Source organism: Physella acuta, unplaced genomic scaffold (genome assembly GCF_028476545.2).
Source record: "Physella acuta isolate Inbredline_101_S28 unplaced genomic scaffold, ASM2847654v3 ptg000805l, whole genome shotgun sequence".
Classification (NCBI taxonomy): domain Eukaryota; kingdom Metazoa; phylum Mollusca; class Gastropoda; family Physidae; genus Physella; species Physella acuta.
This window is the reverse complement of record NW_026732323.1, coordinates 540,359-612,447: the sequence shown is the minus strand read 5'-3', so window position 1 is coordinate 612,447 and position 72,089 is coordinate 540,359. Positions and strand designations below refer to the sequence as shown.

Genomic DNA, 72,089 nt, shown 5'->3' with positions numbered 1-72,089 from the left:
CTACAAACCTAGATCAAAATTGTCAATTTACGCTACCACTACAAACCTAAGCAAAAATTACCAACTTGGGCCATCATTACAAACCCTGGCCACAATTACCATGTTAGGCCATTATTAAAAACCTAGGCCAGGCCGACATCATCAATTTATGTTATCCAACATTTATAGATTGCGCAACTAGCTACACCATCGTCTGCAAGTGACGTAAGGTCAACCGTTTTGATTGGTTTTGATCAGGCGATCACGGGCCTTTTTTCTCAATCACCAGGCTATTTTCTCGCCAACGCATAACCGGTGCAGTTCTGTTTTTTGGTCAATTTTATTTTTGGTCAGTGTTTCAGGTAACTGAACTACATTATTATATTCTGCCTGTTCAATCTTACCATTGTGTTACATTTAATGGAAATCTCAAGGTCACCACATGTCAGAGGCGTATCCAGGTTTTCGATGTAGGGGGAGTGGAAATAGCAAAAAAGGCGCCGAATTTGTAATATCTTCTATATAAGTATATATATATATATATATATATATATATATATATATATATATATATATATATATATATATATATATATATATATATATATATATATATATATATATATATATATATATATATATATATTAGCTGCATGTGTTTGCTTCGCTATGATGTAAAATAAATCGAAATTAGCACGCTGAAGAAATAAAAAAAAACACACAATGTAGGCCGACAAAAAAAATGGTATTCTCTAAACCAATATATATATTTAAATATATATATATATATATATATATATATATATATATATATATATATATATATATATATATATATATATCTTCTAATATATAAAGCTCAGTTCTGTATGTAATGCATATGTTTGTCGTTGGTCTTGGATGAATTTAAGTGTTAGAAAATTATCGTGCGCATTTGTCTAAATTTATGAGCTAAAAAATTACTATTGAAAGTGTTGGGAAATAATTTTCATTTTTCAAATTATAGTAATAATTGTCGGCATGTTCATTAAACACAAGTTTTAAAAAAATATCATCTTTTACAAAAATTCTAATTATGTCTTTATTTAGTCCTATAGCACTTATTTCCCTTTGATAAATTAGGAAAACAAAATTACTTCCCTTTATAAAACCATTGCATTTTGTGGAAAATAATTTACTTTTTAATTACTTTGTTTTGGTGTTGGGAAAAAAAAAATAATTACATAATTAGCGGGGATTGATCAAGTGCAAATGTTGTAGGTATTTTACGGATAAGCTTGGAGTATTAAAATTGTTCATTAAATTGAAACTGGCGCGTTCGTTTAAGTGAGTGCAAAAGACTATGAATAAGTTGGGGTACTATAGTCGTTCATTAAGCTAAAACAGGTGATTCCGCCCCGGGCATTTATGTTCGCGTTAGTGTTTTCTTTGTGTTTAGGTGGGTTTGCGTTAGTGGTTGCGTTTTGATTTGGTTCGTTTTTGTTCTTTCTTTTTTCGTTTTTGTTTGTGTTTTTTTGTTTGGGTTTGTATTTGTGTTTTTGGTTGGTTTTGCGTTTGGATTTGGTTTGTTTTCGTTTGCTTTTTCGTTGTTTTTTTTTTTTGTTGGTATTGGTGTTTGTGGTTGGGTTTGTTGTTAGGTTTTTGTTTTCGTTTGCTTTTTTGTTTGTTTTTTCTTTGTGTTTGTGTTGGTGTTTGTGGTTGTGGTTGGGTTTGTTGTTAGGTTTTTGTTTTCGTTTGTATTTGTAATTGTGTTAGCGTTATGTTTGCGTTTTTTTGTTTTGGTTGGTTGTGGTTTGGGTAGGCAATGCCGGGTTTATGATGATTACTAAACACACAGGTAATGGTCTTTAACAGAAAGGTTTTTCACAGAAGCCAGAGCAGGGCCTGGCCGGGACGGCTAGTATCTATAATCTATAATATAAGCGGGCTGGTAGTGTGTCAGTCCTTCCTTCCTTCCTTCCTTCCGTCATCGCTATAGATTTTGGAACCATAAAAGTAAACATTCGCACCACGCAGTGCTTTTCAGTGCACCGCAGTGTCTTATTATAAGTATTAGAGTAGGGTTTGTTTATATAGTGGCATAGAGCTATTTTATAATTTCCACTGTTTGTACAATTTTGCATAACGTAAAGAGAATATTAAATACACGCACATTGCTAAAACATATTAAAAGGATCAATGTCAAATATAGTTTTCGTTAATATTCCTAGAAAAAGTGGATACATTTTAATAACATAATAACAGTACGGTAGAAAAATCAAATTAATTTAACTCTTTTTTTCTAATTTTGACAAAGGAGGTAATTTAAAAATACATTTAAACTCACGCTAATAAAAAATGTGAATGCAAATATACGTTCGTCATAGAAGGAATTAGTGTTGCAATAATATAATTAGCAAAATGTGAATGCAAATTATTCGGATGTGTAAGAGGAAATTATTGTTAGAAAATTATAATTAGCATGGATTGATAAAAGGCAATCTTTTATTTATTTTATTCACTGAATGTAGGCCCTACTGTTTATTACTTATAATTTTTAATCAACTATTCAGCACTATTATAGATGCGTCATCACGTTCATTAGGTGCGCAATGGTTTTAGTTATGAAACTCTTTTGTAAATTTTTAAAATTTAAAGTACTGGAAAAAATGCGTGAATGGATAAAGTGAAATAGTGTAGGTAAAACACGGTATTTTAAATACTGCCTATTATTTATACAGTTTTCTAATTATTATTCTATCTTTCGGGTTTTATAGGAGAGGCGTAGCGAGGGGGGGGGGCATATGTCCCCGGGTGCCGACCTTAAGGGGCGCCAAAGTGGGTTGGAAAAAATTTGCGAGGGGGGGGGGGGTGGAAATCGACCGTTTTAGGGCGGGGGGGGGGGGGGGGAAAGGGGTGCAAATCGAAAGTTTGAGGGGGGTGCAAATCACCGGAAAGGGCGCGATTTGGCGCTACGGGCTAGACTATGAGCAATATGTCTTTATGATTGCATTTAAATTGTGTTTAAGTTATGAGTGTTGTGTTTGTTTTTTCGTTTTTTTTTTGTTTTTTTTTTGCGTTCGTTTGTGTTGTGTTTAGTTTTGTTCTGTTGGTACATTTAAAAAAGATTTAGCGTGGCGGAGCACGGGATGCAGCTAGTATATATATATAATCACAATTCCTGGGACATCTATTAAGGCTAGCAGATAGGGGAAATAATTAATATCTTAATATGAATATGTATATGTCTACACATTTTATTATAAATATCAAAATGAATCAGCAATTACTTTAGATTCTAATAAAGTAGCTTAATACTATTCGTTTTTACAAAAATATTTTGTCTACAATCAGAATTAAATATATTGTCATCATAAATGCTAAAGTATTACAGCATATTGAAAGTTTTTAAAATCAGAGTTGGTATAAAAGCCAGCTTTTCAAAGTAGTTGTAATACATTCGGAATAATAGCTTACATATAACTAAAATAACGTCTTACAATTCAGATCATGCACTTTATTTAATTAGCTACTGACTTTTTGTGTTCTTTAAAGATAATTTTTTTAACATAATGAGAAGGTATGGGTTAGATCACTGTATTGCTCACACACCTTTTACTGGTAATTGCAAAAACAATATTCACAGAGATTTACATTTCAAATGTGCGGACCAAAGATCATTTTTTTAACAAATATCAATGTTTAAAACTTTGAGTTTAAAAAGTTTCCAAAAAGGCGCCACTTTGCTAAAATGGCCAGAGGGGGAGCGGCTGCTCCCCCTGCTCCCCCCCCCCCCCCTGCGTACGCTACTGCCACATGTACTATCATTGACTTTGACCAGTTGTGCTTCCGCTATTTTCAAGAACTTTTTAAAAAAATGTTTTAACGCTACAAGGCGTCAAAAAGATTATATTTTTCTTTGTAGGCAAACATATTGTACAAGAAAATACATGGATTTAGTTTAAAGCTATCTTAAAATGTGCTTACAAAAAAATAAAAAAATCGAACAATAATATTTGAATGTATTTGTAATGAAAAGAAAAACAAATTAAAATATTCACAAAAAAAAGATCCAAGTAAAATTTAACTATAATTACAAAATACTTTGGTATGATTGGTTTTTTTGTGTTTTTTGGAACCCCCCCCCCCCCCCCCCCCCCCAAAAAAAAAACCAAAAAAACAAATTAATACAATTAGTAAAACAATGAACTGTCTCAGTTAAACTAAACGTATTGCGAAAAAACTCGACATCTTCGGGATAGGCGAGTTTAAATACTTTTTTTTCAGTATTTAGAAAATGATGTAGCCTAGAGAGCTAGCAGTTTGTTGCACATCATCAATAATAATCAAATTTACACCGGCAGTGTTCAAACGAATTTATCCTCTAATTTTCACTACAAAGTGTTATCAAATATCAATGCATAAAATTTAACTCGGGCGTACTTTTGGTACATCTTCATCTTCTACAAGTTTATTTAAAATAAGACTCATTACAATATTTATAACAAGCATTGGGTCTACTTCTCTAATTTCTATATAGATGATATTTCAATTGCTTAGAACCGTAATCTAAACTCAACATTTTATAATATAAGCGGGCTGGTAGTGTGTCAGTCCTTCCTTCCTTCCTTCCTTCCGTCATCGCTATAGATTTTGGAACCATAAAAGTAAACATTCGCACCACGCAGTGCTTTTCAGTGCACCGCAGTGTCTTATTATAAGTATTAAAGTAGGGTTTGTTTATATAGTGGCATAGAGCTATTTTATAATTTCCACTGTTTGTACAATTTTGCATAACGTAAAGAGAATATTAAATACACGCACATTGCTAAAACATATTAAAAGGATCAATGTCAAATATAGTTTTCGTTAATATTCCTAGAAAAAGTGGATACATTTTAATAACATAATAACAGTACGGTAGAAAAATCAAATTAATTTAACTCTTTTTTTCTAATTTTGACAAAGGAGGTAATTTAAAAATACATTTAAACTCACGCTAATAAAAAATGTGAATGCAAATATACGTTCGTCATAGAAGGAATTAGTGTTGCAATAATATAATTAGCAAAATGTGAATGCAAATTATTCGGATGTGTAAGAGGAAATTATTGTTAGAAAATTATAATTAGCATGGATTGATAAAAGGCAATCTTTTATTTATTTTATTCACTGAATGTAGGCCCTACTGTTTATTACTTATAATTTTTAATCAACTATTCAGCACTATTATAGATGCGTCATCACGTTCATTAGGTGCGCAATGGTTTTAGTTATGAAACTCTTTTGTAAATTTTTAAAATTTAAAGTACTGGAAAAAATGCGTGAATGGATAAAGTGAAATAGTGTAGGTAAAACACGGTATTTTAAATACTGCCTATTATTTATACAGTTTTCTAATTATTATTCTATCTTTCGGGTTTTATAGGAGAGGCGTAGCGAGGGGGGGGGGGCATATGTCCCCGGGGTGCCGACCTTAAGGGGCGCCAAAGTGGGTTGGAAAAAATTTGCGAGGGGGGGGGGGGGGGTGGAAATCGACCGTTTTAGGGCGGGGGGGGGGGGGGGGGAAAGGGGTGCAAAATCGAAAGTTTGAGGGGGGTGCAAATCACCGGGAAAGGGCGCGATTTGGCGCTACGGGCTAGACTATGAGCAATATGTCTTTATGATTGCATTTAAATTGTGTTTAAGTTATGAGTGTTGTGTTTGTTTTTTCGTTTTTTTTTTGTTTTTTTTTTTTGCGTTCGTTTGTGTTGTGTTTAGTTTTGTTCTGTTGGTACATTTAAAAAAAGATTTACCGTGGCGGAGCACGGGATGCAGCTAGTATATATATATAATCACAATTCCTGGGACATCTATTAAGGCTAGCAGATAGGGGAAATAATTAATATCTTAATATGAATATGTATATGTCTACACATTTTATTATAAATATCAAAATGAATCAGCAATTACTTTAGATTCTAATAAAGTAGCTTAATACTATTCGTTTTTACAAAAATATTTTGTCTACAATCAGAATTAAATATATTGTCATCATAAATGCTAAAGTATTACAGCATATTGAAAGTTTTTAAAATCAGAGTTGGTATAAAAGCCAGCTTTTCAAAGTAGTTGTAATACATTCGGAATAATAGCTTACATATAACTAAAATAACGTCTTACAATTCAGATCATGCACTTTATTTAATTAGCTACTGACTTTTTGTGTTCTTTAAAGATAATTTTTTTAACATAATGAGAAGGTATGGGTTAGATCACTGTATTGCTCACACACCTTTTACTGGTAATTGCAAAAACAATATTCACAGAGATTTACATTTCAAATGTGCGGACCAAAGATCATTTTTTTAACAAATATCAATGTTTAAAACTTTGAGTTTAAAAAGTTTCCAAAAAGGCGCCACTTTGCTAAAATGGCCAGAGGGGGGAGCGGCTGCTCCCCCTGCTCCCCCCCCCCCCCCCTGCGTACGCTACTGCCACATGTACTATCATTGACTTTGACCAGTTGTGCTTCCGCTATTTTCAAGAACTTTTTAAAAAAATGTTTTAACGCTACAAGGCGTCAAAAAGATTATATTTTTCTTTGTAGGCAAACATATTGTACAAGAAAATACATGGATTTAGTTTAAAGCTATCTTAAAATGTGCTTACAAAAAAATAAAAAAATCGAACAATAATATTTGAATGTATTTGTAATGAAAAGAAAAACAAATTAAAATATTCACAAAAAAAAAGATCCAAGTAAAATTTAACTATAATTACAAAAATACTTTGGTATGATTGGTTTTTTTGTGTTTTTTGGAACCCCCCCCCCCCCCCCCCCCCCCAAAAAAAAACCAAAAAAACAAATTAATACAATTAGTAAAACAATGAACTGTCTCAGTTAAACTAAACGTATTGCGAAAAAACTCGACATCTTCGGGATAGGCGAGTTTAAATACTTTTTTTTCAGTATTTAGAAAATGATGTAGCCTAGAGAGCTAGCAGTTTGTTGCACATCATCAATAATAATCAAATTTACACCGGCAGTGTTCAAACGAATTTATCCTCTAATTTCACTACAAAGTGTTATTCAAATATCAATGCATAAAATTTAACTCGGGCGTACTTTTGGTACATCTTCATCTTCTACAAGTTTATTTAAAATAAGACTCATTACAATATTTATAACAAGCATTGGGGTCTACTTCTCTAATTTCTATATAGATGATATTTCAATTGCTTAGAACCGTAATCTAAACCTCAACATTTTATAATATAAGCGGGCTGGTAGTGTGTCAGTCCTTCCTTCCTTCCTTCCTTCCGTCATCGCTATAGATTTTGGAACCATAAAAGTAAACATTCGCACCACGCAGTGCTTTTCAGTGCACCGCAGTGTCTTATTATAAGTATTAGAGTAGGGTTTGTTTATATAGTGGCATAGAGCTATATTTATAATTTCCACTGTTTGTACAATTTTGCATAACGTAAAGGAGAATATTAAATACACGCACATTGCTAAAACATATTAAAAGGATCAATGTCAAATATAGTTTTCGTTAATATTCCTAGAAAAAGTGGATACATTTTAATAACATAATAACAGTACGGTAGAAAAATCAAATTTAATTTAACTCTTTTTTTTCTAATTTTGACAAAGGAGGTAATTTAAAAATACATTTAAACTCACGCTAATAAAAAATGTGAATGCAAATATACGTTCGTCATAGAAGGAATTAGTGTTGCAATAATATAATTAGCAAAATGTGAATGCAAATTATTCGGATGTGTAAGAGGAAATTATTGTTAGAAAATTATAATTAGCATGGATTGATAAAAGGCAATCTTTTATTTATTTTATTCACTGAATGTAGGCCCTACTGTTTATTACTTATAATTTTTAATCAACTATTCAGCACTTATATAGATGCGTCATCACGTTCATTAGGTGCGCAATGGTTTTAGTTATGAAAACTCTTTTGTAAATTTTTAAAATTAAAGTACTGGAAAAAATGCGTGAATGGATAAAGTGAAATAGTGTAGGTAAAACACGGTATTTTAAATACTGCCTATTATTTATACAGTTTTCTAATTATTATTCTATCTTTCGGGTTTTATAGGAGAGGCGTAGCGAGGGGGGGGGGGGCATATGTCCCCGGGTGCCGACCTTAAGGGGCGCCAAAGTGGGTTGGAAAAAATTTGCGAGGGGGGGGGGGGTGGAAATCGACCGTTTTAGGGCGGGGGGGGGGGGAAAGGGGTGCAAAATCGAAAGTTTGAGGGGGGGTGCAAATCACCGGAAAGGGCGCGATTTGGCGCTACGGGCTAGACTATGAGCAATATGTCTTTATGATTGCATTTAAATTGTGTTTAAGTTATGAGTGTTGTGTTTGTTTTTTTCGTTTTTTTTTTGTTTTTTTTTTTGCGTTCGTTTGTGTTGTGTTTAGTTTTGTTCTGTTGGTACATTAAAAAAGATTTACCGTGGCGGAGCACGGGATGCAGCTAGTATATATATATAATCACAATTCCTGGGACATCTATTAAGGCTAGCAGATTAGGGGAAATAATTAATATCTTAATATGAATATGTATATGTCTACACATTTTATTATAAATATCAAAATGAATCAGCAATTACTTTAGATTCTAATAAAGTAGCTTAATACTATTCGTTTTTACAAAAATATTTTGTCTACAATCAGAATTAAATATATTGTCATCATAAATGCTAAAGTATTACAGCATATTGAAAGTTTTTAAAATCAGAGTTGGTATAAAGCCAGCTTTTCAAAGTAGTTGTAATACATTCGGAATAATAGCTTACATATAACTAAAATAACGTCTTACCAATTCAGATCATGCACTTTATTTAATTAGCTACTGACTTTTTGTGTTCTTTAAAGATAATTTTTTTAACATAATGAGAAGGTATGGGTTAGATCACTGTATTGCTCACACACCTTTTACTGGTAATTGCAAAAACAATATTCACAGAGATTTACATTTCAAATGTGCGGACCAAAGATCATTTTTTTAACAAATATCAATGTTTAAAAACTTTGAGTTTAAAAAGTTTCCAAAAAGGCGCTACTTTGCTAAAATGGCCAGAGGGGGAGCAGCTGCTCCCCCTGCTCCCCCCCCCCCCCTGCGTACGCTACTGCCACATGTACTATCATTGACTTTGACCAGTTGTGCTTCCGCTATTTTCAAGAACTTTTTAAAAAAATGTTTTAACGCTACAAGGCGTCAAAAAGATTATATTTTTCTTTGTAGGCAAACATATTGTACAAGAAAATACATGGATTTAGTTTAAAGCTATCTTAAAATGTGCTTACAAAAAAATAAAAAAATCGAACAATAATATTTGAATGTATTTGTAATGAAAAGAAAAACAAATTAAAATATTCACAAAAAAAAGATCCAAGTAAAATTTAACTATAATTACAAAATACTTTGGTATGATTGGTTTTTTTGTGTTTTTTGGAACCCCCCCCCCCCCCCCCCCCCCAAAAAAAAAAAAACCAAAAAAACAAATTAATACAATTAGTAAAACAATGAACTGTCTCAGTTAAACTAAACGTATTGCGAAAAAACTCGACATCTTCGGGATAGGCGAGTTTAAATACTTTTTTTTCAGTATTTAGAAAATGATGTAGCCTAGAGAGCTAGCAGTTTGTTGCACATCATCAATAATAATCAAATTTACACCGGCAGTGTTCAAACGAATTTATCCTCTAATTTTCACTACAAAGTGTTATCAAATATCAATGCATAAAATTTAACTCGGGCGTACTTTTGGTACATCTTCATCTTCTACAAGTTTATTTAAAATAAGACTCATTACAATATTTATAACAAGCATTGGGTCTACTTCTCTAATTTCTATATAGATGATATTTCAATTGCTTAGAACCGTAATCTAAACTCAACATTTATACATGTCATAATGCTAAAGAAAATTGTCAGTTATTTCGTAACAGCTCTATTGTCTCTCCCCAAATTGTTCCTCTAACTTTTCTCCCGCATGCCAATCTGCAACTATTAAAGAATCATCAAGGGAGATAACTAATTGCAAGATAGTTGATTCCTTGTCGGCTCATGGGTTTATTTCGCTACAAGGCCGGACCAATGTAACACCTTGAATTACTCATCTGGTGTCGGGGTTTCTGTGGCTGGGTGCTCACGATGACATGTGCTGACAGGCTCAGCTCTGGCATATGACATATTGCTCTTTAACATTGTACAACACCTCATTTTCAGACAACATATTTTAACATTAATTACACAACGCCTAACTATCAGACAAGATATTTTAACATTAATTACACAACATCTAACTATCAGACAAGATATTTTATCATTAATTACACAACATCTAACTATCAGACAAGGTATTTAACGTTAATTATACAACATCTATCAGAAAATGTATTTTGACATTAATTATACAACATTTAACTTTCAGTTTACAAAACAACACCAATTGTTTAGGGTGAAAAAAACACCAGCGCCCCGATAAAGGTAAAAAAAAAATCACCACCACCTCGTTATAGGGTAAACAAACATTTCATAAAAAACGTTTTAATAACAAGCTTTTATGTACTAATGCACCAAAAAGTAGAAACAATTTTATAGACTACTATTTAAATAACTATAAAGAAAAGCGAGGGTCACTTTAATATCTATTGGATACCTTTACTAATGTTTAGGACCCACGCTTCTCCTTCTAGTTATTTAAATAGTAGTCTATAATTTTTTTTCTACTTTTTAGTGCATTAGTACATAAAAGCTTGTTATTAAAACGTTGTTTATGAAATTTTTTAGTACTTTACATGTTTTTACTTACAATAGAGTTTCAAGACTAAAAACCATTGCGCGCCTATTGAACGTGATGACGCGTGTGGTGTGGTTGGATAGAAATGCCTACTAATTTGGTCAACATTTTAATTAATTTATAAAAAAGATTATTAGGCATCCAATTAAGTCAAATTTAATGTCACGATGCATTGTCTTCATGTCTTGCCACTCGTACACATTAAGAACCGTATCTGTCGAGTAGAAGTGCCTGCAACTTCGCTCCGGCGTTTCGATCTAGACTGACGACTGACTACTGACGAGGAAGTGAGTTAAATAAAAGCTTGTAAAAAAACACCATCACCCCGTTATAGGGTAAAAAAAAACACCACCACCCCGTTATAGGGTAAAAAAAACACCACCACCCCGTTATAGGGTAAAAAAAACACCACCACCCCGTTATAGGGTAAAAAAAATACCACCACCCCGTTATAGGGTAAAAAAACACCACCACCCCGTTATAGGGTAAAAAAAAACACCACCACCCCGTTATAGGGTAAAAAAACACCACCACCCCGTTATAGTGTAAAAAAATAACACCTCTCGACATCAGGGAAAAAAAAATCTATCATAAAAGCCGTGTGAATAAAGCCACCACAATGGAAAAAAACCATCCAGCACATCCCCAAACCATCCCTGATTACCAGCCAAGATGAATGGCAGATCGAAGGCCATCGACCTCATCTGATTATTGGTATTCTATTAACTGTAACAAAAGTCTGTGACCTCGCAGATATTCTATTAACTGTAACAAACGTATGTGATCTCGCAGATATTCTGTTAACTGTAACAAAAATATGCGACCTCGCAGATATTCTGTTAACTGTAAAAAACGTATGTGATCTCGCAGATATTCTGTTAACTGTAACAAAAATATGCGACCTAGCAGATATTCTGTTAACTGTAACAAACGTATGTGATATCGCAGATATTCTGTTAACTGTAACAAAAATATGCGACCTAGCAGATATTCTGTTAACTGTAACAAACGTATGTGATATCGCAGATATTCTGTTAACTGTAACAAAAATATGCGACCTAGCAGATATTCTGTTAACTGTAACAAACGTATGTGATCTCGCAGATATTCTGTTAACTGTAACAAAAATATGCGACCTAGCAGATATTCTGTTAACTGTAACAAACGTATGTGATCTCGCAGATATTCTGTTAACTTTAACAAAAATATGCGACCTCGCAGATATTCTGTTAACTGTAACAAAAGTCTGTGACCACGCAGCCATTGTTTCCCCGTCGTTCTAGTTCAAAAACTTAATACAACAAGGGCGTTAATAGGAGGGGAGAAGTGGGGACGCTGTGCCCCGGGTCGAAAAGCATACACATAAATATACGCAGTTTAAATAATATACTTTTAATAACCAGGTCTAGTTCCGTTTTTTCAAAAGACTATTTGACCATTATTCTGAGCACAACTTCCTCCCCCCACCCCCACCCGCCCCCACTCGCCCAGACATATTATTTACCATATCTAGAGCAACCTACGATTTACAAATTGCTTTACAAAAATAAAATTTAAATATTTTCCCTGATTCTCCCCGCGTTTATTTCAATTCAACCGGAAGTTCTTTTTTTTCATTATTGATTTACGTCATCGATAATAGCTAATCGATCAGGGTGTTTAAATGTTATTTCCGATGGGTAACTGGTAACGCTGCGCTACGGCAACTGTACCTAACCAACGCGAAATCATGTATTAAAAAATCGTTAATTGTAAGGAGTGGTAATGATTCCAGTCCCACTCCCACCACACGATAGATTTACCAGTGACCCTAACAAACCTTAGTGCATTATTCCTAACCTTATTGTGCTGCTACTAAATTGATTTCGTTTTTAGGAAAAGCAATAGACCCTTGGCTAAACGTACAGAATCCATACATTGGCTATGATGCGTGGCCAATGATGTGTGACCCATGATGTGTTGGTCGTGATACATTGGTCGTGATACATTGGCCGTAATATATTGGCCATAATGCATGGGCCATGATGCGTGGGCAAGTTGGGTGGCCTATGATGCATGAGCCATGATACATTGGCCATGATGTATTTGGCATGTTACATTGGCCATGATGTATTTGCCATGATACATTGGCCATAATATATTGGCCATGATGCATGGGCCATAATGTATTATTTGATGTATAAATAACTCCTAAGAAACAGAAAACAAATCAATCAAACAAAACGTTTGAATCGTTCAGTTGCTCCACCAAATGATGAATGTACCCGTGTGGTATGAAGCTTTGACTAGCTGGTTGGTCTCAGACAAAGTCTCCCTAAGGGACACTACTAGTCATGAATATTCTCCAGGCCGTCTAAAAGAGAAATGCTATTGGAACCAGGCATTCGTTTGCACATACTGTAAACCATATGTGATTTATAATATAGTGCTTTGGTTAGCTATGATTTAGTTCAGATTTAAGAGTACAGTTGAAATTAATTTATTTTGCAGGTTGTGTCTAAATTACTTTGAAGGTATGAGGTTTAGATGAATGCAATTTTTTGGTAAAGTTGAAATTTCTATAATCTCTACCGTATGAATTATCTCATTGTAAGCTCACGCCACATAATAGGATTATTTTCTTTTACAAAAGCAATGTTCAAAAAGAAGAAGAAAAAACATCAATTTAATCTCAATAATAAATCATGAATTCATTTTGGCTTATCTTTAAAATTGTAATGATTGTTTTTCTGGCCAACGATTTTTGACGCACTAAAACCAAATATAAATAAAAATGAAAGATGTTTAGGCCTAATTGTGCTCGGAACAAATAAAATAAAATCTTAAAAAATTAAATAAAAAAAAAACTAAATGTAAAATTAAAATAAATATTGATTTTTTTTTCATTTATCAAACATTTTACCTTAATGTAACATTCATCAACATCAATAACAATCTCGATTTTAAGTATATTTATATTTTTGTATGTTTAATATACTCTATTCAATGCTGAATGTTTTAATACACATTTGTTCGCATCACCTACCCCAGAAAACAAAATCTGACCCAGATTAAAGACACAGGTTGATAGTATTATATTTTGGAGTATTTTAAGGAGTAACAGGCTTACCTAATTAATAACTTTAATCCGTTGTTTTTAAATATACTAATATTATATTATATTAATTTAATAATATTGCATGATTTAGAATTTGAAATCGAAAATACGAATTGTTAGATTTTTTAAATAAATAAAATAATCTAGGGCTGTGGTTTTTAGTTCAGACATGCTCCAGTTAACTTAAAGCTCTTCATTGATTGGGATCACTTTCAGTTTAAAAAAAAAATAACCAAATCAAACTGCTTAGTTACAATGGATTGGGATCACTTTCAGTTTTAAAAAACAACCCAAATCAAACTGCTTAGTTACATTTGAACAGGCACGTCCATGTTAATGGAAATACTGCATTAAGATTTTTTCTTTTTTGTTTTATTCTCCTCTTCAAGGAACCGTGCCAGTTTTCTTTAGAAGATACATTGAAATTATCATCGCAAATCGACGTTACACCACGAGGCCATTCATGACATCCTATTTGAGATGGGGCGGTCTAGGATCCCAAATAGATGATTTTCGTGGACGTGTGTGGATGATTGGGGGGGGGGGGCGGAGGCGTAGCAAGGGGGGGCGGGGGGCGGGGGGCCCAGACCGCACCGGGTGACGCCATTTATAGTGTTTTAAGAGGTGCAAATTTGAGAGGGGGGGGGGGTGCAAATCTAAAGTTTGAGGGAGGGGGGGGGGGGTGCAAATCGAAAATTGAAAGTTTGACCCCGGGAAGGATCGCGTATAGGGGGTGACACCATTAGGTGCCGCACCGGGTAACATCCGACCTGGCTACGCCAATGATATATATATATATATATATATATATATATATATATATATATATATATATATATATATATAGTTATATATATAAGTTATGTGGTCAAAATAGGGACCAACCGCCTGTACTTTCTTCTAGAAATCAGCTAAGGACTTTATATTATGTTTTTCTACAGTGTGCCACGTCGTCCCATAAGCACCACACTAACCTACAGCCATTTAATCAAATAGTGGTATAACGCGTGTAGACATAACTTCATAACAAGAAGTGCAGAGAAATCAAAGTTTAAAATTCCTCCATTTTATATTTCTATTTGAGATTATTTTTCTGGTTGAAGAACATGTACTACTGTATTATTCACTTTTTTCCCCTCGTAAGTTTACTCCCTTTATTTTTGTAATTTTATTCCATTTTAAACTGAACTAAATTGCATGCTGTAAAGCAGGGGTCTCCAAACTACGGCCCGCGGGCCGGATGCGGCCCGCGAGGTCCTCTCATCCGGCCCGCGGCGATCTTTTTGTCCACGGAAAAAACGTTGGTTGGTGAAGGCTGAGGAACTTTGCCCAGAAAAATCACGACATGCCTGGAAGAAGCTGGCCCCCGAACTGAAATTTGATAGTTAATGCGGCCCTCGGACTGAAAAGTTTGGAGACCCCTGCTGTAAAGTGTGTAAAGCATCCGTACATTTACATTTCGTGCAGGACGAAATCTAAATGAAAAAGTTATCGTTTTTGGTTGGGGTACTTCTTTATTACGAGATACATGACCCGTTAGAGGGAGAAAACAACGGGTGCTAGGTTGATAGTGTTGGCTTTTTCTCTAAGGGGGTCATCCATAAACGACGTCACGCTTATTTTTGCGATTCCCCCCCCCCCTCCCTCCGTCACATGTCGTCAAAAAAAAAAAAACAGCCCCTCACCCTAAAATGACGTCACACATCAGCTTACATCCCCCCTCAAAATTGCTGTTGAGTTTATCTTAAAGCATATTTTTCCAAAACCTGTCAGGCCTTATCAACATAGGGTATTTTGATCAATTCCTATTACAATTTATTAAAACCGTTTTCTAAAACGCAAAATAACGGCTAAAAATCGTTTTCTAACATTTCTTTTCTATAATGTAAAAAAATGACGTCACACCATCTGCAACGCCCCCATTCCCCTCATCACACACCGTCACAAAATTACGGACCCCCCCTCATCCCTTAATGAGTGTGACAACAATTATGTACGACCCCTAAACCGAAATCAAAACTAAAATCACCACCTCAATTTTAAATATAACCGGAAACGAAAAATCAAATTGAAAACTGATTTGTATCCAGAATCGGCATTACAACCCGAATTAACCTCGATTTTCACGTAGCTACTGCACATTGATACTAAGTATAGTCGTAGTCAAAGCCCTACAACTTGCACCTAGCTCAAATATGACAAAAGTCACATTTAGAGTGAGGGAGGGGGGGGGTGCGGGGCGCTCCGCCCTGACCTCCCACCCACCCACACTATCCCCTTCAGAGAAACATAATTTATATAAAAATATACTTTTATTAGTGTCCGCCCCACTCCCAGAAAATTAAGTCCACCCCCACCTCCGAAAATTTCAAGTACTCCCCCTCCAGGGAGGAAAAAGACGGACAGAAACACTGGTCGCATTTGTAGATCATACAGACTAAAGATAGACTCTTTCACATCATTTACCTGCCTTCCTTCTATTGTCATTGGGGCCTTCTGGTTAAAAATAAAGACACTTTCGCTACTTTTGGCCACCTAAACCTTAATCACAGAGATAGTGTTTCTTTCAGAATTTATCTCGGGGAGGGGGGGCACTATACATTTGAGGGGGGGGGATTAATTTTTTCGGGGGGGGGGGAGCTCTGCCTCCCATTCCCAAAGAGATGCATGAAAGAAACTTTGCACGCAACACCCCTCTTAATATTAGAGAAACAAATTAAATGGTAATGTTAGTATCTTTATTATCAAGTATCGAAGACGTCATGATTATCATGTATTTTTTCGGCATTGAATTTTTAATTCTGTTTACTCTAAAATCACCTCTAAGAAGTATTTGATTTGTCTAAAATTAATTTGTACATTACAAATATAGAATTTTATTCTTGATCTACAACATAATTTCATCATTGAAAAATCAATCTTTGAAACTCAAGATTTAAAAATAGTTTCAAACAATGCAATGTACTTTATGGAGGATAGTAAAAGAAAGGCACTAAACACAAAACTGATGTTTTTAACCCACATGACACCTTTAACGACAACCACATTTTACCACATTCCATACGTCACACAACGCAATCCACCGATATAAACGAGACGCACCCCACACAACATGTCCCAAAGCTAATTCCACTTAGCCCTCGATAGCTAGCAGGATGGATGTACAAAAACAAAAAAACAAAATCTGAAGCCTTAAAAATTGCTTTAATTTCTGCTTTAATTTGATTTTTAAATAAAAATGAAGTTAGTTACTTTTTAACATTGTCTTAACGTACTATAACAATAAAAACAGTTTTCCATGATGTATAATCTAGTCTTCAAAGTAACGACAAAGCTTCATTTCATTTCAGTACAAATTCAATGCTCACAATAGCCGTTCCTAGATAAAAAAAACGAAAATACAATAAAGTATATAATCTAAAAAATATATAGCTATATAAATATGTAATATATATATATATATATATATATATATATATATATATATATTATATATATATATATATATATATATATATATATACACGAATCTGTCTATGTTTATGTTTATGTTTATGTCTATGTCTATGTCTATGTCTATGTCTATGTCTATGTCTATGTCTATGTCTATGTCTATGTCTATGTCTATGTCTATGTCTATGTCTATGTCTATGTCTATGTCTATGTCTATGTCTATGTCTATGTCTATGTCTATGTCTATGTCTATGTCTATGTCTATGTCTATGTCTATGTCTATGTCTATGTCTATGTCTATGTCTATGTCTATGTCTATGTCTATGTCTATGTCTATGTCTATGTCTATGTCTATGTCTATGTCTATGTCTATGTCTATGTCTATGTCTATGTCTATGTCTATGTCTATGTCTATGTCTATGTCTATGTCTATGTCTATGTCTATGTCTATGTCTATGTCTATGTCTATGTCTATGTCTATGTCTATGTCTATGTCTATGTCTATGTCTATGTCTATGTCTATGTCTATGTCTATGTCTATGTCTATGTCTATGTCTATGTCTATGTCTATGTCTATGTCTATGTCTATGTCTATGTCTATGTCTATGTCTATGTCTATGTCTATGTCTATGTCTATGTCTATGTCTATGTCTATGTCTATGTCTATGTCTATGTCTATGTCTATGTCTATGTCTATGTCTATGTCTATGTCTATGTCTATGTCTATGTCTATGTCTATGTCTATGTCTATGTCTATGTCTATGTCTATGTCTATGTCTATGTCTATGTCTATGTCTATGTCTATGTCTATGTCTATGTCTATGTCTATGTCTATGTCTATGTCTATGTCTATGTCTATGTCTATGTCTATGTCTATGTCTATGTCTATGTCTATGTCTATGTCTATGTCTATGTCTATGTCTATGTCTATGTCTATGTCTATGTCTATGTCTATGTCTATGTCTATGTCTATGTCTATGTCTATGTCTATGTCTATGTCTATGTCTATGTCTATGTCTATGTCTATGTCTATGTCTATGTCTATGTCTATGTCTATGTCTATGTCTATGTCTATGTCTATGTCTATGTCTATGTCTATGTCTATGTCTATGTCTATGTCTATGTCTATGTCTATGTCTATGTCTATGTCTATGTCTATGTCTATGTCTATGTCTATGTCTATGTCTATGTCTATGTCTATGTCTATGTCTATGTCTATGTCTATGTCTATGTCTATGTCTATGTCTATGTCTATGTCTATGTCTATGTCTATGTCTATGTCTATGTCTATGTCTATGTCTATGTCTATGTCTATGTCTATGTCTATGTCTATGTCTATGTCTATGTCTATGTCTATGTCTATGTCTATGTCTATGTCTATGTCTATGTCTATGTCTATGTCTATGTCTATGTCTATGTCTATGTCTATGTCTATGTCTATGTCTATGTCTATGTCTATGTCTATGTCTATGTCTATGTCTATGTCTATGTCTATGTCTATGTCTATGTCTATGTCTATGTCTATGTCTATGTCTATGTCTATGTCTATGTCTATGTCTATGTCTATGTCTATGTCTATGTCTATGTCTATGTCTATGTCTATGTCTATGTCTATGTCTATGTCTATGTCTATGTCTATGTCTATGTCTATGTCTATGTCTATGTCTATGTCTATGTCTATGTCTATGTCTATGTCTATGTCTATGTCTATGTCTATGTCTATGTCTATGTCTACATGTACGTGTATGTGTTCGACGTTGTATTTCTAGGTTCTGGTGATGCCTGAAAGTACACTGAATAAACACCTTTCGTCATAAGGATGTACATATGTAAGTTTAGATCAATTCAAATATTCGCCTGTGATGTTCATAGGTTAACTGGTTTACATCAGGCTTCATTGCATGGGATGGGTGGACAGTATAGGAAACTTAGATAATGTTTTTCTATGGTTTACTGGTTTACGTTGTGCTAATCGTTTGATAACTAATGCAGTGTGACATTTGAAACTTTCAAAGGACGATCAAAGTACGCCAGACTGTTTTAAAATATCATAGACAACGAAAAAATTGAGATACATAGAGTTCATGTGTAACAGGTGGCTGTGAATAATGGGAAGTGTGGTGTAGATGTGGATGTGGATATAGTGTAATATGACGCAGATGACGGGCAGTGTGGTGTAGATGTGGATGTGGATATAGTGTAATATGATGCTAATGACAGGCAGTGTGGTGTAGATGTGGATGTGGATATAGTGTAATATGATGCTGATGACGGGCAGTGTGGTGTAGATGTGGATGTGGATATAGTGTAATATGATGCTAATGACAGGCAGTGTGGTGTAGATGTGGATGTGGACATAGTGTTATATGATACTGATGACGGGCAGTGTGGTGTAGATGTGGATGTGGATATAGTGTAATATGATGCTGATGACGGGCAGTGTGGTGTAGATGTGGTTGTGGATATAGTGTAATATGATGCTGATGACGCGCAGAGTGGTGTTAACACGAGTGGCAGTGTTCTGTGCTGTTGCTGTGGATGGCTTAGTGTGGAGTGGATGTTGAGGATGTGTAAAGCGGTGCAGACTCATGAAAGTAGATTGTGCTGTAGGTGTGTGATAAAATGAAAATTATTACAAGCTATATAAATGACCCGTTGAGAGAGTCATACAAACAAAGCGCGCTAGGTTGATAGTGTTGTCTTTTTCTCTAAATCGAAACCAAAACTTAAATCACCGGAAAGGAAAAATGTCATTGAAAACGGATTTTATCCAAAATCGGCATTTTAATCGGATTTAACATTCATCTACACGTAGTTAATACACATTGATACTAAACATAGTCGAAGTCATTCCTCTAAACCATGCACCAAAGCTCAAACATGACAATAAAAGTCGCATTTAGAATTTCTTTTATAAGCGACTCTTCCAGGTTCCGAGCCCCTTTCCCACCCATCCCGAAGCACGTCTACCGTCTTCTTCAACAGAAATAAAATATTATATAGAAAATATACTTTTACCAGTGCCCGACACGTTTCTAACTTTTTGGCGGATAAACCTCACTCACACAGACAGTGTTTATTTCTGATATTTTTCTCCTGGGGTGAGGCACTATACCTTTTTTTGATGGGGGGGGGGGGGTGTGAGTCCGTAAATTCTTCTGGTGGGGGGGGGGGGCGCGAATTAAATTCTCCGGGCGGAGACTGACACTGGTAAGAGTATATATTTTCTATATAAATTGTATTTCCTTGGGGTGAGGTTGGAAGATGTTCTTCCGTCTCTTTGGGTAGGGGGGCTATGTCCCCCCTAGAGCCCCTCTACCCAAAGAGATGCATGAGAGCCCCGCTCAGAGGGTCATCCATGAATGACGTCACCCTTTTTTGACGATTTTTACCTCCCCCCTCCTCTCCGTCACAAATCGTCACAAAAAAACCAGACCCCTCAAAGTTGCAGTTGAATAATTCTTAAAACATTGATATTTTTCTTAAATCTTGTCTGAACTCTATCAACATAGAGTATTTTAATCAATTCGTATTATAATTTATAAAAGGAGTTTTCTAAACCGCTAAATAACGGCTAAAATCCGTTTTCTCATATTGCTTTTTTAAGCGCAAAAATGTGACGTCAAACCATCGGACCTCCCAACGAATGTGACGTCATTTATCGACGCCCACATGTTAAACTTAAGCCCTGGATCTGCACCACATAAGCTAGAAAAAAAAATGTAAACTGTATATATACAATCATAATGTATCACCATGATTAGGTCGATAAAATAATATAAAAAATTTCAATAACAGAAGTGTTAAAAATGATATAACGATGTAGCAGTAATACGAGCTTAAATATGTACTCTGGAGTAAACCTTAGACAAATGTTTATTGTTTGTCAACAGAGGTGTAGCTAGGATTTTCAGGCCCCAATGCTAAAATTATCAGTGTTCCCCTTTGTCAGCCGTTAGACTACAACGGAGTGAAACGAAGAAATCAACTACTATTTTCTACTACATTCTAGTAGTTTTTTTATGTAGACCCCGTAGTTTTGTAAAACTGTTACAGGCTTACCGTTAATTTGTTTTTGTTTTTCAGTTAACCAAACACAGTTGGGTCACAAGACGGCTAACAACATTTAGGCGTGACACCATGACGAAATATTGTAAAATTTACTGAAAAAAATAATGTTGTATCTAGCAAAGGTATTAAAAGATAAGTCAGAGAGGGGTGGTACCCCACAGAAAATACAAAGTTGTTGGGGACGATGGGGTGGCGTCTTAAGTAAACACATTAGGGAACACTCGACCTTGTGACGCCACTCTCACTCACAATTTTCTTAAGTAAACACATTAGGGAACACTCGACCTTGTGACGCCACTCTCACTCACAATTTATTTAGATCTTTTTTTTTCTCATGCTTTTAATTTTGAAAAATGATTAATAAGTTCCTTGAGATCTATTTTATCTGCTTCTCTATGTAAGATACCTAGGATGGCACCTGACCTAAAGGGCATATCTACAATTTGTTTTATAACAAATTAACAGCATCAAAATGAGCAAATAATTAGTGGAATGTTAAAGAATGTTTATCTATAGCTAGCATACAGCATGAAAAAGCTTCGATCTAGTCCCACATACCCAGGCATCTCTTCGGGGGGGGGGGGGGGGGCAAAGCCCCCCCGAAAATTTTTTACCGCCCCCCCCCCCCCCCCCGGAACGAAATGAAATTTATATAATTTATATAGAAAATATATACTTTTAACAGTGTCCGCCCCCCCCCCCCCCGAAGAAAGTCTACCGCCCCCCCCCCCCCCCCGAAAATTTCAAGTTCCCCCCCGGAGAAAAAAGTCTGGAAGAAACACTGCCCACATACCAGTGTAATGAAACAATTTGTAAGGGTTTCATCAACGCGTTACCAATTGTGTATTTGTAGTCGTGTGACCTTTTTTTTCTTAAATTGAGATAGTTAAATGGTAAACAACACCACTGTTATCTTTTTCGGATCTTTGTTGCTGGGGCGCGGGTTCGTCCACACTACCCATTAGGCGCCCTTGCGCGTGTTGTATGAAAGCTTTGAGTGTACGTTGATCATCCTCCGTAATAGTGAGGTTGAACACCTTTCAGCGATAACCTAAGGGTGTCGCGGAAGTGACGTGTTACACTATCATAGGTGTCCGGATGCTACCCATGTTCGGTTTAATCATCAAACGTAGAGGCACATCGTGGGGTGCACCTGTGCTTGGTGTCAGCCGTAAGCCGGAGGCGCAGTAGGCTGCCCATGTTGCAGTTTGGTTGTTAAATTAGAAGTACCCATGCAGGACGCGCAATTAACGGATCTCTTTCCCTCAGGTAGCCACTGGCTTTCTCGGGGGACCTAACCTTTATTACTGCTGACGCGCTAGGGGACACCTCTTATTCGATTTAGTTATCGATTTTAGTAGCCCTCCGTAACCTTAGTGAATGGCGCTCATTAAATGAATGTAGGCGCTGAAGAGCTCACGGGTATCCCAGGGCGCACCGGGTATTCAGACTAACGGACACCAGGTGCAAAAATAGCCCCTGAGAAACTGAATGGCAAACAGCACCGTCTTACAGCCGAGGCGCCGCCATAAAAAAATTAAAATAAAATGTAATGCTAGAAACCATCCCCAGAGTTTTCTTTCAGGTACGTTTTTCAAAAAATGTCTCGGAAAATTTTCTTGGCGATTGGATGAAAACAAAAAATTTATAGGGTTAGATGCGCCCTGGTTCGACCCTTCCCCCCCCCCCCCCCCCTTACACACACACATATAAACACACTGAATATAAAATCTTTTTAAAATTATTTACATAAAACAAAGAATAAAAACTCCAATATATAAGTTTTTGTTTTATTAAAGAGGGAAAAGGGCTCCTATGTGCCTTGGCCCCTATGCCTTGCTTACGCTAGCTTTACGGTAGCTACGCCACTGTTTGTCAATAAAACTTAATTAGTCTACCAGGCCTTTATAAGTTGGTTGTTTTTCTGCGCTCAGACCATACACAGAGAAAGCCGAAGATGATGAAAATGGCAGCGATCTTTGGTGTGCTCTGTCTGGTGGCGTTCATACGACCAGGTATTTTTTGTTTTTATTATGTAATTAGCCGTTGTGAGCTAGGCTTTGCTTCAACCAATTTTATAGCCTTGCCTAAATTTAAATATTAATGCAATAATGTTAGTATATTTACAAGTTTCTTTTAAGAACACTTACATAAAGCTCCGCACCAATGAACGAAACAGTTTATCTGTGACGTTTTTTATTTGTTTACACCAGCCAAGACTCAAAGAATAATTGTTAGTCACCATTTATTTATTTCCACAGAGATTTAAAAGCACTTTAGTATAAATTTTTAAGGACTTATTATTTAATCCAAAAATTTTGCTCGTTTATTTTTTATGGGTAGTCAAACAACGTAGGAAATTTAAAGTTTAAATTCATGACGCAGTTACTTCCATTTAATAGGTAAAAATTGAGCTGTCTTAGGAAGACTTAGTCTAAGTCATCTTCCTGTGGTGTTGGTGTGTGGATGTCGGTTCAATTTGTAACTGCTTAATGTGACTAAGAATCTAGTATTTTCCAGGTGCCTACGTCACAATAGGTATCTCCTTACCAAATATAAATTTTGTGCCGCATCTACAAGAGGTCGATCTATTAATAAACGTTTAAAAAATGTATAGGTTAACTAAGCCTGCGGACTGTTTCATGAAGTTTTCAGTCACTTTAATTTAGGGTGTCGCCTAAGATTTTGAACCTAATTATTGTTCATGATGACTTAAACAAATAAAAACTACATTTATTTACCTTTAAATTGATACCAAGTTTATTTATAAAATTTAATCGGCAGCCTAGAAAATGATTTTTGAATAAACGCGTTTGTTTTTAAAAATTGGCTTCGACGATAAGACTAATTTTCAGTGATACAGTGGTTAGCTTTTTAAAGAGTGTTGTGGACGCGATTGACCCTTCACTGCCCGGGTTATGTTATGGGGTTATAGCTCAACCTTGTATTGTGGAAGGGGGGGGGGGAGGGTATACAGCCATTAGCACGTGAGCTTAGTGAAAGGGGTTTAGTGCTATTTGCTGTATGGATGACTGGTTATGAAAAAGAACTAAATGAGGTGCAGGTGTAGATGTAGGTGCGGGTATGAGTTTTGGTGTGGTTATGTTTGTGGTTGAGTTTGTTTGTGTGTGTGGTTGTGGTTGTGGGTGTGTGTGTGGGTAAGGGTATAGGTATGTGTAAGGGTATGGGTATGGGTATTGGTATGGGATCGGTATGGGTATTGGTATGGTTATGGGTATAGGTTTGTATGTGGGTGTGGGTGTGGGTGTAGGTGTGGGCCTGGGCGTTGGTGTGGGTAGGGGTGTAGATTTGAGTGTGAGTGTAAGTGTTATTTAGGTGTAAGCGTAGGTGTAGACGTAGGTGTAGGCAAGGTGTAGGTGGTTGTTAAAGTGTAGAAGTAGAAGTAGATGACGTTGTAGGTGCAGTCATACAAGTATGTGTAGGTGTAGTCGTGGGTGTAGGTATCGGTGTAGGTATTGGTATATATATATATATATATATATATATATATATATATATATATACATATATATATATATATATATATATATATATATATATATATATATATATATTTGTGTGTGTGTGTATTTTCTTTCATTTTCAGCAGCGTGTTCTAAAGATATCTTTTACACGATATCTATAAAAACCGGTAACAAATTCAAAGCCGGCACTGATGCTAAGGTATTCCTTAATATGAAAGGCTCCTTCGGTTCGACTGGCAGATACTTCTTTCTTAGTCAGTCCGACGACAATTTTGAGAGGGGCGACACGGACATGTTTTCGGTGAGAGATCTAAACTGATTCCTTGTCAAGTATGTCTTCGTACATCCTTCCGTCATAGGCTGAAGCTTGCGAACGAATTTTAACTCACTTCTCCCGAACCGATGTTTTTTAAACTTGACACGACGCTCATGATTTGATGACTATGTCATGTGAAATCAACTTTCGCTTAATAGGATGTATAATAATTTAAAAATAAATAAATCACCAAACAGTATCTTACATTTACACGCCTAAGGGTTATGTGAGTTTATGATTGGAATTATGTCCCGACACAAGATTCTATTTTCCTTAATATTTTGATATTAATTTGTTTTTACTCACTGGAGTCGAGGGTATTTGAATATTGGTCAAGTTCTATTTTAAAACTTTTCTTAGTACCAATATATTTGTAACGATGATTTTAATTGGCTGGTTTATTTAAATCTCTACTTTCTCGTGAAAAATAATTTGTTTGTGCATATTTCCCAAGGTATACACTCAAAACGTTGGGAGGGTTCACTCTATCGAGATAGGACACAATAACATCGGCAGCGATCCAGGCTGGTTCCTTGACTATGTGAGTAATACTATTCCAGCTTTAATTATAAATTTACAATGGTCAATCTTGAATTACCATCGGTTGTAACAATACGCTGTTCTTAAGTTCAATTTTTTAATTGAGTCGTCTAAAGGCATAACATAACTTTACATTTTTTTATTAATCCAAACATACTTTATTCATTAATATGAACAAATATGGTTAAATTTCCTTTTATCCGGAAAATTTTCTTAGGTTGATATCGATCAGAGAGTGGCAGCTGTCAATGACACAGACATTGTGAGTTTTTTAAAAACAGTTCTAATTGTTTTTTTAATGTTTAATAGGCAATATTACAAGTGAAACAGTGGCTCAGTCTAATGAGAAAGAGTTAGAAAAAAGATTTAAGATTGTGTAAAATCAACATAAAGAAGTCTGCAATGCAAATCACGTATATTCGACTCTTTGCAGTAGAAACTATTGATTATATATATATATATATATATATATATATATATATATATATATATATATATATATATATATATATATATATATATATATATACGTATCGGTGAAATGTCTACTTGTTGGTTTCTGTTGGATTAGTTTGTAACATTGCTGTATATTTGAATTCTGTAGGTTTCTATGATGATACCTTTCAATGATACCTAAATAATAGCTACATTTTGTTTTTCATTTACAGAGACCTGGTACTACCAAGTACCGGTTCAACTTTTTTAACTGGATTGCCTCTGATAAGGGTGACGGGCTGCTGGTCAAGACCATATATCCTAACCCCCCTGTGGTCAAAATTGCCTAGATTTGCTTTAAAATATGGAAGAATTTAAGTAACAGCTAAAGCTTTTTATGGATAAAGTGTTATTTAAACATGTGAATTACACTGCTTCTAATTATAACATTTATCCAAATAAAAACTAAAATACAATTATAGAACATTCTATAATTGTTCATGTTGTGCAAGGGTTTGTTTTACGACTGTTGCTTGTAGTAAATTGAAACTCTAAATTGTATATTATCTGTGTGTGTATGTTCTAACAAGCATGTTAGTGAGTAGAGGCGTAGCGAGAGAGAGAGCGGGGGGGGGGGGGGGAGAGGACCGCACTGGGTGACACTATTTAGGGAGGTGACACCAATGCAAAAAACAGCAAAGTATATACAGAAAAAATGATAATTCCACTTAATTAAGTGGTTAATTAGAGTGTTAAAAATCTTTTAAGAGCAAATTTGACAAATCCCGACAAGGGTGGAGGGGTGGGGGATGGGGGGTGCTAATGATAGAGAATACAAGCTACATCAAGCTGAATTTATAACCGACTATAGATAGAAATCGTTAGTATTATATCGGAGTAGTTTAAAGCAATCGACGTGGGGGTGGGGGGGGGGGGGGTGAGTGTGGGGCAGTTACATTAACTCAACTTTGCAAAATATGCCTTAGGTAAACGGTTTGGTTGAGAATCTTAATAACGTATGTGTTAATCCATGTATGGGGGGGGGGAGGTAAAAAATTAAATACATTTTAAAAATATATGTTAATACATACACACATGCGTATATACATGCTTATATATATATATATATATATATATATATATATATATATATATATATATATATATATATATATATATATATATATATATAACACTCACTCAGTGGGAATGCTTTTACCCACTGAGGTGTTATGGTTAAGACGGGCTGACCCTGAGATTTAATACACACTGACACCGACAATTGTTGTCAAGTACTGGATTTATTCACTACATCGAGATATGACGGCGATGCAGAACAAAGTAGTACGACGATTACAGATGACTACCAAACGAACAGGAAGCCCAAAAAGAAAACATAGAAGAAAACTGTAGCCCTTCATTAGGTCTACATCTTGGTACCGTCACCGTGTTCACAGACAGCAGCCTTGTGTGTGACTGACACGGCTAGGCACGAAACTACCCATATTTTACCCAGGTAAAATCGCTCACAAGAGCATTAAACACAACTTAATCCACAGGGGCCGCAACTCAATGAATTAAAACTTTATACGAAGTATAGAGAAAGTATTGTAATCGTGCAAAAAAAAAATCGAGATTTTTACAAATCTCGACGTTTTACACCTCACTGATACGGAAAAACATAATTTTGCAATCTTGTCCGTATGTCTGTGTGTCTGTGTGTGTGTGTCTGTGTGTGTGTGTGTGTGTGTGTGTAAACACGATAACTTTAGTACCGTTACAGCTAGGTTGATGAAATTTCATATATAAGTATTATATCAAAATCGTAGATCCATATCAACTTTTGAGCGATTTCCGATAACCGGAAGTGGTACTTTTTCTACTTTGAATTTTTCAAAAGCCTATAACTTGAATACTATTTCAGATAGATAAATGAAATTTGATATGTAAGTAAAAGATCTAATTTTCTACCTTCTGTCAAATTTTAAGTAATTTCCGTTTACCGGAAGTACTTATTTACGCTATTTCCGATTTCTCAAAAAACGCATGTAAATTTATAAAGTACTAATAATATTGCGCACTATTATGCACATCTTTATTTAGCGTTCACTTGGTGTGCATTTCTTTTTTCTACGAGATTACATTCTATTTTTTTAAAAATTGAGTAATTAAAACGGATTAAAAATCATGTCTAGAAGTCTATATCCCGAGTTGCCATCCCCCGTAGTGTTATATTAGAATATTCGAGAAAGTTTAGGGGAGATCACTCCCGGTTTATTTCTTGACACAATAAAACATACATTCCGAAAAGATGAACTAACAGTATTAACATCTTAAAGTATGTACACATACAAAACTCGTGTTCATAAGGTGAATTCATGTCATAAATGAGTGATCCTTTACCGGTTATATAACGATGGAGTACGGCTATGGTTAAGATATCGCATGAATGGGCTTTCAACAGCAAGAAGTCGTTCTTATGGTCAAGGTCCCGTCATTTTAGGACCAGGGATTCGAACTCCAGACCACAGGTTACCAGTCGAGCAGATCAAACGCTTCAGTAATCCATTTAAGGTTTTAGAAGTGTCGCCATTTGATGAAAATGTCCCTAGTGGACTCACAATAGCCAGCTTACAAAGAAAACCCAATATAAATAATTCCCATAGACATTCAGCAGTCCAGCATTGTATTAGTCAAATAATTATTCAGGCTAAACCACGTTCGTTGTTCGTTATCATGCAATCAATTCTAACGTCAGTTAAACTTGATAAAATATGCATTCAAACAGTAGGAACAAATAAAAGAGAGCTAGATCGTAGAGTCCTTTAGAAGATGGCTTTAAAGACAGACATTAACGGGTCACTGCGAGATAAACATCAGGTAACAGACAGACTCCAGTTCTTTCAGGTAGTTATAAGACAGATATCAGGTAACTGTGAGACATTGTCAGGTGAAATCGAGACAGACATTGTCAGTTAAGATCGAGCACCAATTCACATATTTTACAGGTGGGTGATAGCTTAGAAGTAATTGAGTTAAATACTGGAAAACATGATATTGTTTTTGTGATGTGTAACAATGATTATATACAACTACACAGCATCAAAACACTTGGAAACCTTGCACCATTATCAGTGGCGTAGCGAGGTCGGGTGTAACCCGGTGCGGCACTTAATGGTGTCATCTACCCCCCCCCCCTCCAGAGGCGTAGCGACCCTTCCGGGGACAAACTTTCAATTTTCGATTTGCACCTCCCCCAGCACCTCCCTCATATTTGCAACCCCCCACCCCCCTCAAACTTTCGATTTGCACCTCTAAAAACACTATTTAACACTCGAATTAATCACTTAATAAAGTGGAATTATAATTTTTCTCTATATATTTTGCTATTTTCTGCCTTGGTGTCACCACCCTAAATGGTGTCACCCGGTGCGGTCCGCCCCCCCCCCCTCCCTCGCTACGCCTCTGACCATTATAATTCAGGATAAATCATCTTCCCCATTTCAAGGTGAACCCTCGCCACATGCGAAGAAAACTTTCTTGTACAAGGAAAAGTGGAATAAATGATCGTTTCATCGTACGAGTGGTTCTAACCATCGAACCACATAAGAAGAGGTTTACAATCGTGAACCCACGACCACCGAACTAAGTGAAACACCATCCTGCGACAACCGGCATCAATCGGCATCAACCGGCATCAACCGGCATCAATCGGCATCAATCGGTATCAATCGGCATCAATCGGCACCAATCGGCATCAATCGGCATCAATCGGCATCAACCGGCATCAATTGGCATCAATCGGCATCAATCGGCATCAATCGGCATCAATCGGCATCAATCGGCATCAATCGGCAACAACCGGCATCAACCGGCATCAATCGGCACCAATCGGCATCAATCGGCATCAATCGGCATCAATCGGCAACAATCGGCATCAATCGGCATCAATCGGCATCAATCGGCATCAATCGGCATCAATCGGCATCAATCGGCATCAAACGGTACCAATAGGCATCAATCGGCATCAATCGGTACCAATCGATAGTGTTGAGAATAATCCCATCACCAGCGTCCTGCCATAGCCGGCCCCACTTGTCGCGTGGCTCAGTAGTCGCTCTGTTTTATTCCAGGAAATACCTCCAGATTTTTTCTACCTGACTCCAATGTGATCTTATAGCCATATCTCCCACAACTACCGCGGTATTTTAAGGGGAGTAAGTTATTGCGTACAAGCAAGATGTCGAGTCGACTGTATTCCACTGACTTTTTAAGTTGGAAGACATTCTTTACTAGTCATTGTATTTTAATGTGAGAAACGGTCATTTCCATTATAATTTTTGCTTTACTGGACAAGTATAAAATCTGTTGACATTTTAAGCCTGTTGTTATTCATAATAAAAAGGGAGGCTACTCTCAAAAGGTAAGTTGTATTTTTCTAAATACGCTCGTTTTTATTTCCTTAGTGTTTTAGGGATTGAAATCAGTCTCAGTGATTTAAAGTAATTCATCGGTTAAACGTCTTTATCCTCCTGCTTCAAGTTCACAACAGAAAAAAATTCTGGTAGTTTAGGTAATAGTTTAAAAAAATAACTGACTGTTGAGTACCTAGATTTATAACAGCATCTACACAAGATTCTCGTAGGTCTAAGTGTATACAATGATGTACTGTTGGGTACCTAGATTTATAACAACATCTACACAAGATTGTCGTAGATCTAAGTGTATACAATGATGTACTGTTGGGTACCTAGGTTTATAACAACATCTACACAAGAATGTGTGATACCGTAGGTCTAAGTGTATACAATGATGTACTGTTGGGTACCTAGATTTATAACAACATCTACACAACATTATCGTAGGTGTAAGTGTATACAATGATGTACTGTTGGGTACCTAGGTTTATAACAACATCTACACAAGTCTGTGTGATGTCGTAGGTCTAAGTGTATACAATGATGTACTGTTGGGTACCTAGATTTATAACAACATCTACACAACATTATCGTAGGTCTAAGTGTATACAATGATGTACTGTTGGGTACCTAGATTTATAACAACATCTACACAACATTATCGTAGGTGTAAGTGTATACAATGATGTACTGTTGGGTACCTAGGTTTATAACAACATCTACACAAGTCTGTGTGATGTCGTAGGTCTAAGTGTATACAATGATGTACTGTAGGGTACCTAGATTTATAACAACATCTACACAACATTATCGTAGGTCTAAGTGTATACAATGATGTACTGTTGGGTACCTAGATTTATAACAACATCTACACAAGATTATCGTAGGTCTAAGTGTATACAATGATGTACTGTTGGGTACCTAGATTTATAACAACATCTACACAACATTATCGTAGGTCTAAGTGTATACAATGATGTACTGTTGGGTACCTAGATTTATAACAACATCTACACAAGATTATCGTAGGTCTAAGTGTATACAATGATGTACTGTAGGGTACCTAGATTTATAACAACATCTACACAACATTATCGTAGGTCTAAGTGTATACAATGATGTACTGTTGGGTACCTAGATTTATAACAACATCTACACAAGATTGTCGTAGGTCTAAGTGTATACAATGATGTACTGTTGGGTACCTAGATTTATAACAACATCTACACAAGATTATCGTAGGTCTAAGTGTATACAATGATGTACTGTTGGGTACCTAGATTTATAACAACATCTACACAAGATTATCGTAGGTCTAAGTGTATACAATGATGTACTGTTGGGTACCTAGATTTATAACAACATCTACACAAGATTGTCGTAGGTCTAAGTGTAGACAATGATGTACTGTTGGGTACCTAGATTTATAACAACATCTACACAAGATTATCGTAGGTCTAAGTGTATACAAAGATGTACTGTTGGGTACCTAGATTTATAACAACATCTACACAAGAATGTGTGATATCGTAGGTCTAAGTGTATACAATGATGTACTGTTGGGTACCTAGATTTATAACAACATCTACACAAGATTGTCGTAGGTCTAAGTGTAGACAATGATGTACTGTTGGGTACCTAGATTTATAACAACATCTACACAAGAATGTGTGATATCGTAGGTCTAAGTGTATACAATGATGTACTGTTGGGTACCTAGATTTATAACAACATCTACACAAGTCTGTCGTAGGTTTAAGTGTATACAATGATGTACCACCAAAATGTTATTCAGGCAGCATTCCGAAAATGTTTATTTTAGTTCGCAACAATGTTGCAGTGCCTGTATTCACAGGCGTCGGCTGAATTTTTCTTTAGATTTCATTTATTTTTATTAGTGCAAAGTGAAATGGTGTGCGTGTGTGAATTGGTGGGGGTGCTGGGAAGGGCGGTAAAAAGGGGGGGGGGGGTGCTAACCGCGTTTTACCTAAAATGACTGCGAACATGCTAGAAGGTTATTGCAGAATTTTCAAACAACCATCTTTGTATGAATTGCCATTGTTCATGACAATAGACGGTTCTTTTCGCAGGTAGCAATTTTACAGCAACAGTTTTTTTTAGCAGTGATGCTTAAAGAACGATAACAGACCCGAAAACCACAGTTCCGTTTAAGTCTCTTGAAACAAAAAGATTGCAAGGGGTTAGAGAGTATAACAAAGATTGTATTCAAAGCCGTTTTTAATTGGTTTTACTTGTGGAGAAATCTTCACACCCACTTGCATAAATGAATGGTTGTGTTAGATTTAAAAATCTTATTACGTCACGTCCTCACAAACTGGAGTGTTTTTTTGTGTCGAAAACCAATTGAGTTTTTTTTTATGATTAGTCATGCGGGTGGGAGGTTAGTGACATCATTTTCAGGGTAGGTTCTTTTTTCAAACCTAACAACCTATGGGGCAAGTAAAGTAGAGTTCACCTGTCTCTGTGATCTCGGCATATGAAGGGATAGTGCGGTCAGCACTTTATCCGGCTGTTTTTGTTTCTAACGAGAATTAGGAACCCATCAATACTGAATGGACTTCAAGCTCGAGACTTTCGGGTTAGCAGTCTAGTGCTCTACCGCTAGGCTTCGCCAGAGAAATGTTGTGTGTCCGCCAACTAGACCCCGCTAGAATGTTGTACTCTCCAGTCTGTCTCGACACGTGGAGAAAATCTGCAGAGAAATGATAAGAGACACACCAAGACACACTTGGTTGGTGAGACGTTGGACACACGAGACGAACGATACGTCAGGACACACTTGAAACACAACACGCTTGGACACATTAGGACACTAATGAGATATTAGAACACTCTCAAGAAACGACACATTACCAATAACAATGGACACATTACGACACACTTCTAAACGACACAATGGACACATTACGACACACTACTAAATGACACATTGGACACATTACGACACACTCAAGAAACGACACATTACCAATAACAATGGACACATTACAACACACTTCTATACGACACATTACCAATAACAATGGACACATTACGACACACTTCTAAACGACACAATGGACACATCATGACACACTTCTAAACGACACAATGGACACAATACGACACTTCTAAACGACACAATGGACACATTACGACACACTTCTAAACGACACAATGGACACATTACGACACACTTCTAAACGACACAATTGACACATTACGACACACTTCTAAACGACACAATGGACACATTACGACACACTTCTAAACGACACGGGGTACACATTACGACACCATTGACTTTTTTAAAGACGGCTCTCACGGCGCTAGTAGAGCGCTAACTCACAACAAACCGGTTGCCGCTCACCTTCCACGTGCAAGGGTTAAACCGATCGCACGTGCGATGGCTGTTCCACCAGTTGAATTATTTAGTATCAGTTCGCCGGTAACAAAGTTCGCTGTTACATGGACGGATGAAACAGATGAGTTCAGGGAGATTTTCCCCGTAAACAGAGTTCACTAACATAAATAGGCTGAGTTGTTTGGGTACGTTGAACGTAAGGTTGGTGGAATATTTATTACTAACTCTGAATGTTCTAGTACTATTGATCAATTACAGTGAAACGTTTGCACTAACATTTCGTGTTTCTTTGATATTATCTTAAAAAGCAGTTTATTACAGCAATACCTGTGTAACTTAATTTAAGAACATCATGTAAATTATGCTTTGTTGGTCTAAGATATATCTAAATCTAATACAATTTTAATAAATTATAAAAAAATATAGAGAGAATGATTTGTGTTACACCACGTGCATACACACCCCATACATACATATACATTAACAAATATATATAACATGTACTTTAACGACTAATAAAAGTATATAACCTTGTACGCTTAACGATGAAATTGATATAAACATACACATAACATAAACGTTAATATAAACGTGTAATATATATAGTTAACTTGTACACTTAAAACGGGTGTTAATATGACAGCAGGAAATGGTCGGACCAGATACATTCATTATTAACACAGAAGTTTAATTTAAAATAGAAAGTACAAATCAGGTAGCCATTGATATGGGGAAAATCTGTCGTTGAATGTAATACTTTCTTGTAGTAAGTTATGATTGAATGTAATACTTTCTTACAATGTGTGGTTGAATGTAACAAATTCTCACAATAAAGTGTGGTTGAATATAATACTTTCTTACAATAACGTCTGGCTGAATGTAATACTTCCTTACAATAACGTGTGGTTGAATGTAACACTTTCTTACAATAACATATGGCTGAATGTATACTTCCTTACAATAACATATGGTTGAATGTAATACGAGTGGCGTCGCTAGGTCGGGTGTCACCCGGTGCGGTACATCGTGGTGTCACCCCCACCTACAAGAAACTTATATATATATATATATATATATATATATATATATATATATATATATATATATATATATATATATATATATATATATATGTGTGTGTGTGTGTGTGTGTATTGGCCTACATAGGCCTATAATTTAAATATGCGCCACATACGCATACATGCATTTTAATAAGCTTTAATCACTAGAGACGTAATAGTAACGATGTTTATCTATAGTTTGTTAATAATGTAGTTGGATGTAGCAATGTGTCTCTAAAGTTAGCACGTTTACGTCATGGTGTCACCCCCTTGTTATAATTTTCTATTTTTACTTAGAAGACTAATTAATTTAACTTTAATTAACCATTAATTGAACGGGCAAAACAAAACATTTTTCTTCTATAAATTTTGCAATTTTTTGCCTTGGTGTCACCCACCTAAATGTTGTCACCGGTGCGGCCCGCACTCCCCGCCCCGCCCTCGCTACGCCCCTGTCTAATACTATCTTACAATAACGTGTTGTTAAATGTAATACTTCCTTACAATAACATATGGCTGAATGTAATACTTGTAATATGTGTGGGAATAAAAGCAAGCGGTACCAAACATTTGTTGGCTTAGTGTGAAATGATCGTTGCCTAGAAACGAAAGAAAACAAATAGATCAATATGCAAGGATCGAATGTAAACTTTATTTTATTCATGTTGCCAGAGAACTCCACATAATCAGAACTCCAAATCTGAAGGTGCATTTGAAATTCACGTTGTTGTTTTTTTTAAAGTCTGTAATTTAAATAACTCACCATTAACTCAAAGACGAGTTAGTGATGGTATTAAATAATTTTAATATCTGGAAAAGGCGGTATATAGCTTATCACTGGATAATACAAGAGGATTGCGTTGTTGTCCAACCTTAGATTTAACAGCTAATGGTTGCTAGTGCTATGTTTGATGGGCTCAAGATATAAAATACCTATGGAGGGGGTGAAATGTATTGTTGGTGAGTGGTTCAGTACATAATTATGTGATCTTTCAGGTATCTCTTCGATGGTGTGTGTGGGGGGGGGGGGGAGGCACTGGCCCCTGAAGCACGTTCACCACCCCCTCATCCTAAACGGAATAGAATTATACATTAAATGTATATTTACCAGAGAACAAATATAAATATGTATGTAATGAGACTCATAGAGAGAACACATCTCATCGTATATGTGATGATAGAGACGGCATCTAAGTACGTATGTGATGATAGAGACATCTCAGTATGTATGTGATGAAAGAGAGAGAGAGAGAACACATCGCAGTGTGTATGTGTGTACGTGACCGTAGCGTCCAGCAGCCTACACGACACTCCATCCAAATAGTTGTTATAAGCGACCCAATAACAAAATACAGTTATCAAAGTAAACAACGCGACCCAAACAAAGGGGAGCTCACTCTAAAGAGCACGCACTAAGATTTTTTTTAAACAAATGTATCCTATTTATAGGACAAATGCCGTGCTTTTGTTTGTATTTTAAGATTTCAAGGTCCATGTTTTTAATGCTCTGTATTCTCATCCGACATATTATATCTATATACATATAAGCCCACGTACATCTATACATCAGCTGATCAAACATTTTAAAAACATGCAGAGGGAATGCTTATTTCTTTGATAGACATTCTTGATTCTATCTATAATTTTTTTTTTCCTTTCCTATCACATCTTTTAAATTGACATTTTCCCCAAAGCACAAACCATTTATTTAGCATTAAAAAACAAACACAAAAACAATCAGGCTAAAAACGAAAACTCAGTTTTTGTCATGAAAAAATGCAGCACAGTTTATAGTTTTTTTTGTGTCTCTAGTTTAGGGCAAAGATTTTTCAAATGACACCACTTATTTTAATACTGGTTGAGATTTATAACATTCAGTTTAAAAGCTATAAGAAATAGTGAACTACAATAACTATAACTTGGACAACTTTATTCAAAATATTTTAATAACTTTTTTTACTTCTTCAGCTATGGTTAGGTTGCATTTCTTCTGGTGTTACATAGTAGAAAGTTTTAATTAGGCTATTTGATTCACTTAATTAATGAAATAAACTTCTTTTTTGATCTAGCGATCCGTTGGGCAGATGAAGTAGACTTCATATGATTCTTGACCTCGACAAATGAACGTATGACGTGGTCAGCACTATGCCCAGTCGCCTTATCTCCCCCAACGTAAATCATGTACCAATCAGACCTGGTCGAACTCTGGGACGTCCTACAGTCACAAGTCAGAACCAAGATCTGATCTCGAGGCTTTCAAGCTAGTAGTCCAATGCTCTACCAATCGACCACGCAGTCCCAATTCACTTAAATAAGTGATTTTATTTTTATTTTCGCAGAGTTCCAAACCCGAAACTCCAAAGGTCAAGGATGCGTGTCGTTTCATCGTCTGACCTCATCACGTGACCTATGGAAGTGATCAGGCGGGCGGCTGTGGCGGCCGTCACCAACGCCACCAGAAACCGGCGCGTCAAGCTCAACGTCGGCGGTGCCGTGTTCGAAACCTGGACGCACACACTTCTGAAGAAGCCGGGCACCAGACTGTCTCGTCTGGCCAGGAGTCTGGAGAATGACGAGAGCTACGACGCCGAGAGAAACGAGTACTTCTTTGACCGACATCCGGGCATCTTCGCCACGGTCATGCACTACTACCGTACGGAGGAGCTGCACACGGATCACAATATATGTGGGAATATTATCAAAGGGGTGAGTTTCTTTTGTCTGCGTCTCACTATTTATTTCCCTATTCGTCTGAATATCTAATCCCATATCCTTATCCATATCTACAACTCTACCCCAATCCCTAAACTAACACAGCCTTCATCATAGCCCTAACCAAAACGCAATCCCCATCCTTAACGTCTCCTCCACTAATCCTTAACATAGCCCAATCTCTAAATGATGAGTTGGAGTGATGGGGAAGGGGAAATGACAAGGAGATAATGCACTATTGGAGTTTTTAAGGCGGGTAATTGTACCAATACGGAGATAGCGATGCCGGAATGTGTTCATTTGTAGAAATTATGGTTCAACCACACACGTAGCTGAATGTGACCTAATATTTGACCTAAGACCAAATATTTGACCTAAGACCAAATATTTGACCTAAGACCAAATATTTGACCCAACCACCCAAACCAACAGGTTGCTGAATGTAACCAAATATTTGACCTAAGACCTAATATTTGACCTAAGACCAAATATTTGACCTAAGACCAAATATTTGACCTAAGACCAAATATTTGACCTAAGACCAAATATTTGACCTAAGACCAAATATTTGACCAAAGACCAAATATTTGACCCAACCACCCAACCCCACAGGTTGCTGAATGTAACCAAATATTTGACCTAAGACCAAATATTTGACCTAAAACCAAATATTTGACCCAACCACCCCACCCCACAGGTTGCTGAATGTAACCAAATATTTGACCTAAGACCAAATATTTGACCTAAGACCAAATATTTGACATAAGACCAAATATTTGACCTAAGACCAAATATTTGACCTAAGACCAAATATTTGACCTAAGACCAAATATTTCACCCAACCACACAACCACACAGGTTACTGAATGTGACCAAACATTTGACCTAAGACCAAATATTTGACCTAAGACCAAATATTTGACATAAGACCAAATATTTGACCTAAGACCAAATATTTGACCTAAGACCAAATATTAGACCTAAGACCAAATATTTCACCCAACCACACAACCACACAGGTTACTGAATGTGACCAAACACTTGACCTAAGACCACACATTTGACCCAACCACACAACCACACAGGTCGCTGAATGTGACCAAATATTTGACCCAACCACACAACCCCACAGGTTGCTGAATGTAACCAAATATTTGGCATAAGACCAAATATTTGACCTAAGACCAAATATTTCACCCAACCACACAACCACACAGGTTACTGAATGTGACCAAACACTTGACCTAAGACCACACATTTGACCCAACCACACAACCACACAGGTCGCTGAATGTGACCAAATATTTGACCCAACCACACAACCACACAGGTCGCTGAATGTGACCAAATATTTGACCCAACCACACAACCACACAGGTCGCTGAATGTGACCAAATATTTGACCCAACCACACAACCACACAGGTCGCTGAATGTGACCAAATATTTGACCCAACCACACAACCACACAGGTCGCTGAATGTGACCAAATATTTGACCCAACCACACAACCACACAGGTCGCTGAATGTGACCAAACACCTGCCCACAATCTCTAGATTGTGATTGAAATCGACCCCACGCGCTGTGAGTTCTAAACACCTGGAAAAGCTCGAGCGATCTCCCAGGTAGAATAATGTTTGAATAAACAGTGGCGATTCATTTCGTCCTCTCTCAGATATTACCTCATCGATCAATTGAGTTATGACGTCATCGGCCTCTCCCTCCCCCCCCCCCCCCTCCAAGCTGTTTGATAATATTGGCCTCGTGCTATCGATCACTGATAGAATCAATACAAATTATTTTCCCGTTTACACAAAATATCAAAACTAACTTAAAAGTGTTCTTTAGCAAGGTCCGTTAAATGTATTTGACAGGAATTGACAAAATGTGAATTACGCAACGAAGAGATGAATACCAGAGGATCTATATATATATATATATATATATATATATATATATATATATATATATATATATATATATATATATATTTATATATATATATATATATATATATATATATATTTATTTATATATATATATATATATATATATATATATATATATATGTATATGTATATGTATATATATATATATATGTATATATATATATATATATATATATATATATATATATATATATATATATATATATATATATATATATATATATAATCTAAGGAGAATAATTCTATAGGAAAAGTTGAGTTTCATTGCTGGAACTCCAAAATCAAACAAATACTGCCGTGTAGTTTGTTCTTGTTTGTGCAAAAGATACGGATGCAAATCCAGAAAGAAAAGCCTCAATGGCGCATAACCATTTGACACGTATACTTAATTGTGCTAGAGGGGATTTCTTCTAACACTAAATTTAAGGACGAAGATGTAGAAGATAGCTGGAACCCTGTTGTTCTAACGTTAGTGTTTCGTCTGTTCGTGAGATCATTTGACGCGTCAGTTGATAATTTAAATTATAGTTGGCCACAAGACGCTTAACTTTATCTGGCAGATCATTTAACATTTGAAACGTGCGACCCCAACTGTGCTTGTAAAAATATCGAAACGATCCGACTTAATGAAACGACGCTTAATTAAAGAGAAGTCGATACTGTTCACTTGGTTTGATTGAGTGAAGTTTCTCCTAATTAAACCCCTTGTGTGAATAATATAAAATAGAAGACTGCTACGCAGGCGACTAATTAGCTGTCAGTTAATTGTACGAACGTTAATTACGCAGAGGGACGGCTCAAATGTAAATGACATCATGTGACCCCATTTAGGCCTGTCTAACATTAATAGCTGTGATGCAACAGTTTTAGAACAACGTGATACAGTTTAAGGTTAAATTCTATTACAATATGATTCAAATACTGTAATACTGTTCCCCAGTGGCGGAGTGAGGTCGGAGGTCAATTTTTCGATTTGCACCCCCCCCCCCCCTCAAACTTTCGATTTGCAACCCCACCTCAACTTTTTCTCTATATACTTTGCTATTTTTTGCCTTGGTGTCACCCCCCTAAATGGTGTCACCCGGTGCGGTCCGCCCCCCCCCCCCCCGCCCCCCCCCTCGCTACGCCTCTGCTGTTCGCTTTCCTCCCGCTCCGCAAGCTATATCAAATAATTACGTAATGATCTGCATGATTTGGTAATCTTCCAATCATTACTTGATACGACTCGATTATTTCAAACAGTTGCAAAAAATAAAATTGATTATAGAAAAAAAATACCAACATGAATTGTAGGCCAGTTTCCCATGGCTTTGAACTACATTTTTTGTACCCATTTGATGCTCAAAAAATTGAAAGTGCACATAATAATTGCTCAATTGAATGGCATTCGCTGACAAAGCGATTGTTAAGTTAAGATGTTTTAGTCATTTGTGTAGAACTATCACATTTTATTACGTGGATTGGTCTCAGGTAAGGGGGGAGGGGTGGTGTCGATAGTTTAATGGCCAGTATCACGTGGTGGCCCGGGGAAGTTAGCAGCCCATCTTGGTAAGTCAGGTGATGTAGAGTTTACCTGACGTTTAAAGACCGGACACTACAAATGACAACTTCAAAAAATAACCTTAAATATACAGCGTCATGTAATCTTTGAATGGGGAAACATGTTTTGAAAGATGATACATTACGAGTTATAAGATACGTTCACTGTTATTCTTGAAACAGTGAACCGTGTATGTTGTTTAATGGAGGTACATGACGGTATAGAAACAACACACTGTGTAGGACCTGATCACACCTGGCCGTGTTGACACACAAGACAACGTGTCAGAAAAACAACACACTGTGTCAGACATTCAAACAACGTGTCAGACACACAACAAACACTCAGTACGCTGTGTCAGACCTGCACACAAAAGTGTCAGACACACAACACACTGTGTAAGACACAGAAGCGTAGCGACCCTTCCCGGCGCCGGGGGACAAACTTTCAATTTGGCGCTCCCCCCCCCCCTCGGGAATTTTTTTTCGATTTGCACCCCCCCCCCCCCTCAAAATTTCGATCTGCACTTCCTTCCTCAAACTATTTATAATGCAAAAATGCAGCTAAAATGACATTTTAATTTGTTTTTCCAACCCATTTTGGCGCCCCCTAAGGTCGGTGCCCAGGGACATATATACCCCCCTCGCTACGCCTCTGGTAAGACACACTACACAGCAGTGTCAGATACACACCACACTGTTTATTTATTGTAATAACCTATCTGATCGAAGCAGATTTTGTTTTTAAATTTACAAAACCTACCAAATGATCCATGTAAAAAAAAAACCAATCAAATAACTGTATTGGTTAAAATCAATAGGAGATTGACTAGGGTTGGGTCACCGCTGAACTGTGATGTTGGTGCCTGGTGATTTCATGGTCGACGATCGAAACAGTACTTCAAATTCAATTAAATTGGTTTGCGACAAACAGGCGAATTTAATAAAAGTGTGTAATGTGGAGGGGGGGGTGGGGAGATGTGTGATTTCAGGTGTGAGAGTAGGTTAAGTGTGTGGGAGAATGTGTGATGTCAATTGTGAGAGTAGATTTGGTGTGGGGAGATATGTGTGATTTCAGGTGTGAGAGTAGGTTAAGTGTGTGGGGGAAGATGTGTGATGTCAATTGTGAGAGTAGGTTTGATATGTGTGGGAGAGATGTGTGATGTCAATAGTGAGAGTAGGTTTGGTGTGGGGGAGATGTGTGCTGTCAATTGTGAGAGTAGGTTTGATATGTGTGGGAGAGATGTGTGATGTCAATTGTGAGAGTAGGTTTGTTGTGGGGGAGATGTGTGATGTCAATTGTGAGAGTAGGTTTGATATGTGTGGGAGAGATGTGTGATGTCAATTGTGAGAGTAGGTTTGTTGTGGGGGAGATTTGTGATGTCAATTGTGAGAGTAGGTTTGTTGTGGGGGAGATTTGTGATGTCAATTGTGAGAGTAGGTTTGTTGTGGGGGAGATTTGTGATGTCAATTGTGAGAGTAGGTTTGTTGTGGGGGAGATTTGTGATGTCAATTGTGAGAGTAGGTTTGTTGTGGGGGAGATTTGTGATGTCAATTGTGAGAGTAGGTTTGTTGTGGGGGAGATTTGTGATGTCAATTGTGAGAGTAGGTTTGTTGTGGGGGAGATTTGTGATGTCAATTGTGAGAGTAGGTTTGTTGTGGGGGAGATTTGTGATGTCAATTGTGAGAGTAGGTTTGTTGTGGGGGAGATTTGTGATGTCAATTGTGAGAGTAGGTTTGTTGTGGGGGAGATTTGTGATGTCAATTGTGAGAGTAGGTTTGTTGTGGGGGAGATGTGTGATGTCAATTGTGAAAGTAGATTTGGTGTGGGCAGAAGAGTGTGGTGGTAGGGTGAGACTTGAATGTAGTTGAAGAAAATTGAAATGTTCTAGAAAGAGATGTTTGAGGGAAAGGGAATGGAATGTGAGGAATGAGATGAGGGACTGTGCCTTTGGTCTTGTATGGCACTTGTTAATTATTTTAATTTGAAAGGGACAAATAGGAATGAAATGGGACTGGGGTTCCGGAGAGCTGGATTAGTGATTAACTGGGATTGTGGAGAGGTTGATTAGTGAGGAATTGTGATTGTTGAGATTTGGATTAGTGAGGGACTGGTTGATAAGGACTGGTATGGAGCTAGACTGGTAAAAAGGGACTGGGCAAAGAAAGAGGCAGGGATTGGGGGAGGGGTATTATGAAGGATTGCGATGACGAATAGGGCATGGGGTGACGATAAAATGATTTGTTAATGTAACTTTTTAAAGTTTTTATTTCTTTAAGGATTTCTAGTTGACTGTTAAAATTTTGCAAAGAGATTACAATCGTTACCACTGATTGATATGTCCTTGTATTTAAAAAAAAATAATTTACTTAATGCGAATATTAGAAAAATCTCAAATCTGTAAAAAAATATATATTTAAAAAAATCATGAGCCATATTTGATCGTACAACCTACAACGATAAATCTCAGCATCAATCATTTATTGTACTATAGATTTACGATGTTTATAAAATAAATTCCTTTCTAAACTACGAATGTTTTCAACTGGGTGGTCCCAGTTACAGGTTCCGTTACTCGGGCGGTTTCAAATTATTTCCCTTGGGTGAAGTTACCGCCTTCAACATTGGGTCTGTCGAGAGCTGCAGATATAGCTGTTCAATGTGATTGGATGCGTGATCGATCTCTTCGATTACGTGTCAAGGACGCTGTTGTTTTATACACCGCCTGATCAAATTTATATATATTAATAGCCCATTGTTTATAATATAAACAAAAGTATCATAAAATAACGAAAGACGGAAAATAAAACAACTAAACGTAATACATTTTGTTTTGACAGAAAGCGTAATTAGATCAGTGACGTAAAAGATTGAAATTACTTTTACATATTCCGATAAGGTATTTGGCATATGTTGAGTTGTATGGGCTAGGTGTTGGGATAAAGAACGGTTTACAACAATGTTTTTAATTCCCTGTATTCTATTTCTAATAGGACGGGATTACGCACCATGCTTACACATTAACTGCAAACACAGCTTAAGGCTTAACCATTATTTATATAAAATAAAATGTAGCGTGCTGTTTTGTCGCAAGAGAGCATGCTTCAAATAATGGATTTAACAGATCACTTAATGGAAAGTGGTATGAGAATTACTTTAAATCGTTAATGTGTTATATAATTGGTTCTTATGTCTTATAACATTCTGTGCGCGAACTTTGAACTTTATAACAAAACATTCCAATTTATAATTGGAGAAGTTTCTTTTTTTTCCGCCCATAAATGGAAGATTTCTCTAGATAAATTCACCTCTCTCGTTAAAAGACCGATAACTCCGTCGTTAAACAGGGGATGTAATCTTTTAATGGTATCACTTTAACCACCATAACCCTTTAAGACTTCCATTACGACGGGCACGTTAGCACCGTTTACAGAGGTCGTTGTTTCACACTAATAGAGGCTGATGTGTTTCACACTCTAACAGAGGCTGATATGTTTCACACTCTAACAGAGGCTGATGCGCCATAAAACACGGGGACAGTAGGAAACTGATGGCCGTTTTTGTCAGTTGTTTTAGCCATTAGCAGGATTACGTTTGTTGAGCATCGACTCGTTATCTCGCCATGGTTCAATCGGCCAGCAGTCTGATGTTTTAACAGCCCATCTTTTAAGTGGGTTTTTTTTTCAGAAGTTTTCATACCAGGCTGCAATACATCGAAGAATGGTGTTCGTATTTAATGTGAAAATATACAATTATTATACACGATGATAAAATTATAAAAAAAATATTTTATGAAATTATAATAGAAGTTCATAAAACTTTAATACAAGTTTAAAAAATAATAATTTAAAATATCATAGTAATGGTAAGGTTAATAAAATGAAGGAATATTCATTCAAGAAAGGAGTTTGAGGCAAAGTATGATGTCATGACTGGTACATCAATGTAGTCATCAAATGTAGCACATTTTTTCATCAGATCGATTTAAGAGGTTATTAAGTTCTATCTGTTTTGAGATCGTTCGTTTATTCATGTATGCGAATTTTCAAACATATCATGGTGTGCCAATCAATAATGTAATTTTACCTTTTTAAAAAAAGGGTCGTCCATAAACGACGTCACACTCGTATGGGGGAGGGGGGTCCGTAATTTTGTGACGGTGTTATGAGGGGGAGGAGGGATCTGATGGTGGGACGTCATACTTTTGCATTATAAAAAGCAATGTTAAAAAACGAATTTTAGCCGTTATTTCGCGTTTTTGAAAACGGTTTTAATAAATTGTAATAAAAATTGAGAGTTCAGACAAGAATTTTGGAAAATTTCGATGTTTTAAGAAAAATTCAAATGCAATTTTGAGGTGGGTTGTAGGCTGAGATGTGACGTCATTTTAGAGGAGGGGGGGTGTCTGGCTTTTTGGGACAATGTGTGACGGAGACGAGGGGTAGAGGTAAAAATCGTCAAAAAAGTGTGACGTCATTTATGGATGACCCTAAAAGAGTCTTCAATAAAATATTTTAAAGTAGTTAATTTTTTTGTAAAATGAAAGTTTATGAGAGATCTAAGCAAATGTAACGAAAACCTAAAACTTAAATTAAACAATGAATTTGTTATAAACTGCAGCACTAACTTTGTCGGATGGTTTGTTTAGATAAGCTCTCCCCATCCTTTGCTGGGTGGGATGGTTTGTTTAGATTAGCTCTCCCCATCCTTTGCTGGGTGGGATGGTTTGTTTAGATTAGCTCTCCCCATTCTTTGCTGGGTGGGATGGTTTGTTTAGATTAGCTCTCCCCATCCTTTGTGGGGTGGTTTGTTTAGATTAGCTCTCCCCATCCTTTGTGGGATGGTTTGTTTAGATTAGCTCTCCCCATCCTTTGCTGGATGGGATGGTTTGTTTAGATTAGCTCTCCCCATCCTTTGCTGGGTGGGATGGTTTGTTTAGATAAGCTCTCCACATCCTTTGCTGGGTGGGATGGTTTGTTTAGATTAGCTCTCCCCATCCTTTGCTGGGTGGGATGGTTTGTTTAGATTAGCTCTCCCCATCCTTTGCTGGGTGGGATGGTTTGTTTAGATTAGCTCTCCCCATCCTTTGTGGGATGGTTTGTTTAGATTAGCTCTCCCCATCCTTTGCTGGGTGGGATGGTTTGTTTAGATTAGCTCTCCCCATCCTTTGCTTAGATTAGCTCTCCCCATCCTTTGCTGGGTGGGATGGTTTGTTTAGATTAGCTCTCCCCATCCTTTGCTGGGTGGGATGGTTTGTTTAGATTAGCTCTCCCCATCCTTTGCTTAGATTAGCTCTCCCCATCCTTTGCTGGGTGGGATGGTTTGTTTAGATTAGCTCTCCCCATCCTTTGATGGGTGGGATGGTTTGTTTAGATTAGCTCTCCCCATCCTTTGTGGGATGGTTTGTTTAGATTAGCTCTTCCCATCCTTTGTCGGATTGTTTGTTTAGATTAGCTCTCCCCATCCTTTGTCGGATGGTTTGTTTAGATTAGCTCTCCCCATCCTTTGCTGGGTGGGATGGTTTGTTTAGATTAGCTCTCCCCATCCTTTGCTGGGTGGGATGGTTTGTTTAGATTAGCTCTCACCATCCTTTGCTGGGTGGGATGGTTTGTTTAGATTAGCTCTCCTCATCCTTTGCTGGGTGGGATGGTTTGTTTAGATTAGCTCTCCCCATCCTTTGCTGGGTGGGATGGTTTGTTTAGATTAGCTCTCCCCATCCTTTGCTGGGTAGGATGGTTTGTTTAGATTAGCTCTCCCCATCCTTTGTGGGATGGTTTGTTTAGATTAGCTCTCCCCATCCTTTGCTGGGTGGGATGGTTTGTTTAGATTAGCTCTCCCCATCCTTTGCTGGGTGGGATGGTTTGTTTAGATTAGCTCTCACCATCCTTTGTGGGATGGTTTGTTTAGATTAGCTCTCCCCATCCTTTGTTCGATGGTTTGTTTAGATTAGCTCCCCCCATCATTTGCTGGGTGGGATGGTTTGTTTAGATTAGCTCTCCCCATCCTTTGTGGGATGGTTTGTTTAGATTAGCTCTCCCCATCCTTTGCTGGGTGGGATGGTTTGTTTAGATTAGCTCTCCCCATCCTTTGCTGGGTGGGATGGTTTGTTTAGATTAGCTCTCCCCATCCTTTGCTGGGTGGGATGGTTTGTTTAGATTAGCTCTCCCCATCCTTTGCTTAGATTAGCTCTCCCCATCCTTTGCTGGGTGGGATGGTTTGTTTAGATTAGCTCTCCCCATCCTTTGCTGGGTGGGATGGTTTGTTTAGATTAGCTCTCCCCCATCCTTTGCTGGGTGGGATGGTTTGTTTAGATTAGCTCTCCCCATCCTTTGCTGGGTGGGATGGTTTGTTTAGATTAGCTCTCCCCATCCTTTGTGGGATGGTTTGTTTAGATTAGCTCTCCCCATCCTTTGTGGGATGGTTTGTTTAGATTAGCTCTCCCCATTCTTTGCTGGGTGGGATGGTTTGTTTAGATTAGCTCTCCCCATCCTTTGCTGGGTGGGATGGTTTGTTTAGATTAGCTCTCCCCATCCTTTGCTGGGTGGGATGGTTTGTTTAGATTAGCTCTCCCCATCCTTTGCTGGGTGGGATGGTTTGTTTAGATTAGCTCTCCCCATCCTTTGCTGGGTGGGATGGTTTGTTTAGATTAGCTCTCCCCATCCTTTGCTGGGTGGGATGGTTTGTTTAGATTAGCTCTCCCCATCCTTTGCTGGGTGGGATGGTTTGCTTAGTTTAGCTCTCCCCATCCTTTGTCGGATGGTTTGTTTAGATTAGCTCTCCCCATTCTTTGCTGGGTGGGATGGTTTGTTTAGATTAGCTCTCCCCATCCTTTGCTGGGTGAGATGGTTTGTTTAGATTAGCTCTCCCCATCCTTTGTGGGATTGTCTGTTTAGATTAGCTCTCCCCATCCTTTGCTGGGTGGTTTGTTTAGATTAGCTCTCCCCATCCTTTGCTGGGTGAGATGGTTTGTTTAGATTAGCTCTACCCATCCTTTGCTGGGTGGGATGGTTTGTTTAGATTAGCTCTCCCCATCCTTTGCTGGGTGGGATGGTTTGTTTAGATTAGCTCTCCCCCATCCTTTGCTGGGTGGGATGGTTTGTTTAGATTAGCTCTCCCCATCCTTTGTGTGGTGGTTTGTTTAGATTAGCTCTCCCCATCCTTTGCTGGGTGGGATGGTTTGTTTAGATTAGCTCTCCCCATCCTTTGCTGGGTGGGATGGTTTGTTTAGATTAGCTCTGTCCATCCTTTGCTGGGAGGGATGGTTTGTTTAGATTAGCTCCCCCCATCATTTGCTGGGTGAGATGGTTTGTTTAGATCAGCTCTCCCCATCCTTTGCTGGGTGGGATGGTTTGTTTAGATTAGCTCTCCCCATCCTTTGCTGTGTTGGATGGTTTGTTTAGATTAGCTCTCCCCATCCTTTGCTGGGTGGGATGGTTTGTTTAGATTAGCTCTCCCCCATCCTTTGTGGGATGGTTTGTTTAGATTAGCTCTCCCCATCCTTTGTGGGATGGTTTGTTTAGATTAGCTCTCCCCATCCTTTGCTGGGTGGGATGGTTTGTTTAGATTAGCTCTCCCCATCCTTTGTGGGATGGTTTATTTAGATTAGCTCTCCCCCATCCTTTGCTAGGTGGGATGGTTTGTTTAGATTAGCTCTCCCCATCCTTTGCTGGGTGGGATGGTTTGTTTAGATTAGCTCTCCCCCATCCTTTGTGGGATGGTTTGTTTAGATTAGCTCTCCCCATCCTTTGTGGGATGGTTTGTTTAGATTAGCTCTCCCCATCCTTTGCTGGGTGGGATGGTTTGTTTAGATTAGCTCTCCCCATCCTTTGTGGGATGGTTTGTTTAGATTAGCTCTCCCCATCCTTTGCTGGGTGGGATGGTTTGTTTAGATTAGCTCCCCCCATCCTTTGTGGGATGGTTTGTTTAGATTAGCTCTCCCCATCCTTTGTGGGATGGTTTGTTTAGATTAGCTCTCCCCATCCTTTGTGGGATGGTTTGTTTAGATTAGCTCTCCCCATCCTTTGCTGGGTTGGATGGTTTGTTTAGATTAGCTCTCCCCATCCTTTGCTGGGTGGGATGGTTTGTTTATATTAGCTCCCCCCATCCTTTGCTGGGTGGGTGGTTTGTTTAGATTAGCTCTCCCCCATCCTTTGTGGGATGGTTTGTTTAGATTAGCTCTCCCCATCCTTTGTGGGATGGTTTGTTTAGATTAGCTCTCCCCATCCTTTGCTGGGTGGGATGGTTTGTTTAGATTAGCTCCCCCCATCCTTTGCTAGGTGGGATGGTTTGTTTAGATTAGCTCTCCCCATCCTTTGCTGGGTGGGATGGTTTGTTTAGATTAGCTCTCCCCATCCTTTGCTGGGTGGGATGGTTTGTTTAGATTAGCTCTCCCCATCCTTTGCTGGGTGGGATGGTTTGTTTAGATTAGCTCTCCCAATCCTTTGTGGGATGGTTTGTTTAGATTAGCTCTCCCCATCCTTTGCTGGGTGAGATGGTTTGTTTAGATTAGCTCTACCCATCCTTTGCTGGGTGGGATGGTTTGTTTAGATTAGCTCCCCCCATCATTTGCTGGGTGGGATGGTTTATTTAGATTAGCTTTCCCCCATCCTTTGCTGGGTGGGATGGTTTGTTTAGATTAGCTCTCCACATCCTTTGTGGGATGGTTTGTTTAGATTAGCTCTCCCCATCCTTTGCTGGGTGAGATGGTTTGTTTAGATTAGCTCTCCCCATCCTTTGTGGGATGGTTTATTTAGATTAGCTCTCCCCCATCCTTTGCTAGGTGGGATGGTTTGTTTAGATTAGCTCTCCCCATCCTTTGCTGGGTGGGATGGTTTATTTAGATTAGCTCTCCCCCATCCTTTGCTAGGTGGGATGGTTTGTTTAGATTAGCTCTCCCCCATCCTTTGCTGGGTGGGATGGTTTGTTTAGATTAGCTCTCCTCATCCTTTGTGGGATGGTTTGTTTAGATTAGCTCTCCCCATCCTTTGTGGGATGGTTTGTTTAGATTAGCTCTCCCCATTCTTTGCTGGGTGAGATGGTTTGTTTAGATTAGCTCTCCCAATCCTTTGTGGGATGGTTTGTTTAGATTAGCTCTCCCCATCCTTTGCTGGGTGGGATGGTTTGTTTAGATTAGCTCTCCCCATCCTTTGCTGGGTGGGATAGTTTGTTTAGATTAGCTCTCCCCATCCTTTGTGGGATAGTTTGTTTAGATTAGCTCTCCCCATCCTTTGTGGGATGGTTTGTTTAGATTAGCTCTCCCCATCCTTTGTGGGATGGTTTGTTTAGATTAGCTCTCCCCATCCTTTGTGGGATGGTTTGTTTAGATTAGCTCTACCCATCCTTTGCTGGGTGGGATGGTTTGTTTAGATTAGCTCTCCCCATCCTTTGTGGGATGGTTTGTTTAGATTAGCTCTCCTCATCCTTTGCTGGGTAGGATGGTTTGTTTAGATTAGCTCTCCCCATCCTTTGTGGGATGGTTTGTTTAGATTAGCTCTCCCCATCCTTTGCTGGACGGGATGGTTTGTTTAGATTAGCTCTCCCCATCCTTTGTGGGATGGTTTGTTTAGATTAGCTCTCCCCATCCTTTGCTGGGTGGGATGGTTTGTTTAGATTAGCTCTCCCCATCCTTTGCTGGGTGGGATGGTTTGTTTAGATTAGCTCTCCCCATCCTTTGCTGGGTGGGATGGTTTGTTTAGATTAGCTCTCCCCATCCTTTGCTGGGTGGGATGGTTTGTTTAGATTAGCTCTCCCCATCCTTTGCTGGGTGGGATGGTTTGTTTAGATTAGCTCTCCCCATGCTTTGTGAGATGGTTTGTTTAGATTAGCTCTCCCCATCCTTTGCTGGGTGGGATGGTTTGTTTAGATTAGCTCTTCCCATCCTTTGTGGGATGGTTTGTTTAGATTAGCTCTCCCCATCCTTTGCTGGGTGGGATGGTTTGTTTAGATTAGCTCTCCCCATCCTTTGCTGGACGGGATGGTTTGTTTAGATTAGCTCTCCCCATCCTTTGTGAGATGGTTTGTTTAGATTAGCTCTCCCCATCCTTTGCTGGGTGGGATGGTTTGTTTAGATTAGCTCTCCCCATCCTTTGCTGGGTGGGATGGTTTGTTTAGATTAGCTCCCCCCATCCTTTGTGGGATGGTTTGTTTAGATTAGCTCTCCCCATCCTTTGCTGGGTGGGATGGTTTGTTTAGATTAGCTCTCCCCATCCTTTGCTGGGTGGGATGGTTTGTTTAGATTAGCTCTCCCCATCCTTTGCTGGGTGGGATGGTTTGTTTAGATTAGCTCTCCCCATCCTTTGTTGGATGGTTTGTTTAGATTATCTCTCCCCATCCTTTGCTGGGTGGGATGGTTTGTTTAGATTAGCTCTCCCCATCATTTGTGGGATGGTTTGTTTAGATTAGCTCTCCCCATCCTTTGCTGGGTGGGATGGTTTGTTTAGATTAGCTCTCCCCATCCTTTGCTGGGTGGGATGGTTTGCTTAGATTAGCTCTCCCCATCCTTTGCTGGGTGGGATGGTTTGTTTAGATTAGCTCTCCCCATCCTTTGCTGGGTGGGATGGTTTGTTTAGATTAGCTCTCCCCATCCTTTGCTGGGTGGGATGGTTTGTTTAGATTAGCTCTCCTCATCCTTTGTCGGATGGTTTGTTTAGATTAGCTCTCCCCATCCTTTGCTGGGTGGGGTGGTTTGTTTAGATTAGCTCTCCCCATCCTTTGTGGGATGGTTTGTTTAGATTAGCTCTCCCCATCCTTTGCTGGGTGGGATGGTTTGTTTAGATTAGCTCTCCCCATCCTTTGCTGGGTGGGATGGTTTGTTTAGATTAGCTCTCCCCATCCTTTGTGGGATGGTTTGTTTAGATTAGCTCTCCCCATCCTTTGTGGGATGGTTTGTTTAGATTAGCTCTCCCCATCCTTTGCTGGGTGGGATGGTTTGTTTAGATTAGCTCTCCCCATCCTTTGCTGGGTGGGATGGTTTGTTTAGATTATCTCTCCCCATCCTTTGCTGGGTGGGATGGTTTGTTTAGATTAGCTCTCCCCATCCTTTGTGGGATGGTTTGTTTAGATTAGCTCTCCCCATCCTTTGCTGGGTGGGATGGTTTGTTTAGATTAGCTCTCCCCATCCTTTGTGGGATGGTTTGTTTAGATTAGCTCTCCCCATCCTTTGCTGGATGAGATGGTTTGTTTAGATTAGCTCCCCCCATCCTTTGTGGGATGGTTTGTTTAGATTAGCTCTCCCCATCCTTTGTGGGATGGTTTATTTAGATTAGCTCTCCCCATCCTTTGCTGGGTGGGATGGTTTGTTTAGATTAGCTCTCCCCATCCTTTGTGGGATGGTTTGTTTAGATTAGTTCTCCCCATCCTTTGCTGGGTGGGATGGTTTGTTTAGATTAGTTCTCCCCATCCTTTGCTGGGTGGGATGGTTTGTTTAGATTAGCTCTCCCCATCCTTTGCTGGGTGGGATGGTTTGTTTAGATTAGCTCTTTCCATCCTTTGCTGGGAGGGATGGTTAGTTTAGATTAGCTCTCCCCATCCTTTGCTGGGTGGGATCGTTAGTTTAGATTAGCTCTCCCCATCCTTTGCTGGGTGGGATGGTTTGTTTAGATTAGCTCTCCCCATCCTTTGTGGGATGGTTTGTTTAGATTAGCTCTCCCCATCCTTTGCTGGGTGGGATGGTTTGTTTAGATTAGCTCTCCCCATCCTTTGCTGGGTGGGATGGTTTATTTAGATTAGCTCTCCCCCATCCTTTGTGGGATGGTTTGTTTAGATTAGCTCTCCCCATCCTTTGCTGGGTGGGATGGTTTGTTTAGATTAGCTCTCCCCATCCTTTGCTGGGTGGGATGGTTTGTTTAGATTAGCTCTCCCCATCCTTTGCTTAGATTAGCTCTCCCCATCCTTTGCTGGGTGGGATGGTTTGTTTAGATTAGCTCTCCCCATCCTTTGCTGGGTGGGATGGTTTGTTTAGATTAGCTCTCCCCCATCCTTTGCTGGGTGGGATGGTTTGTTTAGATTAGCTCTCCCCATCCTTTGCTGGGTGGGATGGTTTGTTTAGATTAGCTCTCCCCATCCTTTGTGGGATGGTTTGTTTAGATTAGCTCTCCCCATCCTTTGTGGGATGGTTTGTTTAGATTAGCTCTCCCCATTCTTTGCTGGGTGGGATGGTTTGTTTAGATTAGCTCTCCCCATCCTTTGCTGGGTGGGATGGTTTGTTTAGATTAGCTCTCCCCATCCTTTGCTGGGTGGGATGGTTTGTTTAGATTAGCTCTCCCCATCCTTTGCTGGGTGGGATGGTTTGTTTAGATTAGCTCTCCCCATCCTTTGCTGGGTGGGATGGTTTGTTTAGATTAGCTCTCCCCATCCTTTGCTGGGTGGGATGGTTTGTTTAGATTAGCTCTCCCCATCCTTTGCTGGGTGGGATGGTTTGCTTAGTTTAGCTCTCCCCATCCTTTGTCGGATGGTTTGTTTAGATTAGCTCTCCCCATTCTTTGCTGGGTGGGATGGTTTGTTTAGATTAGCTCTCCCCATTCTTTGCTGGGTGGGATGGTTTGTTTAGATTAGCTCTCCCCATCCTTTGCTAGGTGGGATGGTTTGTTTAGATTAGCTCTCCCCATCCTTTGCTGGGTGGGATGGTTTGTTTAGATTAGCTCTCCCCATCCTTTGTGGGATTGTCTGTTTAGATTAGCTCTCCCCATCCTTTGCTGGGTGGTTTGTTTAGATTAGCTCTCCCCATCCTTTGCTGGGTGAGATGGTTTGTTTAGATTAGCTCTACCCATCCTTTGCTGGGTGGGATGGTTTGTTTAGATTAGCTCTCCCCATCCTTTGCTGGGTGGGATGGTTTGTTTAGATTAGCTCTCCCCCATCCTTTGCTGGGTGGGATGGTTTGTTTAGATTAGCTCTCCCCATCCTTTGTGTGGTGGTTTGTTTAGATTAGCTCTCCCCATCCTTTGCTGGGTGGGATGGTTTGTTTAGATTAGCTCTCCCCATCCTTTGCTGGGTGGGATGGTTTGTTTAGATTAGCTCTGTCCATCCTTTGCTGGGAGGGATGGTTTGTTTAGATTAGCTCCCCCCATCATTTGCTGGGTGAGATGGTTTGTTTAGATCAGCTCTCCCCATCCTTTGCTGGGTGGGATGGTTTGTTTAGATTAGCTCTCCCCATCCTTTGCTGTGTTGGATGGTTTGTTTAGATTAGCTCTCCCCATCCTTTGCTGGGTGGGATGGTTTGTTTAGATTAGCTCTCCCCCATCCTTTGTGGGATGGTTTGTTTAGATTAGCTCTCCCCATCCTTTGTGGGATGGTTTGTTTAGATTAGCTCTCCCCATCCTTTGCTGGGTGGGATGGTTTGTTTAGATTAGCTCTCCCCATCCTTTGTGGGATGGTTTATTTAGATTAGCTCTCCCCCATCCTTTGCTAGGTGGGATGGTTTGTTTAGATTAGCTCTCCCCATCCTTTGCTGGGTGGGATGGTTTGTTTAGATTAGCTCTCCCCCATCCTTTGTGGGATGGTTTGTTTAGATTAGCTCTCCCCATCCTTTGTGGGATGGTTTGTTTAGATTAGCTCTCCCCATCCTTTGCTGGGTGGGATGGTTTGTTTAGATTAGCTCTCCCCATCCTTTGTGGGATGGTTTGTTTAGATTAGCTCTCCCCATCCTTTGCTGGGTGGGATGGTTTGTTTAGATTAGCTCCCCCCATCCTTTGTGGGATGGTTTGTTTAGATTAGCTCTCCCCATCCTTTGTGGGATGGTTTGTTTAGATTAGCTCTCCCCATCCTTTGTGGGATGGTTTGTTTAGATTAGCTCTCCCCATCCTTTGCTGGGTTGGATGGTTTGTTTAGATTAGCTCTCCCCATCCTTTGCTGGGTGGGATGGTTTGTTTATATTAGCTCCCCCCATCCTTTGCTGGGTGGGTGGTTTGTTTAGATTAGCTCTCCCCCATCCTTTGTGGGATGGTTTGTTTAGATTAGCTCTCCCCATCCTTTGTGGGATGGTTTGTTTAGATTAGCTCTCCCCATCCTTTGCTGGGTGGGATGGTTTGTTTAGATTAGCTCCCCCCATCCTTTGCTAGGTGGGATGGTTTGTTTAGATTAGCTCTCCCCATCCTTTGCTGGGTGGGATGGTTTGTTTAGATTAGCTCTCCCCATCCTTTGCTGGGTGGGATGGTTTGTTTAGATTAGCTCTCCCCATCCTTTGCTGGGTGGGATGGTTTGTTTAGATTAGCTCTCCCAATCCTTTGTGGGATGGTTTGTTTAGATTAGCTCTCCCCATCCTTTGCTGGGTGAGATGGTTTGTTTAGATTAGCTCTACCCATCCTTTGCTGGGTGGGATGGTTTGTTTAGATTAGCTCCCCCCATCATTTGCTGGGTGGGATGGTTTATTTAGATTAGCTTTCCCCCATCCTTTGCTGGGTGGGATGGTTTGTTTAGATTAGCTCTCCACATCCTTTGTGGGATGGTTTGTTTAGATTAGCTCTCCCCATCCTTTGCTGGGTGAGATGGTTTGTTTAGATTAGCTCTCCCCATCCTTTGTGGGATGGTTTATTTAGATTAGCTCTCCCCCATCCTTTGCTAGGTGGGATGGTTTGTTTAGATTAGCTCTCCCCATCCTTTGCTGGGTGGGATGGTTTATTTAGATTAGCTCTCCCCCATCCTTTGCTAGGTGGGATGGTTTGTTTAGATTAGCTCTCCCCCATCCTTTGCTGGGTGGGATGGTTTGTTTAGATTAGCTCTCCTCATCCTTTGTGGGATGGTTTGTTTAGATTAGCTCTCCCCATCCTTTGTGGGATGGTTTGTTTAGATTAGCTCTCCCCATTCTTTGCTGGGTGAGATGGTTTGTTTAGATTAGCTCTCCCAATCCTTTGTGGGATGGTTTGTTTAGATTAGCTCTCCCCATCCTTTGCTGGGTGGGATGGTTTGTTTAGATTAGCTCTCCCCATCCTTTGCTGGGTGGGATAGTTTGTTTAGATTAGCTCTCCCCATCCTTTGTGGGATAGTTTGTTTAGATTAGCTCTCCCCATCCTTTGTGGGATGGTTTGTTTAGATTAGCTCTCCCCATCCTTTGTGGGATGGTTTGTTTAGATTAGCTCTCCCCATCCTTTGTGGGATGGTTTGTTTAGATTAGCTCTACCCATCCTTTGCTGGGTGGGATGGTTTGTTTAGATTAGCTCTCCCCATCCTTTGTGGGATGGTTTGTTTAGATTAGCTCTCCTCATCCTTTGCTGGGTAGGATGGTTTGTTTAGATTAGCTCTCCCCATCCTTTGTGGGATGGTTTGTTTAGATTAGCTCTCCCCATCCTTTGCTGGACGGGATGGTTTGTTTAGATTAGCTCTCCCCATCCTTTGTGGGATGGTTTGTTTAGATTAGCTCTCCCCATCCTTTGCTGGGTGGGATGGTTTGTTTAGATTAGCTCTCCCCATCCTTTGCTGGGTGGGATGGTTTGTTTAGATTAGCTCTCCCCATCCTTTGCTGGGTGGGATGGTTTGTTTAGATTAGCTCTCCCCATGCTTTGTGAGATGGTTTGTTTAGATTAGCTCTCCCCATCCTTTGCTGGGTGGGATGGTTTGTTTAGATTAGCTCTTCCCATCCTTTGTGGGATGGTTTGTTTAGATTAGCTCTCCCCATCCTTTGCTGGGTGGGATGGTTTGTTTAGATTAGCTCTCCCCATCCTTTGCTGGACGGGATGGTTTGTTTAGATTAGCTCTCCCCATCCTTTGTGAGATGGTTTGTTTAGATTAGCTCTCCCCATCCTTTGCTGGGTGGGATGGTTTGTTTAGATTAGCTCTCCCCATCCTTTGCTGGGTGGGATGGTTTGTTTAGATTAGCTCCCCCCATCCTTTGTGGGATGGTTTGTTTAGATTAGCTCTCCCCATCCTTTGCTGGGTGGGATGGTTTGTTTAGATTAGCTCTCCCCATCCTTTGCTGGGTGGGATGGTTTGTTTAGATTAGCTCTCCCCATCCTTTGCTGGGTGGGATGGTTTGTTTAGATTAGCTCTCCCCATCCTTTGTTGGATGGTTTGTTTAGATTATCTCTCCCCATCCTTTGCTGGGTGGGATGGTTTGTTTAGATTAGCTCTCCCCATCATTTGTGGGATGGTTTGTTTAGATTAGCTCTCCCCATCCTTTGCTGGGTGGGATGGTTTGTTTAGATTAGCTCTCCCCATCCTTTGCTGGGTGGGATGGTTTGCTTAGATTAGCTCTCCCCATCCTTTGCTGGGTGGGATGGTTTGTTTAGATTAGCTCTCCCCATCCTTTGCTGGGTGGGATGGTTTGTTTAGATTAGCTCTCCCCATCCTTTGCTGGGTGGGATGGTTTGTTTAGATTAGCTCTCCTCATCCTTTGTCGGATGGTTTGTTTAGATTAGCTCTCCCCATCCTTTGCTGGGTGGGGTGGTTTGTTTAGATTAGCTCTCCCCATCCTTTGTGGGATGGTTTGTTTAGATTAGCTCTCCCCATCCTTTGCTGGGTGGGATGGTTTGTTTAGATTAGCTCTCCCCATCCTTTGCTGGGTGGGATGGTTTGTTTAGATTAGCTCTCCCCATCCTTTGTGGGATGGTTTGTTTAGATTAGCTCTCCCCATCCTTTGTGGGATGGTTTGTTTAGATTAGCTCTCCCCATCCTTTGCTGGGTGGGATGGTTTGTTTAGATTAGCTCTCCCCATCCTTTGCTGGGTGGGATGGTTTGTTTAGATTAGCTCTCCCCATCCTTTGCTGGGTGGGATGGTTTGTTTAGATTATCTCTCCCCATCCTTTGCTGGGTGGGATGGTTTGTTTAGATTAGCTCTCCCCATCCTTTGTGGGATGGTTTGTTTAGATTAGCTCTCCCCATCCTTTGCTGGGTGGGATGGTTTGTTTAGATTAGCTCTCCCCATCCTTTGTGGGATGGTTTGTTTAGATTAGCTCTCCCCATCCTTTGCTGGATGAGATGGTTTGTTTAGATTAGCTCCCCCCATCCTTTGTGGGATGGTTTGTTTAGATTAGCTCTCCCCATCCTTTGTGGGATGGTTTATTTAGATTAGCTCTCCCCATCCTTTGCTGGGTGGGATGGTTTGTTTAGATTAGCTCTCCCCATCCTTTGTGGGATGGTTTGTTTAGATTAGTTCTCCCCATCCTTTGCTGGGTGGGATGGTTTGTTTAGATTAGTTCTCCCCATCCTTTGCTGGGTGGGATGGTTTGTTTAGATTAGCTCTCCCCATCCTTTGCTGGGTGGGATGGTTTGTTTAGATTAGCTCTCCCCATCCTTTGCTGGGAGGGATGGTTAGTTTAGATTAGCTCTCCCCATCCTTTGCTGGGTGGGATGGTTAGTTTAGATTAGCTCTCCCCATCCTTTGCTGGGTGGGATGGTTTGTTTAGATTAGCTCTCCCCATCCTTTGTGGGATGGTTTGTTTAGATTAGCTCTCCCCATCCTTTGCTGGGTGGGATGGTTTGTTTAGATTAGCTCTCCCCATCCTTTGTGGGATGGTTTGTTTAGATTAGCTCTCCCCATCCTTTGTGGGATGGTTTGTTTAGATTAGCTCTCCCCATCCTTTGCTGGGTGGGATGGTTTGTTTAGATTAGCTCTCCCCATCCTTTGCTGGGTGGGATGGTTTGTTTAGATTAGCTCTCCCCATCCTTTGCTGGGTGGGATGGTTTGTTTAGATTAGCTCCCCCCATCCTTTGCTGAGCTCCCACGGGGGCTTGTTGTCATCAATGCTGGTATCGATACTGGTCAGACACGCGAGTACTTCAAATACAAATATCGATCCCAATCATCGGGACGTTTGAACACATTTATAATAGCTTGACATTTCGAAATGTTATTTAAAAAATACAATATGATAATTATTTTAGAATCGATCCTTTAATGGAATATGAAGTGTCAAGACACTTTTTTACTTGAATATGTAGTGTCATTGTTTGGACACCTTCACTGGAATATATAGTGTCAATGTTTTTTGAAACCTTTACTAGAATATATATTGTCAAGATTTGGACATCTTTACTGGTATATATAGTGTCAAAGTTTGGACACCTTTATTGGAATATATAGTGTCAATGTTTGGACACCTTTATTGGAATATATAGTGTCAATGTTTGGACACCTTTATTGGAATATATAGTGTCAATGTTTGGACACCTTTATTGGAATATATAGTGTCAATGTTTTTTGAAACCTTTACTAGAATATATAGTGTCAATGTTTGGACACCTTTATTGGAATATATAATGTCAATGTTTGGACACCTTTACTGGAATATATAGTGTCAATGTTTGAACACTTTTACTGGAATTATAGTATCAATGTTTGGACATCTTTACTGGAATATAGTGTCAATGTCTGGACACCTGTACTGGAATATATAGTGTCAAAATATGGACATCTTTACTGGAATATATAGTGTCAAGATATAGACACCTTTACTGGAATATATAGTGTCAATTTTTGGACACCCTTACTTATAGTGTCAAAGTTCGAACTGTCACTTGGTCAAGTTGTCCTATCAGTGTTGTATTTAAAACCCGGAAGTGATCACCAAAATACAGAATAGAATACAACAAAAATCTCACTGTTTACAACGTCCAAATACCTCGGTGTCATAAATCTTCACCCAAAAAAGTGCAACGCGTCCGGCTGTAATCACAAGGGCTGGGGGGGGGGGGGGGGGGGTTGGCGAGAGTGTGTAAAACTACAGCGCCTTATGTTTATTCATCGCCAGTCCAAATGCTAATTCTAACGACATACACGCTAATCAGGCGTCGCGGCTTTGATTTACAATGTGCTGATTGATTTTATTGCCGGTGAGGGAATTAAACGAGTGGGGGAGGGGTGAGGGTCGTGATTAATTCAGCAGTTTCTAAAATAGTTGTGATGTGTTTGTTGGTAGGTTGGTTGTGATGTACAGTTTATGTGGTTGTGATGTAGTTTATGTGTTTAAGCTGTAGCTAATAGTTGTGCTGTCGTTAATGTGTTTAAGGTGTTTTTGAAATGGTTGTGCTATAATAAAGGTGGTTGTTGCTGTAGTAAGTGTGGTTGTTGCTGTAATAAGTGTGGTTGTTGTTGTAGTAAGTGTGGTTGTTGCTGTGGTTGTTGCTGTAGTAAGTGTGGTTGTTGCTATAATAAGTGGTTGTTGCTGTAATAAGTGTGGTTGTTGCTGTGGTTGTTGCTGTAGTAAGTGTGGTTGTTGCTGTAGTTAGTGTGGTTGTTGCTGTAGTTAGTGTGGTTGTTGCTGTAGTTAGTGCGGTTGTTGCTATAATAAGTATGGTTGTGCTGTAGTAAATGTAGTTTTGCTATAATCTATTAGACTACACGCTACAAAATCATCAAACCATCAAACTCTGTGGAATCAGACCATCAAAACAAATGAAATCAACTTAGCTAAACCTACATACAGGATAGTGGTAGTTTGTTGAAATGATCTATCGTCAGTTTATCGAAGTGTTTTGTATTTGATGACATTTGGGCCAAGAATGTATGCACAGGTCAAGCAAACACAAACAAAATCAAGCCGGGATGGACAAGATATGACACTTAGAGTCACAAATACATGGTCGACCTCCGCGTGATTTCAATGTCTCCCTCCACACATTGGTCATGGAGGTCCGTGCTAGTCAAAGGTTATTGATCGGGTCATTTATTCTTTGATGTGTCAATCAAATAAGAAAGGGACCCGCCCCCTTCCAGCGACACTTTCCTACCCTCATCTGACACTTTTTCATACTCAGTGACGCATCCCCCACCTTAGCCAACTCCTACATTCTCCTTCTAGCGACATTTTACCCCACCCCTCCGACAATTCCCCACCTCAATTAAACTCCAACCCTAGCCGAAACTACACCACCCCAGCTGACACTACCCTACCCTCATTCTACACATCCCCTCCCCCAGCCTACACACCCCACCCCTATTTGAGAAATCTCCCAACCCTATAACATAGATACCCACCCACTTCGCCCTACCCCACCCACCCCTCCAGCTAAGTCTCATCTATCCCCCAGCGCTAACCCACACCCTCAGACAATACCCACCTCAAGGTCAACACCCCACAACCTCCCTCTCAAGGTCAACACCCCACAACCTCCCTCTCAAGGTCAACACCCAACATCCTCCCTCTCAAGGTCAACACCCAACATCCTCCCTCTCTCAACACCCCACAACCTCCCTCTCAAGGTCAACACCCCACAACCTCCCTCTCAAGGTCAACACCCAACATCCTCCCTCTCAAGGTCAACACCTAACCTCCTCCCTCTCTCAACACCCCACAACCTCCCTCTCAATGTCAACACAACCTCCCTCTCAAGGTCAACACCCAACATCCTCCCTCTCTCAACACCCCACAACCTCCCTCTCAATGTCAACACAACCTCCCTCTCAAGGTCAACACCCAACATCCTCCCTCTCAAGGTCAACACCTAACCTCCTCCCTCTCTCAACACCCCACAACCTCCCTCTCAATGTCAACACAACCTCCCTCTCAAGGTCAACACCCAACATCCTCCCTCTCAAGGTCAACACCCAACATCCTCCCTCTCTCAACACCCCACAACCTCCCTCTCAAGATCAACACCCCACAACCTCCCTCTCAAGGTCAACACCCAACATCCTCCCTCTCTCAACACCCCACAACCTCCCTCTCAATGTCAACACAACCTCCCTCTAAAGGTCAACACCCCACAACCTCCCTCTCAAGGTCAACACCCCACAACCTCCCTCTCAAGGTCAACACCCCACAACCTCCCTCTCAAGGTCAGCATCCCACAACCTCCCTCTCAAGGTCAACACCCCACAACCTCCCTCTCAAGGTCAACACCCCACAACCTCCTTCTCAATGTCAACATCTACTACCTCCGTCTCAAGGGTAACACCCCGTCGTACCGATGCTCACGACAGGGGCCATGAAACAATGTCAAGGTGGAACCAATGTATTCAGTACTCACCCAGTAAACACAATAGACTAAAATAAACATCTACTTAATTGTTTTAAAAAGCTAGTCTTTACAATGTCTTTACACTTAATTTTTAGGTTAGTTACGAAGTTATTCAAAGGTAAACACTGTGTACTTTCCGACCAAGTTATAAAACAGATCCGTGTATTGAACTTCACTGTACGCTAAAATCATCGATATAATTGATTCCATCAGCAAAACATTTAGATTTTTTATATAGATTGAAGTGTAGAAGTATTAACCTAAAGCCTAGCCATAAAGCTAGCTATAAAACTAGCCACAAGCCCAGCCATTCGCTTAGTCATAAACTTTATATGTAAGCCTAAACTTGTATGTGATTAAAAACAAAACATCAACAAACATTCACAGTAAGCCATTTGTGTAATCAGATATAAGTTGCCCGGAATGTAAAAATATATGTGAACTTCGATTTACGAACATTTTTTTCACGGACAATGTTCCTTGTTCTATGAGTTTCCAGTTTCGGACAAAATTTCACATTCATTTCTCATTGTTTTCTTATTGTTTTCTCATTGTTTTCTCATCGTTTTCTCATTGTTTTCTTATTGTTTTCTCATCGTTTTCTCATTGTTTTCTCATTGTTTTCTCATTGTTTTCTCATTGTTTTCTCATCGTTTTCTCATTGTTTTCTCATTGTTTTCTCATTGTTTTCTTATTGTTTTCTCATCGTTTTCTCATTGTTTTCTCATTGTTTTCTCATTGTTTTCTCATTGTTTTCTCATTGTTTTCTCATTGTTTTCTCATTGTTTTCTCATTGTTTTCTCATTGTTTTCTCATTGTTTTCTCATTGTTTTCTTATTGTTTTCTCATTGTTTTCTCATTGTTTTCTCATTGTTTTCTCATTGTTTTCTCATTGTTTTCTTATTGTTTTCTCATTGTAATAGTTTAATCCGTTCACAAATGTATTCTTTGCCTTTACTTATGTCTGCCTATTTCATACGGTGTCAGTTTTAAGTATGTTATAGCTTACTAATGCAACATCCTACGAACCACTTTAACAGTGTTTAATTGTACTGTACATACAACATCAGCCACTCAACCAATATTTGACATTGTCCATACAACATCCAACAAATCACTCAACAATAGGCTTGAAAATCGATGTAATCATAGTAATGTTTTTTTTTTAATCGTTAAAAATTATGGCAAGCGATAAAATTATAATTACATTTTTTTTAAAATAAAGCCGTTTGGGATCCATCGATCACACTCATATTTAGATTTTAATATCGAATATATAAGTCGCTGAAAATAATTATAGAATTATTTGATCAATTCAAATGTTTTTAAAAACTGTCCTCAATCCTTCCTTGAAGTCAACCATAGTAGCCAAGGTAAGTAAAATAATAAATGTTAGAACCATTGTTCTCCATGATAAAATACACAATAGTGGTCAATGGTGTATATCGAAGTAGTTCATTTATATTTAATATAACGTCCCCTATTACCACAACAAACTGACTCTACTAATCCAAGTTAAAAATAAGTGTTTGCTCAATTGCTAGCAATTCTTTGCTTGAATATTTCTAGCTATAATAAAACCGGAAGTCATTTTATTCTTATTTCTCGAATGTTATAAAATATTCAATTTTGGTTGAGAATTATGCTTTCTGGCAACAACCATTTTGTAACCAGCGTTTCAAGCCTATTGTTAGACAACATAGCGGCGAGTCGGGGTCCGACTAAGACACGACTTTCCTACACCTCGAGGTAATGGATCGAACCACCCACTTCATCATAATCTCAACTCACGGCCCCTCGTTCTAAGGATCGAATTCTTTCCTTTGATCCATATTGATTGACTTTTTCCACCTTTCGCCCCAACCTTTGTCGTGTCTCCCCCCCCCCCCCCCCCCCCACTCATGTGACAGGCCCACGGAGAATGGGACGCTACAACAACAGGGAGACTATCGAAAAGACATTAGCCGGGATGGACCAACCCCACTTATCTCCCCTGGGGTCGGGACACGCCATGTCATCCCGCTGTATGACGTAATAATAACAGCCGGGATATGGTACTAATTAGCGTCATTTGTTAAGACAAACTTTTGATAAGGTTCCTCTGTTTTTATTTTATGTCTAAGAAATAAAAAAAAATTAAGGGTCGATATTAATGATGTCCTTCTTCAACCCTAGAAATACAGTTCATTGGATCTACACACTAGATCACTATTTTTATTTGAACATAGGTCCTTGTCCGTCTTGCTTTTGAATTAAGACCAACATTGTACTGATTCTAACATACAACCATGCCTGTTCTCAGTGGCGTAGCGAGGTCGGGTGTCACCCGGTGCGGCACTTAATGGTGTCACCCCCCAGAGGCGTAGCGACCCTTCCCGGGGACAAACTTTCAAACTTTTGATTTGCACCCCCTCAAACTTTTGATTTGCACCCCCCACCAAACTTTTGATTTCCACCCCCCTAAAAACTTTCGATTTGCACCCCCCCCCTCAACTTTTTCTCTATATATTTTGCTATTTTTGCCTTGGTGTCACCCCCCTAAATGGTGTCACCCGGTGCGGTCCGCACCCCCGCCCCCCCTCCTAGCTACGCCTCTGCCTGTTCTGATTCTAACATATCACTATGCCTGTTCCCATTCTAACATACCACTATAGGGCCGGTAAGTAGGTCACCAACCAGTTCTATGGCTCATGCAGGTTTTATTGAGCCGTAGAACTGGTTGGTGACCTACTTACCAGCCCTATACCAGATTTTTTTTCTAACATTCTACCTTCCCCGTCCCCCCAGGAGCTGGAGTTCTGGGGCCTGACCGAGCTGGACATTGAGCCCTGCTGCTGGGGCCACTACAACCGGTTCAAGGAGAACAAGGAGACGCTGGCCGCCATCGACGACAGCTTCACCTTCCAGCTGGACCCTGACGCCTTTGGGGAGAAGCTGACACCCTACATGATGTGGAAGAAGAAGGTCTGGGTCTTCTTGGAGGACCCGTCATCGAGCAGGGGGTCACAGGTAGATGTTCTAATTTAGTGGTCATCTTGTCGGGGTCAAAGGTTAAGATGGTCTAATTTAGTGGTCATTTAGCCGGGGTCAATGGTTAAGATGGTCTAATTTAGTGGTCATCTAGCCGGGGGCCACAGGTAGATGGTCTAATTTAGTGGTCATTTAGCCGGGGTCACAGGTTAAGATGGTCGAATTTAGTGGCCATCTAGCAGTGGGGTCAAAAGTTAAGATGGTCTAATTTAGTGGTCATCTAGCCGGGTGTCAAAGGTTAAGATGGTCTAATTTAGTGGTCATCTAGCTGGGGGTCAAAGGTTAATATGGTTTAATTTAGTGGTCATCTAGCAGGGGGTCAAAGGTTAATATGTTCTAATTTAGTGGTCATCTAGCCGGGGGTCAAAGGTAAAGATGGTCTAATTTAGTGGTCATCTAGCCGGTGGTCAAAGGTAAAGATGGTCTAATTTAGTGGTCATCTAGCCGGGGTCAAAGATGGTCTAATTTAGTGGTCATCTAGCTTGAGGTCAAATGTTAAGATGGTCTAATTTAGTGGTCATCTAGCTTGGGGTCAAATGTTAAGATGGTCTAATTTAGTGGTCATCTAGCCGGGGGTCAAAGGTGAAGATAGTCTAATTTAGTGGTCATCTAGCAGTTAGCAGACAATCATAAAGATGCTCATCGGTGAGTCGGGATCTATATCTTGATTTTATTAAGTTCATGTTTGAAAACAATGATTCGAATAAATATGTCGAACCGAAAAATGATTCAAATGGCACTAGCCGTTCCAGGCTAGCGTAAATAGTGCAGTCTGGCTCGCCGCTAGTCGGCGCTAGACAAGTTGGGACAAGTATCGAACATATTTAATAAACCTAGGAAGTAAAAAAAAACTGTAACAAATGAATAAAAATAAATCATATTTTAAAATAAAGTTTATGAAAAAAAATTCTGCCTCTGTCGAATAGTGAGAGGCGGGCACATACGAATCGTTCAGCGGGCGCCATGGCGCCCGCGGGCACAGGGTTGGGAACCCCTGCCCTCGAGCAAACTTAAGTAAAATTTCCAACTGCATAAATAGATGTCAGTAAAATTCGCATTTAGTCAGTCAATGTTTTAGCGCAGGTAGGCCTACTTACTTGAGTGATTGTCGCTGTTCCTAAAAAAAGAAAAACTCCTGCGCACAATTTAATTAACACCGCAGTTCAACAGCGAGTTGTATTAGTTTAACCTCAGTAAATAATTGTCCGACTAAATAAATGATTAGCTAAGTGGTGTTTTGTTAGGAATGTGATCCCTCTAATAGCAGGTGAGTGTTTGTTGGTACATTAAAAAAAACACAATCTGTAAAATCAATGGCACACACGCCGAGCACACAGACCTGGAAACTTTATAGCGGGTATCACGTGAACAATCATACAGGTCTCAATTAGCCCAAAATAAACACTCGGGAAAAAACAGAGGCCAAAATTTATTCTAAGTCAAAATAAATAGTCACCATTTTTTTGGGCATAAATCCCTGTCATATTACTGCATCAACATTCGCTAAATTATACTAGTGTTCGATTTTCTTTATTTATTTGCAATCGTTTTAATTGCCTTTTTAAATCTAGTATTAAATTAATTTCTAATGATATAATTTTGATACACGGTATTTAAAAAAAAAAATTAACTAATATCCTTATTCGGTTTGGTATTGGTGTTAGTCTAGCGTATATAATTTCATTTTAAATTAATTAAATTCAATTAGCTTAAATTGCGTTAATTAGATTAATTAATTAAGACACTTGGTCAACTAGAAGTCTTAGACTTAATGTCTTCTTGTGTGTAGACAAGTTTCTAGACACTGTCTTTGTCTTTGTCTATGACAAGACAACGACGGGTCTTAAATCAGTTTGGATTCAATTAAATTGTTTAGACTTGTTAAGCATCACAAGAATAATAGAGAGATAAAATATTGTATTGATTCAATTTGCCATCCATTCAAAGTTTACATAGTTTTATTACAAGCTTTTATTTAACTCACTTCCTCTGTCGTCAGTCTGTCTAGACGGAAACGCAGGAGTGAAAATTCGGACAGTTCTACTTGACCGATACGATTCAAAGTTAGCACGTGGGTCAAGACATGAAGACAATGCAATCTGAAACTAAATTTGACTTAATTGGATGCCTAATTAATTTTTTATGAATTAATTAAAATTTGGACCGAATTAGTAGGCATGTCTAGCCAACCACACCACACGCGTCATCACCTTCAATAGCTGCGCCATCACGTAATGGCTGCGTTCAAAAACCATTGCGCGCCTACTGAACGTGATGTTCAGTAGGCGCGCAATGGTTTTTAGTCATGTAACTCTATTGTAAATAAAACATGTAAAGTACTGAAAAAAAAATTCATAAAAACCTTTTAATAACAAGCTTTTATGTAATGATGCACTAAAAAGTAGAAAATAAATTATAGACTACTATTTAAATAACTATAAAGAAAAGCGTGGGTGTCTTCCTTAACATTAGTAAAGGTATCCAATAGATACTAAAGTGACCCACGCTTTTCTTTATAGTTATTTAAATAGTAGTCTATAATTTATTTTCTACTTTTTAGTGCGTCATTACATAAAAGCTTGTTATTAAAACGTTTTTTATGAATTTTTTTTATGTCATATATTTAGCTATTTCCATGTACTGAATCGACGAAAGTTTCAACGTTTGTCCAATAACTGTTCTATTTACAGATCTACGCCATAACGTCCATGTTCTTTGTGCTGCTGTCTATCGCCGTGTTTGTTCTGGAGACCCACTACCTGTTCAGGACGCCTCTAGACGGCGTCAACGTCACATCATCAGACGCCAGCAGCACTTGTGGGAACACCTACTCCGCCCTCGGTACCTGCTGTTGTACACTCGGCCTCAACGATGAGCTCAAGTACTCAGAGTCTGAACCTCACGACGCCATGACCTACTTGGACTACATCGCGGCGGGATTTTTCACCATCGAGTACGTGGGCAGACTTTTTTTCGCGCCTAAGAAACTGGAATTCCTGCGCCAGCCTCTGAACCTCATCGACATCCTTTGTCTCCTTCCGCATTTCGCGTCCATCATCATCAAGTCCGTAGACCCCACGGAGAAAAGCTCCAACGTTATAAAAGTCGTGTTGGCCTTGAGAATTATTCGCGTTTTGCGAATCTTCAAGCTGATGAAGCACTACACCGCTTTCAAGATCTTAGTCTACACCATCAAGGTCAGCGCCAAAGAGCTTCTCCTAATGGTTATTTTCCTCTTCACAGGAGTTCTTCTGTTCGCCAGCGTCATATTTTACGCTGAAAACTCCACCTTCACCAACATTCCCATCGGATTCTGGTGGGCATTGGTTACTATGACAACAGTCGGGTACGGGGACAAAGTTCCCAGAACAGAAGCCGGGTACCTCATAGGTTCCCTGTGCGTCCTGTGCGGGGTTCTGACCGTGGCGTTTACCGTCCCGATCGTGGTCAACAACTTCACCCTGTACTACTCCCACGCACAGTCCCGGGTCAAGCTCCCGCCCCCCAAGCGCGAGGAGCTGCAGAAGAAGCTGATCATGAAAAACCACAAGGCGCAGGAGTTCATCCAAAAACTGACGCAGAACGTGAAGAAGACGAAAACGTTCAACTCGCTACACACCCCGCGCGAGGCGGAAACGAGAGACGATAACCCGTCCATTGATTCCGGGCTGGAAGAGTGCGTTTCCCCTGCCGACCACGAACACCGGAAGCTGGAATCGATGGAGTCGACGTCGACCATGTGCTCGACCTTATCGGAGAGGCCGAGCGTCAAAGACAGCCCCGTCCACCACGGCGGCTCCACCGTCCGCACGGTATCCGCCAGCATAGCGGAACTGGAGCTTGAGATTCCTGGCACCCCGCATGATATCGAGACGGTAATGTTTTGATTGCTCTGATCGATTAGATGTTACCTAATGAAGATATCGTGATCATTTTTTTGTAAACTGCCTTGCGTGTCATTTTTTTTTAAACGTTATCAGTAGAGCGAAGCTTTCCGGTTGTTTGAAAACAAAACCTTAATAGTTGACAGCTGCAGCCGTCCATATGTACACACTAGTGATAGCCCACACCTTCTAGCGGCCCACATATAACACAATCTTGATAGCCCACAGTCTGTTGTTGCCCACATATAATACAATCTTTATAGCCCACAACGTCTAGCGGCCCACATAAAACACAATCTTGATAAGCCACTGCCTGTTGTGGTCCACGTACCCTATTGTGATAGTCCAATGCATCTAGAGGCCCACATACACAAGCTTGATAGCTCAAAGCGTCTAGCGGCTCACATGCACTATTGTGATAGCCCACAGCATGTAATGTCCCACATATACACATGTGTGATAGCCCACAGCGTGAATTGGCCACACATAACACAATCTTGATAGCCCACAGCCAGCAGTGGTCCGCATAACACTGTACTTATAACGTAACTGACATTTATTTTCTGGTTTACAGATAACAGTTGTAAAAATACAACGTCGCAATCTGTTTTCACAAACTGAACAACATAATTTATTTGTAAACAGTAGTTGCAGCTACAGATTAACTGCAAAGTTTTAATTGGTTGGTATACTTGAAGGAGACAGTAAAGTCTTAAACTTTTTATGAGTGACTGTCTCTATAGGTCCAGTAGGATGGAGACAGTAACGTCTTACATTTTTGACGTCTCATGTCTCCCCATAGGTCCAGTAGGATGTAGACAGTAACGTCTTACATTTTTGACGTGTCTCCCCACAGGTCCAGTAGGATGGAGACAGTAACGTCTTACATTTTTGACGTCTCATGTCTCCCCACAGGTCTAGTAGTATGGAGACAGTAACGTCTTACATTTTTGACGTGTCTCACCACAGGTCCAGTAGGATGAAGACAGTAACGTCTTACATTTTTGACGTGTCTCACCACAGGTCCAGTAGGATGAAGACAGTAACGTCTTACATTTTTGACGTGTTTCCCCACAGGTCCAGTAGGATGAAGACAGTAACGTCTTACATTTTTGACGTGTCTCCCCACAGGTCCAGTAGGATGAAGACAGTAACGTCTTACATTTTTGACGTCTCTCCCCACAGGTCCAGTCCCTCAGGATGGAGACAGTAACGTCTTACATTTTTGACGTGTCTTCCCACAGGTCCAGTCCCGCAGGATGGAGACCGTCCAGCTGCTGACCGCCCTAGAGGACCGTGACGAGAGACTCTCCCAGGAGAGACGCCGACAGCTGGAGAGAATGACGAGCCTGATCGAGCAGAAGAAACAGGCCAGACAGAGCCCACGCGTGGCGCCCTCCCCCGGGGGAACCAGCCGACTCACGGTCAACCAGACGATTAAGGTGGAGCCGAACAAAGTGATCACCCAGCCCACAACCAACACCATCACTGTCCGACCAGCCGCCTCCTTGTTTAAGCAACTCGCGGCTAAACGTCTTGACCGATGAGATCTTTGTGATCAACTTTTGAACTAGATTTAAACTTCAATTAACTTGACCAATGACATATCTTTGTGTAAATTTGTTGATCTAGATTTAAACTTCAATTAACTGGACCAATGATACATCTTTGTGAAAATGTGTTGATCTATATTTAAACTACAAATCCTTTATCAACTCATTCTGTCTAGGGTTTTGTTATGAACTGTTGAAATGTTGGCATATTCCTTTCACCCGTTATATGTAAATATCACATACCCGAGCCATTATTTGATGTAACTCAACATCCATCCTTTCAAATATGTTTGCTAGAAGCAACTCAGCAGCCACACATTTGTTGTGCTTGCAGAAGCTCAGCATACATCCAATCATCGTGTTTGCGTGTAGAAACACAACATACATTCCATCACAGTGTTTGCGTTTTGAAGCACAACATACATTCCATCATAGTGCTTGCGTGTAAAAGCATAATGCATCTCTGCATACGCCACATTCCTCAATATTTAAACACAAGAGCTTACATAATTTGGTATCGCCTTTGAAGCAGCGTTGCGTTGATTCTTTTACTAAAGTATCAAAAGAGCAAAAAAAAAAAAATTAAAAGCAGTCCGTATTGAAATCTTAATTAAACCAGAAATTTGTTTCATGTTAATTGCTTTGTAAAAATAAATAATGATTTTTTTTTACAGTTAACAAAAATACCGATTTAATTTTGAAGATTTTTCAAATTTAATTACACATCAGTAAAACAATTACAGCTTAACCCAAATAAATCTGTAAAAGTTACACACCCAATTTATTTGACGCCTTGAACAAATTAATTCTGTTGAAGTGTTGATTTTCAATAATTTTTTTTTAAAAACACCTTTGCAATATATTGCCTCTGTGCGAAAATCCATGCAAGCTTTATGCATCGTGTTTAAAATAATATTCCTCTAAAAGTTTTATGCATATTGTTTAAAATTATATTCTTGTGAAAGGTTTACACTATCTGGGCTATTTTGATAGCTTGTTTGTAATTATATTCTTGTAAAATATTTTGGCTATTTTGTTTGTTTAAAATTATATTCTTCTAAAAGTTTAATAATATTTGGGCTATTTTGTTTGCTTGTTTGAAATTATATTCTTTTAAAAGTTTAATAATATTTGGGCTATTTTGTTTTCTTGTTTAAAATATGCAACTAACTACTGCGTTATATGTATTCTACTGCTCTGTTTGTATTTAATATTTTGAATTATATTTGTCCTAACTCTTTTTGTACAACACTATCAAAGTTTTTATAGTTTTGTTCTAAAGATTCAACTCAACAATAGATGTTCTAAAAACTTTGTTCTTAATTCCCATCTCAACAATAGATGTTCTAGGAACTTTGTTCTTAGAAGGACTGTAAATATTTCTCTTATTCGTGGCTGTATGTCACCTCGGCCAATCCCAACAATGCAAATATAACTGTCTCCGCCATTAAACACTGGAACGTTTGCTAAGTCCGGGACGATGAAATCAACTACACGAACTTATAAATACAAATACTAATGTTTAG

General features: G+C 39.0%; 2 protein-coding genes across 2 annotated transcripts; both read left to right on the top strand.

Annotated features, from left to right (window-relative positions):
• Positions 1–25,014: 25,014 nt before the first annotated feature.
• On the top strand, positions 25,015–26,537 carry LOC131951239 (lipoxygenase homology domain-containing protein 1-like). The gene is made up of 4 exons (XM_059313581.1): positions 25,015–25,175; positions 25,645–25,731; positions 25,948–25,992; positions 26,399–26,537. Exons 1-4 carry the CDS (start codon positions 25,086–25,088, stop codon positions 26,513–26,515), a joined length of 339 nt encoding a protein of 112 aa, XP_059169564.1. The 5' UTR covers positions 25,015–25,085; the 3' UTR covers positions 26,516–26,537.
• Positions 26,538–34,048: 7,511 nt separating this feature from the next.
• Positions 34,049–71,061, top strand: LOC131951255 (potassium voltage-gated channel protein Shaw-like). The gene is made up of 5 exons (XM_059313609.1): positions 34,049–34,132; positions 37,348–37,714; positions 64,884–65,105; positions 67,817–69,001; positions 70,255–71,061. Exons 2-5 carry the CDS (start codon positions 37,418–37,420, stop codon positions 70,555–70,557), a joined length of 2,007 nt encoding a protein of 668 aa, XP_059169592.1. The 5' UTR covers positions 34,049–34,132; positions 37,348–37,417; the 3' UTR covers positions 70,558–71,061.
• Positions 71,062–72,089: the final 1,028 nt, after the last annotated feature.

Bases quoted from the DNA above. Each gene is read 5' to 3' on its own strand.
- LOC131951239 (XM_059313581.1), top strand. From the start codon at position 25,086: ATGAAAGGCTCCTTCGGTTCGACTGGCAGATACTTCTTTCTTAGTCAG. The intron at 25,176-25,644 runs GTGAGAGATCTA...ATATTTCCCAAG, and splicing joins GCGACACGGACATGTTTTCG to GTATACACTCAAAACGTTGG. The intron at 25,993-26,398 runs GTGAGTTTTTTA...TTTCATTTACAG, and splicing joins CTGTCAATGACACAGACATT to AGACCTGGTACTACCAAGTA.
- LOC131951255 (XM_059313609.1), top strand. From the start codon at position 37,418: ATGGAAGTGATCAGGCGGGCGGCTGTGGCGGCCGTCACCAACGCCACC. The intron at 65,106-67,816 runs GTAGATGTTCTA...TTCTATTTACAG, and splicing joins CATCGAGCAGGGGGTCACAG to ATCTACGCCATAACGTCCAT. The intron at 69,002-70,254 runs GTAATGTTTTGA...GTCTTCCCACAG, and splicing joins CCCCGCATGATATCGAGACG to GTCCAGTCCCGCAGGATGGA.